Source organism: Balearica regulorum, chromosome 3 (assembly GCF_011004875.1).
Source record: "Balearica regulorum gibbericeps isolate bBalReg1 chromosome 3, bBalReg1.pri, whole genome shotgun sequence".
In the NCBI taxonomy this organism is placed as follows: domain Eukaryota; kingdom Metazoa; phylum Chordata; class Aves; order Gruiformes; family Gruidae; genus Balearica; species Balearica regulorum.
This window is the reverse complement of record NC_046186.1, coordinates 80433227-80489668: the sequence shown is the minus strand read 5'-3', so window position 1 is coordinate 80489668 and position 56442 is coordinate 80433227. Positions and strand designations below refer to the sequence as shown.

Below are 56442 nucleotides of genomic sequence, written 5' to 3'. Positions count from 1 at the left end.
TTTTTTAAAAAAAGAAGCACAAACTAAACTAACCCACCCACTTGAAACAGTGCTTATTTGGAGATCTCTGCAGAGATACACAAATTATATCTTACCTGGGACAAAACTTCAGAAAAATCTTGTTTTCATTCCCAAGTGGATAATTTTGAAACCTTAAGAGGTTTTGCTGGCCAGGAAAACTGTTTGTTGTGCAGTTCCACTATCCACTAACTACTCATACAGATACAGAAACAGATGGATAGACTGATAAGTGTTTGAGAATACCTATGTTAGGTTCACAGCAAGTAAAGTATTACTTTTTCCATATTCCTTCCAGATGAAAGCAGAGCACTATATATTTTAATCCATCAATTAATGGCTTAAATTAGTATTTTACTTCTAGACAATAAGCTGATTCTAGAAAGTAAAATGCTTTCTTTAGCACGTATTGACTAATAAAAATAGCCTTCTTAATAAAAAGTCTTATTTTTATTTATAAAATGGTAAATTCTCATACTCTTCCCAAGGCAGAATGGAAGATGGGAAATCCTGCAACAACAAATAAAAATTAGGACATGGTGGGAGGGCAAAAGGCTCCATAAGTCTGTGTTAGTGGCCATGTGAATTCTATCTTATGCGTATCGTCCGTTACACTCTGTATCAGAAGTTCATTTGATAACTTTAGATGATTTAATTTTCTTTATGTCATAGCTTTGCAGAATCAAGGTCCCATCTCTGAATTTTCCAACTTGTCCTGCAGGCCAAATGCTAGGAACAGATTTCTTCCTTTTGGCCTTCCTGAAATACAAAGGGATAAAAAAAGAATTAAGAAAACCACCGGAAACTCGTGAAAATGCTGAATATGGTGAAAAATGTCACCTATTTATGCAATCAGTATTTGGTATTATGGAATATCAAATCATAGCAGATAATGACCCACAATATTTGTTACCTGTATAGCCATTCAAAATTTGCAGCACATTACAGAATGAATTACTTTTTTTTTAACTATTATTTTAAAACAAAGAGTTTCAGATAGAAAAAGAAGACAGAGTACATTTCAGTGAACCTGCTACAGTATAATTAAGAATGCCACTTCACCTTTCAAGTCTCTGTATACTGTATCTTGTGTTTTGCAGAAATTATTTCTCAAGCCTATGAGTGAGTGGCATATCCTGAGTCCACACACTCTGGCTGCAGTCTTAGACGTGTCGGGGCAGAACTGACCCATTTTCAGTTATGCTGCCTAGATAAGGCTTTGGAAACTGCTAGATACAGAGCAAGGTCAGCATTTTGTAGCTGTAAGTTCTCCTGCAGTTGGACAAGTTCCTTCCACTGTGATCTGCATGACTTCTGGTATAAGACTGTGCATAGTTATGAAGGGGGAGGCTATACAAAGTTACACTGGGGACGCTATAAAAAAAGCAAGTTAATTTTAACCATGTTAAAACCAGCTCACCTCTCCTTCTGATCTTTCTTCTTCTTCTTCTTAAGAGAATCACCTTTATGTTCCTGTTTTTAAAGACACATATTTTAATGGAAAAGGAACAGAGCATCTTGGCTAAACAACCATCTGCACACAAAACACGCGGTAGCCTTTGCTCCACAGAGCAGCAGACATTTTAAAGCAGGTTGGGAGACCTTCTGACAGGCCAAGTGATGCAATGTGTTACAGAGGCACTGCTAGGAGTGCCCAGAGCCCTTCCTGTCACCTTATCGAAAGTACAGCCCTCTCGTGATCAACACGCTGCCCCTGCCACGTGAGGAGGCACAAATCCAGCCACATGAAGAGAGAGGCTTGCCTCTTGGGCGTGTGGCAGATCCTTGGGTCACAAGATGGACTTACTACCGGGCAGGTGTGCCTACTCACCCGAGTGTACCTGTCAAATGAGAGGGTTCACCCGTGGCTGGTCATGCAGTGGATGTACTTTGCGCCACGTAACAGGAGAAGTAGGTCCCCTGGGAAAGTGGGTGGCAGGAAATAGGCCAATAGAGCAATTACCCACCCCGCAGCCTGCTCCCACCTACACGAGAAGGCTCCATGGGGAAGCAGGGAGTAGGCTTGAAGCCAGATGGGCCATGCTAGAGGATGGATGCAACAGAAACCCCACCCTTGCTTTAAATAATGAGCAAGATCCTAGATGGAACTGTGCTGATATAAAACCAGCTGAAGATCCGGCTCTCTGTGGTTAGACAACATGCAACAAACTTTAATTGAAGGCCATTTTTTTTCCCTTAAGAGGCAAAAAAGAAAAAAACCAATGAACTGCTGATTTTGAGTCATTGATCTATTGGCCTCAAAGGTGAGGCAGTGAAACCCACCACAACACAAGCCTAACTCTGTGCCCTTCATACTGCGCACAACCAGCTTTTTCTGATGAGATCAGTCCTGCTGGAGCCAGGAACCCACTCCATGGGGAGCAGCAGGTGTCAAGCTCAGGCACTCCTCCTGTGCCTGAGGCATTATCTGTCAGGCTCTTGGGCTGGCTCTTACATGCTGTCTTTATACAGAGAAAATTTCACACAAACCTTTCCCTTTTCATCATCCTTTGCTGTTTTCTCTTTCATTTTCTCTTGGTAAGTCTTGTAGTTCACGTGTTCCTTTTTGGGGGGCTGCAATAAAAATTGGGAGGGAAACCACTGATGAAATTTTCAAATGGGTTCAAAAAATATTCATGCGCTCGCATGGAAAATATTTTTCAGGTGATGGTGGGGAAACAGTAGAAACAGTTTATTTCCTTTTGGGTGAGACAAAGGGACATAAGAGATGTAAGGTAAACACACAGAAACCATATCTTTCTTGGTGGAGAAAGTAGAGAGCGATATTTATGCTCTGTATCAGTCCTACAAGGTTTCCACATACATACTGAGCTAGCAACAAAACTCATACCCCTCCGCATCCCCCCAAAAAGCCCCAGAGGTTTTTTTTTATTTATTTACAGTACTGAAGATAAATAAAAATGAAAAGTTTTCTCCATCTTTAACTCACTGGGAGAGTGAAGCTGTTAAAAGGAAGCCCCTCCTTCCAACAATTTAGTTTTGAATGGCCCAATTAAAAATTAGTAAATGTTGTTTTCCAACTCAATCAGTCCTATTTCATCTAAACAACATCTCTGACAACACAACCATACTAATTTTCCAAATGTCTACAGAAAATAGACAAGCCAGAATAGAAAATGTACAAGTAAGGATGAAGTGGGAGAAGGGTCAGGGCAGAGCATCTTGTGTTTTAAAGAAGTAGTGCCAAAACCCCCCAAGAGATTTTTACCACCTTCCTGCACTGTAACAGCTGAGTGACAGCCCAGCACAAACCAAGTGACAATCACCTTGGCTCCGAGCATGATAGCACGCTCCTGTTCCCATACGCGCTGTTCCTGCTTCTTGTAGCCAGTGATTCCAAACTTGTGCACTTCCAGACGAGCCTAAAACATTGCAGCAAATTGCAAACATTTTGTAATTTGTCTAACCTGTTGTAAAATAACTCTCGACAGACCACTCCCAAAGAAACCCTGGCTAACACCTGAAATCAACGTGCTATAAAATAAAACTGAGTTTGGAGCTATTCTGCAGAACAGTTAGCCACTGTCCATCTAATTTCTGGACAGCGAGGACTGTCAGGGAGACAATTTTCAGCTGTCCTCATTTCACATGAAACAATGCATGGAATGGATCTTCTCCATATAAAAATGAATCATGTTGTGCTGCACAAAGGAGTACAACGAAATGTGCTACCCACAGCGCCCAACGTTTACAGAGCATCCTCGTTCTTTGGCTGCAGAGCACTTAACCAGTGAGAAACACAGACGGATAGATGGTGAAGTGGTTTCACTACCTACGTAAGTATACTTGACACTATACAAGAATATCCTGGCAAAGCTAGGGGTGAATTTATAATCTTTTTAAAGGCAGTGGTTAAATCCTCACTGTTCTCAGCAGTATGGAGCTCCACACAAAATCGCCAGTGAGACTTCACTGGATCCCAGCACATCCCTGAGCAGAGATCAGGCGTATAAAACAACTTGCACAGATCTATAAACCAATCAGTATCTAAGAAGGCAAATGCTACTTTTGCTCGTATAAGAACACATGAGGACAAAAAGACAAATGGAAAAAGAGTCATCTGCTGTTTCAAAAATAGATGCCATTATGCTTTTTTTTCCCTCCCACATGAGATCAGAAATCCAAGATTACCACCATGGGCCTGAAAGAGCTACGCTATACATTACAGGTACTCACATAGCTTTACACAGCTAACACACAGTGATTCTCCTCGAATTCTCACCAAAAGATCAGAAAGAAAGACCACAGGGTTGTAACACGCCTCTCTTCACATAAAGCAGTGGACAACAGCCATCATGCTCCTCCTTTGGCATGGCATACAGCCAAAATTACCTATTAGGAAACCCTCACCTACAAGAGATAACCTTTTCTGGAAATGTTTCCTAACTGGTCCCACCGTAGCTTTCCCAAGGATATAAATACACACACCTGCACACTAAAATAGTGAGATTAGATAGGTCCCGCTGACTTACTTTTTCAAAGTTAAATTCTTGTTCGTTCGCATTTTTCTCTTCATCCACTATTTTGGTCTATAAACAAAATAAAACATTTCAAATTAATATAACAAGTAACACCAGTTTAAATGCTGATTGCAATAGTTTTTTGGAAGGCAGTGAAATGTAAAATGAGAGTATACAGTTTTCCACCAGTGTCTTTTTCTACCTTTATTACCTGGATTTATTAAAAGAGACAGTCTCAATGGCATTTTTAATGTGTAGATATTATAGGGTCTTACTGGAATAATCTTGCACAATTTATAGGGTTTCATTACAGCACAGTGCCTATAGCTTTGTCCTGCATTTTCTTGCCTGGATCACCTGCTAATACTTATAAAGAGTTTCATAATTCAGAAAGATATTAATAGCTGCAATTAATTTTTATACTTTCAAGTATAAATTACATTTTATAAGAGACAACCCACCACATGTAAGCTACACGTCACGTATATTTCCATTTCCAAATCCATACCAAACTGCTAATGCAGGATAGGACATGAACTTTAAGTCATTTTATTTGAGACAGAGGGAGTGGTAATAGCACATGTACCGTTAGCTGGCAGCAGCATGCAGAACAAGCATAATTTGCAACTGCATGGACATATATTAGTGCACATATCTGGCGTATCTAATGCAAGAAAAACAGCTTCAAAGGAAGCACTGTCAGCAAACAGCAGACCTCACTTAATATTGTTTAAATAAACTACTTGCTCAAAATGAGGTCAGCGAAAACTACATCTTTTCTACTCCACGATTTACACAGAGACCTTCCATCAGCAGTCCTCAGTTTGGAGGGGAACACTTCAGGAGGGACAGATCGTACCCTAGGAAGAAAAAGAAGCACAAAATTCCCAGGGAGAGCTCCAGATCTGTTTGCTACGGGAGTGTCCCACACAGTACACTTCAAAGCAGTAACAAATCTCCCAGGGTTATTTTAGCTTGTGTTCAACTCCTGATTTTGGGGAGGACGTGCTGAAGCACCTCTCTGAGCGAATGCTCTGCCCCCTCCCAAACATGCTGATGCAGGCAGGTGGCACTGGCAGGGAAACTGTGGTTTGTCCAAGCGTACCATCCACTCATCTTCCCCTGTTTGCTCTCAAGGGCACTATCCCCTCTGAGGAAGCAGGAGTACTACATATGTATTAATGCTTGTAATGCATTTCCTTTTCACTCTCAGGACATTAAGTCACGTTGAGTTACAGGTTCAGGTCCCAGGGTTACATCAGGGCTTCCCTCTGAGTTCTACATAAAATTGTCCATTTCAACCACAAATAAACATGTTCAGAGCATTTTACTAACAAGCCTAACACCAGCCTTTTCAGACAGAAAAATTTAAGTTGTAAAAAGCATAAGAAAATAAATAGCTAGGCATTTTTTAGAGGAAAACATGCCGGAAAAAGCACAGAAGTTTATGGATTCAACCAACTGCTTGGCCAATCTCTTGAACCTCCCAATTCTATGCAGTCAAACCCCAGATGCCAGTAAGTGTCCCTGAACTCAACACAGCCATGTGTTGGCCCATCAGAGCTTATTTTAGAATTGGGCTTCTGATGTTATGGCCATAAACACCCTCTGAGAAAACAACCAGAGAAGCTATAAAATCCGGAGACCAATCAACCAGCAAGGGACCCTCTGCTCAGCATGGAAGGCAGCTCAGCTTCCAGCCAAGCCTATCCAGGCCTCTCTGTTGAAGCAACTCAGCTACAGCTTTTTGGTAGCACGAGGGAATTTAGGACCAATAAACCAAATCAGAGGACCAAGATCTAATGCCATCATGCCTCCCCTCATCAGCCATCCAACACTGATCCTCCAAGACGCACATTGCTTGCGAACAGCCAAGTGTTGCTGTGATGCCAGGGAAGAGAAGAAAGTTCAGGTACCTCACATCCACACTTAGTGACAAGAATAAAGCAGCACACAAACCACTTAGGCAGAGAAGCGGCCAAGAGGCTTTCCTTCCCATTTCATTCACTTCTTACCGTATCAGCAGTCCTATCTGCAAATCAATTTAGTTTGTTGGGCTACATTTACCTCAAATATAGGTTATTTATCCTTGAAATTGGAAAAAGGGTCTTTGAGTCCTGCCCCCACCCCTGCTTCAGCCGGCCACTGCCAGCAGCCCTGTCAGATGGGAATCAGCAGGGCTAGATGACATCAAGCTGAGCACGCAGACTGCAGAAGGACCCCGGATTTTACAGGCACCTCTATTAGCAAGAGGGAAGAAACCAAGCACAGGATCGGGGGGGAATTACAGAAGATGTCTCACAATTTATGGTGGCAGACTGTGGAGATAGCAAAAAAACCCAAACAAACCCCAAATATACAGAGAGGGGTTTGGTTGTTTTTAACTGTCACCGGAAAGGGGCATCCCAGGCCAGTACCTGCTCAATGGAAAGTCGCTGGAACGGCTTTAAAAAAAGCCCCGTACCTGTGCTCTGAAGAACTGAGCTTTGCCCACCGGCACTGGTGCCGTGCCCGTGCCCGGGGAGCGCACCCCGTTACAGGACGGCCCCTGCCAGGGGCCAGCAGCACCCACGCCTGCAGGAGAGGGCGGGCCCGGGGCAGAGGGGACCACCCGGCAGCCCACCCCCCCACTCACCCACCGCCCGGCCCTACCTGGGCACCGCCGGTGGGTGCTGCCGAGGGGCTGGGTCGCCCCTTCCTCTTCCTCCCGCGGAACACCACGACCTCCACGGCCGGCGGCGCGGCGGGGGGCGCTGGGACGGCGGCGCCCAGCTCGGCCCGCAGCTCCCCGAAGAAATCGCGGGCTCCGCGCCGCCCGCCCGCCGCCGGCTGCGGTTCTCGGGTCTCTGCCGCCGCCGCCCCTGCGCTCGCCTCACTGTCCTCCGCGATGCCCCGAGCGCCGGGCTCCTCACCTGCGCGACGGAACACACGCCCCAGGTCAACTATGCGCGGCCACCATCGCTCCGCTTCAGAGTGAACGCGCCCGGCCCCCTGCCTCCCCCGGGAAGGCCGCAGTGCCTTCGGCCCCGGCTCAGCGCCCGGTCCGGCCACGCTCCCCGCTGCCGGCAGCCCCGCTCACCTACCCAGGTCGTAGAGGGCGCCGAGCACCGCCTCCAGCCGGCGGCACGGCTCCCGCGACCCCATGGCTGCCGCGGGGCGGCGGGCGGAAGGACGTTTGATCCCGAGCGGCTCCCGTCGCCCCCAAGATGGCGCCGCCCATCGCGCGGTACCCCCGCCCTCCCCCGCGCCCGCCGCAGCGCGCCGGGCAGCTGAGCCGGGGCGGCGCGGAGCCATGGGCGCCGCGGGAGGCGGCTGCGGGTGGGAGGCCACCGCGACGGGGTAGGGCGGGCGAGCGGGGCGCGGGGCGGCGCGGCGGAGCTCGCAGGGCCATGGCGGCAGCGACGGCGACGGCAGCGGCGCCCGGGCGGGCGCGGCGAGGGGCGCCCATGTACTCGGTAGGCGGCGGCGGGGGAGAGGGGGAACGACAACGGGGCGCAGTGCCGCAGCGGGGAGGGAGCTGCCAGCTTCACCCCCGCGCCGCGTCTGTGCCGTTCACTCTGAAGCAGAGTGACGGCGTTTGGCGCACTCTTCCCCCCCACTTCTCCCTTCCTTTCCGCCCTCATCCCGGTTTGGGGCCCGGGGGAAGCGGGGCCGCCCTCCGGAGGGAGGTTGCCGGGGCCTCGGCTGAGCGCGGCTGTGTCGCGCACAACTTCCCCGGCCCTGACCCCTTCGCGGGCCGGGGACAGGTGGCGGCGGGGCGGCCCTGGGACGGGGGCTGCGCTCTGCGGGGCCCGGGAGAGGCCGAGCTCCAGCGGGGGCAGGTCGCGGCCAAGCGGGAACCGGACGTTTCCCCTCACAAGTTCACCTTCCCCAGCCGCTGCGGGCCCCAGATCCGCTTCTCCTACCCGCCTGCTTCCCCACTACCTGTCATGTCAGTCGCGACAGTCCAAGCTCCTGATCCCGAGAGCCACTTCTCCCCTCAGACAGGCTGCGAAGGACCAGCCGGCTTTAAGGAAGGTTGGAAGGGGCTCGGGCTCCTCGTTAGAGAGGTTTTGTTCGACAGCCCCCAGCCAGGCCCCGTGGAGAGGCTGTCTGGGGTGACAAGTGTCCGAGCGCCGGGCGCTTCACTCGCCAGCAGCGATGAATTCAGCGATAGAAAATTGTCACAGGGATGGAGAGGCTGAAGCAGGTTTTCCTGTGTTACATGGTGGAAATGACTTCATTGACCTTGTTTTTTCCCTGCAGCTCCTATATCAGCATCAGACACGGAGATTTGAGTGTGGGGTGCTAAACCCCCCTTTGTACTTGGATTTAGGGAAGGGGGCTGGGGAGAGGGGGAAACAGCGCCTGGTTTTGGCAGAGATTCCCAAACTTCTGTGTCTCCTTGGCTGTGCGCTGGTATCCCGAGCGCATCATGAGCGCTCCTATTTTATTGCTTTCAGCGGAGACATGGAAGCAGAGGAGTTCCAGGCTCCTGCTGTTCCGCTTTTGTACTTTACCAATGTCACAGTAACTGTGCACATCGCTGAATTGTCTGATGTCAAGGTTTCCAACAGCATATTTTCTAAATGCATTCTCTACCAGTTGGCAACTGAAGCTGGAACGACAGCTTTAGTGGTTGGTAAAGTATGTGTGTTTTGGCTCCCTCATTGCTACTTTAGGACAGGGTGTGAAAATACTTATTGCCATGAGGAGAAATCAGTTGCATATCAAATCTGGAAACGTGAAATGAGGAGCAGTGGCAAAGAGGTGACTTTTCAATCAGCCATGGCCTTTGCAAAACTCCAGTCACCATTCCCCGTGTTGGGGAATGGCTGTAGCAGCACGGTGACTGCTATGTGGCTGATGATACCCGAGCTGAGTGCTGGGTTTCTTTGGGCTTTGTGTAGTAGCAGGATTTAAACTTTAATTGAAATAAAAGTTGCTTAGATTTTCTGGGCAATGATTTGTCATGTAATGATCTAAGTAGGTGTATACTTAGAGCAAACTAGTATTTTCTGGTGCTATTCTAAGTTATCTTTTTTTGCTATTACAGAGTGTAACTTTTTTTTTTCTGTTTTATTTTTAATCAAGGGGGTTGATATAAGGTGTCAATGGCAACAGATGGCTAATACAAACTATTTCCAATCTTAACAGTTCTTAGCTTACTTGGCTCTTGCAAAACACCAACTAGTTGAAGAAAAAAGATTGGAAACTAATGCTAAACCATATATGCAAAAAACCCCTGAAAGTTTTAAATTAATATGGGCCTGGGTTTAATACCTTGTATAGGATTGTTTTAAAAGTCCCTGGACAGTTGGTTCTGCAGTTACTGTGGGACAATTCTCTAAACTACAATAGTGGAGAGAGAAGTTAGATGATCTACCAAATGCTGCTGTAGTAGAAGGATGGTATCCAAATTTGACTATACTTTGTGGGGAAAAGAATGAGAAGGTCAAACATTATAGTAGGCTTTGTGTTCTCTGATAAAATGAAATTGGATTTCGATACAGTTGAGTCTTTGAAGGATTTTTTTTGTGGTTCTTAAGTGGAGGTACTAGTGATCTGGGTTTTGTGTTTTGTTTTGCCAAATTCTTGTGTTGTTGAATGGATGGGAACTAAATGTTTGCTCTCTACTTACTTCAAGTGTCAACTGATTTTGAGTGTTGCTGGTGTGGCTGTGGTCAGCTGGCAGTGAAACCTGACTCTTTCTCCCAAGGTTGAAAACTCAGCCGCCACTGCTGGGCACTCTGCTTATCTGTTCCTGGTGTTCTCCCATGTGTTTGCTGGCCAGGCGTTCCTCTCTACACCAGAAAAGGTCACTGTAACAGCCCATGAAGCAACATGCTTTATCCTTCATTGTCAGACTGGTTCTGCACAGGTTGTATGTAGAGAAAGGAAGCTGAATGAATGAAAGGGGTGCCTGTGCTACCCTTCAAGTGGTGCTGTGAAGGTGTAAGCATTTTTATTTTAGCATCTTCTTCTAATAAATATGCTTGATCATAACCAATACTTTAATATTTGTGTTTCACAGAGGCTTGCTCCAGTTGCCTTGCTTGTCTGGTGGCTATTGCTGCTGTTTCAAAGTTTAGAGAAATACAATTTTGGTTTTGGAAAGACTGAGGGGTCTTTCATATGGACTGTGATGTTAGACGAGATAATAGGAGACATCTCTCTCCGGTGCACGGGATGCTGACTGGCTCAAGGGCAAGACTTTTGTCACTGAGATTTCTGCAGCAGGATGGATCCACTATTAGTTCTTGATGTACCATTTTCCTGTTCAGCAGTGGTCTTGGTTACTCAGAGGCTGTGTTCTCTTTTTACCTACGTGTGCACCATATTGCATTTTGACCTTCATGTGGCTGGTAATGGTTGGGGTTTTTTTGTTTGTTTCTGCCTGGCTGTGTTTTATATACCTTACGTCCAAGCTTGATGAAAATCAGCACAAATCACCAAGGTCCCAGATGTAACTTAAAGTAGCAGGGATTATATTTGTGCGTTGATGATTGTGTTTTTATAATGTTGTTCATTGTGTTGTCTTCATGCAGCTGTGAGAGTTGGAATCAAAGGTGTTTTAGTTAATACCTATTAATCATGGAGAGGCTGGAGGGAAGGCACTTTAGCTTTCAAAGCCCGGGTGTTGTCTCAGCTTCTTCCTGTTGGGCAGAATTAAGTAATGTGGCATAGAGTGATTTGGGGATCTTTGCAGTTGGAAAGGGTTGAGGTTTTTTGTTGGGCTTTGGTGGTTGGTTTTTTCCTTTTTAGTTTCTTTCTATTTGCGGCATTGCTCCAAGCAAATAACATTTGTTTGTGCACTCAGAATGTGGAATGCAGATGCTGTAGAAAGCTAAAAAAAATCCCAAACATTGCAAAAGTATTGGATGCTGTTATTTTGGTACTGTAGCCAAGCAGACCACTGAATGGCTTGAGACAGTGTCTCATTGTTTATTTGTATGTTCCCAGCAGAAAGAGCTCACATCAAAGAAAAGAGATGAGTTTGAAGATATCTTGGAGGAAAGACGATTGTCCAGTGACTTGAGATACGCAATGAAATGTTATACTCCTGTGATCTACAAGGGACTTTCACCTTGCAAGCCAAACGCTATTAAAAGTGCTGTTCTCCAGTCAGAGCAAGTTCAATATGTTATCAAGCAGGTGAGGCTGGACACTGAGCTGTAAGAGGAGGTAGCGTGAACACAGCCAAACGGTGTGTAGCAGCAGGGGAAAAAAGTAAAAAAATTATTGCTGACCTTGTCAAACACGATAGCTGTAGTTTGAAAGACGATCCCATAAATCAGTAACTTGAGAGCCATATTCTTTCAGCAGGAAAAACAAATACGGATTTACCATGGAGTTGCCACTAAAGCTGTTAGATTGCTAGTTCTTAAAATATTGTTTTGATTTTGCATATATGGCATTTTACCATCTGACTTCTCCAATGGGCTTGACTTCTTTTTTTTTTACTTTTCTTCCCCTCCTCCACTGTCCTTACCACAGAGCAGCATTGTGAAAGACATAAGCACTCTCCTTCTTAGTAGACACTTTTGTACTTTGAGGGTGTCTTGTAGCAATTGTATAGGCTAGTGATCTATTTATGAGTCAGTCATAAATGCTACATTCCCTAACATAAGAGTTAAATCACAGAGAATTCTTTGAATTAGAAACACTGTCTAAGATGAAACCGTATTTTTGTTTTAAGATGAAGGGCAGCTACTACTTTGTAATGAATGAAATATTTTATATTCAAACTGGCTCATATTTTATGTTGTGTCGAAATGGCTGAAATAGAGGTGTGTGTGAGTTAGAGTAACTATTTTCAGTATTCATGAAAAATCATTCCAGGGCAACAGAAGTATATGAGATGTTTTGGTTAAGCCTGGGTGAGTGGCTACTGTAAAATTTTTCAATTTTTTTAATGGTCAGTGTTACCTATGATATATCAAAACTTGTTACAATGTGACAAACTAAGCCATATCCTACAAAGTAGTCCTGTTGCCATCATGAATTGCTAAGTAGTATGAAATCCAAAAAACCTGGATCTTTCAACTTTAGAAACACTAAAACATCTGCTGAAAGAAAATACTTTACAGAGGATTTGACAGAAAGACATTTGTGTGATGTTTTCTGAAGTGCTGCTTTTTTGATGGAAAATTATTTTGATGGGTATTTTCCCAGGTAGCATCAAGTGGTTGAAGGGGGTTAGCAGACCTGCCATTGCAACCTAGTTCTCAGCTTTGAACTAGAGATTACTGAAAGTCTCTAACTAAGACTGTCTTGGGCAGCATGCCTGACAGTCTCTTATCAGTGTGACTCCTTGTCTGGGCAGAGTTTACACAACCTCAGACAGGCCTACTAGAATTTATTCTTGTGACAAATTGCTGAGGTTACTAACGTTCAGTATGTGAAATGAAGTGTGTTCGTTTGTTTTAGCTTGCTATATGTGACTGGTCTGGTTTTTTTGATTCCTGATTTTGGGGAGTAAGTGCTTAGCTCTATAGTGGATGTGTACTTAATTCACAGAGGATCAACTGTGTGGTAAGTCTTTTACTGGTGAAAGAGAACAGCATCTCTTCCCCTAGTGAATTGCAAGAATAATTTTTTTGCTTCCTAAGAGAGATTGATTTTCTCAGGCTCAAGTGGAAGCAGATTTTGGGTCCCTTAAGTGGTTAAAATAATCAGTTATAGCTATGTGTGGAAATACGCAGAATGAAAGATAATGCATTTATTAAAACACAACTGAATCAATAGACATGGTAGTAAGATGGTATATGGAGGTAGACTGGAGGAGATGGATTTTCTCACATGTCACAAAATAAAAATAATAGGTAATCAGTGCTGGCCTCTAAACAGAGCTATGCTGTTTTGGAGGCTTTTTCTTCTTCCATTCCTCTTCTTTCCTCCTCTGTGTTCAGTAAAAGGCATGATCCTCATTCCATAACAGTAAAAGACTAACTTTTCGATTAAATGTTTCTAGATTCAAAGTATCAAATAAAAAGCGATGACCATTATTTAGATCTGTTTTAAGAAACTGCAAAAGGGTATGTGCACAGCAACAGAAAAAAGATCATTGATATGCAGAGTTGGTAGAGAGTGCTTTGTATGCATTTCAGCTAGCTATTGCCAAAGTAATACATTACAAAGAAATTCAAGCATGATAGGACTGAGGTTTGTAGCTAAGTCTTAAAATCTAACCCAAATACACTTCAGAAATTTACGTTGTGAATATCTCTGCAAACATAGGTTTCATTTTACTAGTAAAAGAAAATTGCAAACAACCTTCTTTAGACCAACGTACAGGAAACGTTCTTTGGACTTAAATCTCCTCTGACAATGCTATAGACTAAAACATTCAGATGGCGTACTTGGGGGGAAGCAATTGTTGCACCCCACCCCCCACTAACATCTAAACTAATTCTTGATTTTGAATGGCTTTAACTTCACTTTCTCTTGTTGGCTGACATTGAGCAAATTCTGTATGATTAGATGCATGCCTATCACATGAAATAAAATCTTGCTGACTATTGCAATAGTTGTCATAATTGCTGTGGTACATAGAATGGTGTGCATAACCAAGGAGAAGGGAACACCACCTGACTGCTATTTTGTTTGTTTTGTTTCCCTTTAGTTAGCAAAAGAAATGGGAGAATCACCTGATATTATTCAAGAAGAAGCCACAGAAATCCTGGATGAGATGGGCCACAGTATGCAATTAGGAGCTGTCAGATTTTTTGCCTTTACTCTGAGCAAAATATTTAAGCGGCTTTTCCAGAGAGTTTGTGTGAATGAAGAAGGAATGCAGAGAGTAAGTGCTGGGGAGGGGGAGGCGTGGAAGACTGCACTTGTGCTTATTGCTGCATTTCTTAATAAGTGGGGGGAAGACAGATGATATGTAAGTACTTTAGAAGGAAAGAGTCAGCAGGACTTTTTGTACGGTTTCCAAATGCTTCCTACGGTAAGGAATACTTGCAGTCATGTGTCACTGATTCTGTTAGATCAGCTACAGACAGAGTTTTTCAATCTGATATTATAAACTTAATAATGCATTTAGCTGAATTGGGGGTAAAACCCTAATGTTATGTGGCTGAGTGGGTTGGCTGTTCTGCAAGACCTTCGTACAGCTAAGTGCCAGGAAACATCATGCACCTCTGAGGCAGGAGATGCTTCAAGTTTGCCCCAGTTCCCTGAAGAGCTGATGTCCCCCTGTTTTATTGCAGGATGCTGGTGTTCTTTCCCTAGAAGACAGCACTGTCAGTCCTGACGAGCACCTATTGGGTTTCCTATTCCAATCAAAAAGGATTTGAATTATACTATCATGTAATGAGATGGCCCTGGGTTTTGAGTCCTGTGATGCTTTTGAACCACAGGTTGCTAGCCTGGAAACTTGCTCAAAATTTCTTATGGTTCCATGCCAAAAAAAGTATAGAGTATGTGGTCAGAGAAACCACCCTCAAACAAATCAGCTTCTGTTTGTCTTAGGCCCTGTGAAGTTCTGTATTTGTAAATTGCAACAGTCAGTCTGTAAATACTGAAACAATATTGTTTGTGCTCTTTATTTGTTGTATTTTTTTTAGTTGCAACACGCCATTCAAGAGCATCCAGTTGTGCTGCTGCCCAGTCACCGAAGCTATGTAGACTTTTTGATGCTGTCTTATTTGCTATATACATATGATTTGGCTTTGCCTGTCATTGCTGCAGGAATAGGCAAGTATGTTCTTTTAACAATATTGTCAGGATTCAGAGAATTGGTAGTGAGGGGTCTGGTAGCTGCTGCTATAAGTAGTTGTGGTTAACTTCTGTTCCAAATATGTCTTGTTAAAACCTCCTTGGGTGAGATGCTTACAGCATCTGAAAGCCTCTCATCTGCTCTGAGTCAAATTGAAGGCGATTGTTTTCATAGCAAGTTTGCTCAGAAGTACCCTATCTGTAGACCCAAGGCTGGGCAAAGATCGTTTTTGTGAAAGGGACTTCTATATTGCTTTTTTTTGCCTGGGAACAGGCAAAAACTTGCCCAAGAGCTACTGTGTATGCAGAACTTTTAAATGCAGTCATAATAGACAGATATGAAGTGCCAGCCACCTCGTGGTAGATGCTGATGTGACTCATTCCCTTGAGGCATTGTCAGAACTCCATTATTTGAAGTGCTGAGAGCAAAGCTGGCTGGGAAACAAAATCTCACATTAGAGGAGAAATCCAGATTTTGGACATACTTAATTCTAAAGCAGATGAAGCTGGTTTTATTTTCAGGAAAGAATTCTTGAAGACTACCAGTAAATATCTTCTGAGTTAATGTGCTTTTTGGAAATCCTGACTCTGGTGGCATTTAACTGATAAATGTGATCTTGGAAGTCTTGGGTATCAATCAGGTAGACAACAGCCTCAGATCTGGTGCAGCTCTGTATGCGCACAGGCAAGCTAGCAAAGATCTGGGAACCTGCTACTCTACTATCATCTATTTTTCCAGTCAAGAGGTTGGGAAGACTGGTAGACAATCAGCAGAAGCTGGGAGAATGTGCTTGGTAGAGAAGATGAGATTCTGCTGGTCTGTGAGTTAGTAGTATCTTGCCTCTGGGTGATGCAGGTTAGCTTCTGGTGAATTCTGAAGTTGATGTCTCGTAGCTACCTTGATCGAGGTGTTGCTTACCTGTTACGTATTGCTCAGAATCTGCTCACTTGCTGTTGTAGGTATGGGTATAATCCTTTGGTGACTTTTGTATTAGAGCCTTTTTGAGTTTGGGGCATCAAAACAGTATGTCAAGATACTATTAGTTTAGCTTAGAGGGATTTTTTTAGTGATTAACATTTTTTTAAATGCTTTGAGTATTTTGAGGTCAAAGTTCTACAGAATTAGGGGCTTGCAGCTTGATTACACTGCTGCATGTGTGTGTTTATTTCAAATTCCTCTGGAGAAAACACAGTTCTCTATGGTTGTAGTGGTATTTACTACATTCTGTGTTAGAGGTTCACAAGATGTGGTGTACAAATTTACTCTCAAAGTGTTACTTGTGCCGAGTGGAGAGATGCTCTCCTGATATAGGTAATAAGTGCCTCTCCTTTGTAAGTTATCGCTTGGCTTCAAGGAGAATATGGATAAATCTCTGGGGATTAGCTATGGGGAGGCTAACAGTAACACCATAGTACATGCTCTGGGGGAATCTGGCTGGTGCTGGGATCGTGTTTCTGTCTCAGGTCTTGGGAGCAAGTCAGATTAGAGGCGCAGAGCTGGTGAGGTGGTGCGGGCTTGAGGTATGTGAAAGGGTGTGTTTGAGTCCCGGTTTGTGGGGTGTCAGTGTATGGTGGTGAGGAGAGGTGTTGGGCATGCAACCAGTATCCTGGTTAGGGGGTTGAGTATGTGGCAGGAGGATGGAAGTAAGGGAGGGGATAGAGTCCATGTTGTGCTGAGAGAGGAAGGGTAGCAGGAGAGTAAGGGAAAAAGATGGACCTCTGCACATGGGAAGCTCTGGCAGCTGCTATTGCTGCCCTGGGTCCTGTAGCCAGTTTCTTTTTTTCTATTTTTTTATGTGTGTATATATATCTCGTGAATATATGTATGTGACATACATATATGGAAATATGAATTTATTTTACTGGGTGAATATCTGTTCTCAATCTGTTTCATGGATTGAGGTGGCAAGGAAGTTGAGGTGGCACATGGCTAGCTGCTGTGCAGACTCATTTTAAATTCCTCCCTAAGAAATTTGTTAACATTAAGTGTTTCCTGGTTTTGACAAGCTAAGCATTGACTATGATTGCTTAGAACTAGAAGACCATAAAATATTTTAGCTGTTTTGGTCTACCCCTTCTGAAGTGATGAGTCAGGATCAGGATCTCAAATGGTATAATATAGTGTAATTGGTGAGTTAATTTCTGTGTCTTCTAGGATATATTCAGTGGTAACTGATCTTTCTGAAGATGAGACAAGGTACTTCAAAAACATAATCTTTATTATGGCTGAAATCTGGCCATCTAAAGAAAATAAATTGCTCTAAGTGAATGCTATTTACAAAAAAAAAGAAAGCATATTATGCTGTTCGTGACTACGTAAGTCTTATTAGATGATCTGAAAGCAAATAAAGTTTTTTGCAACAAAAGAATCCCTGAAAGAGAGCTTTATTCTGGTAATTGAATCAGTGTATTGGAGAAAGTGGTTGATTCTGCTGGCTGATATTAATAAGTTTTGTGTGTGTGGCTTTGTTTTTTGTTTGATTGTTTTTCAGATTTCCTAGGAATGAAAATAGTTGGTGAGCTGTTACGAAGGGCAGGTGCCTTTTTTATGCGACGTTCCTTCGGTGGGAACAGACTCTACTGGGCAGTGTTTGCTGAATATGTAAAAACGATGTTAAGGGTAAATAAATTACTGAACTTTCAAAATGTATGCTTAAGAAATACATGAATTGTTGCAATAGAATGAAATATGCACCATGTTATACCTGTGTGATTGAAAGTCTTCACTGATCTGAGGAAATGCATTATACCTTAGAACTGATGTAGGTGAAGAGCATGTGTGCACTCAGTTGTTATTATAGTTCAGCAGTAGGTGGTAAATGAATTGCTGCTCATCGTGCAGCATATGGATTTTGGATCATTTGCCTTTATCTCATGGCAGACAAAATATTGTCATTAATGTAACTTTATGGTGTGGCAAATTCAATGGATGAATGTAGGCTTAGAGATAACTGAAGTTAGACATGCATGGCTTCCATTAAAAAAACCTTACTTACATTTTAAGTACTTAAAATTACTTGTGGACAGAAATGTTTTTATTTTTCTGACCAGCTTTTGGTATTGTTTTGTTTTTTGTTTTGTTGTTGTTTTTTTTTTTTTACTTTTGAAGAGTGGCTATGCCCCAATTGAATTTTTTCTTGAAGGGACTAGAAGCCGCACCGCCAAGACTCTGACTCCAAAGTTTGGTAGGTTTGTTGAAAACTTGTAACTTTTTATGATTAGTGGTTATGTGCTTTGTAACTTCTTCAGACAGGAAGGGATGTTAAAGTGGTGGGAAATTGGTGAGGTCTGTCAGAGTAGTGGAAAACACTGTGGTTGGAGTTCCAAGACCATACAAAGAACGGCAATACACGTCTCTTGCACTCTACTGCTTTCTCTCCCTTTGCCCCATTGTGTACTTAATTGCATAACTCTTCATCCTTTTCTTTCTGGAAAACAAGCATCCCCTTACCAGCAGAGAAATATCATAAGCTAACTGTAAAAGTAGTAGGGAATCCTTAGAAGGAAGATGATGTATGAGCACAGAGCAGTGCTGTTGAAAAGAGCACAAACAGTTGTCCAAATGCATTGTTTATGTTTTAAAGTTTGGGCAATGTCTTCTGCTTGCTTGAAGACAAAACAAGCACAGTGCACACCTATTAGCAGTTTCTGAAATTTGCAAATATCTTTTTCAAAGTTAAATTGCAGTTGCTTTACCCTCTTTGAAAAAGATGAGTGGTCAACTTTCCGCTCCCCCCCCAATTTGCAGGTCTTCTCAGCATTGTGATGGAACCATTTTTTAAACGTGAAGTCTTTGACACGTACCTTGTTCCCATCAGCATCAGCTACGAGAGGATATTAGAAGAATCTCTCTATGCATATGAACTCCTAGGAGTCCCAAAGCCCAAAGAATCTACATCGGTATGTAAATTCCTTAAGAACAGAACATAGCTGGATGTATACATGCCGTGTAGCACCAAAATTTGCCTTTTGCTCTTCCCGTTTTCTTAGGGGTTGTTAAAAGCCAGAAGAATCCTCAGTGACAATTTTGGTACCATACACATCTATGTTGGTGAGCCGGTATCACTTAGAACCTTGGCATCTGGGAGAATCAATCGGTGCCCATACAATTTGGTTCCCAGGTACCACATCTTTCCATGGTTCATGTATGGGAAAAGCGTGTATTTAGTGCTCACCTATGTAAAATAATTAAGATGTTCTCTTGTACTTTTGTTTTCAACTTCTCTTACCTCCCCTCCATCTGACTCTTTAGACTGCTGAACCGGTTTTGTCTGAACAGAGGGGTTATCACGCTTGTGATTGGGTGTTTCTGAAACAGGTTGTTACTTGCGTAGCTTTGTATTGTGTTGAGAAGATGCCATTTTAAAAGTTTATGATGATGCATGAGCCAGGCAAAGCTCTGTTTTCTGAGAATTCAGTGGGTTTGTCACTTAAAAATTGCATCTTTCTCTCCTTTCTTGCTTTATTACTGCAAACTTATGCAATTATGTTGTGGTGTGCCAGGAAGCTGTACCTATGATTGGATTTGCTGGCTTTTGCAATTTATTGTATAAAACTATATAATGCTTTTGAATTTTTTTTGAAGATAGCAAGTGTACAGCATCAATACAGAGTTCTGTGTTTCAAATACTATCGTGAAGCTACTGATGTTTTGCTCTGTACTTCTGTTCTGCATAGCACATAGAATCACCTTCCAGATGTTAGGTGCTATAAAGTAGTTACAGATCTGGGAGTAATACAGAAGAAATAAGGAAGGGTGTGATGTATATTCCAGTTTTTGGAGATCTTTTTACCTTGAACTGCATTGTTCTTTTCAGGCACCTTCCCCAAAAGCCATCTGAGGACATCCAAGAATTTGTCAGTGACGTAGCTTATAAAATGGAGCTCCTGCAAATAGAAAACATGGTTTTGAGCCCGTGGGTGCTAGTTGCTGCTGTCCTGCTCCAGAATTTGCCAGCCATGGATTTTGAACTTCTACTAGAAAAGACCCTGTGGCTTAAAGGCTTAACACAGACTTTTGGAGGCTTCATTGAATGGCCTGGTATGCAGAGAAAGTGTTATTTCTATTCCTTTTGTTGCTTATGAAGGATAAATCACATTTCTGTGGAAGCAATGCATGGTGACAACTTTACAGCATGTTTTCCTCAAAAGTTGTAACTGCATTTTAGGATATGCTAAAAATGATGCCAAAACCTGACAGGTTTCGACTTAGCCTGTAGAAGATAATGATTTGAAAAACAGGTGGAAGCGGAACAGATATTTTAATGTTATATCCTGTGGAATGAGGGGGAAATGAAAAGGTACTTAGATTTGAGTACTGAGATTTGCCTAGTGACTATCTTTCTGATCCCTGTGTAAGTCATAGGCAATTACCTGATCTGCAGCAGTTACCTTGGTGTAATGCTATGCTTGTTGCTTGATATTGACTAGAGTCTAGGTTGTTACTGTGGCAAAGAACTAGCGGAAACAAATGGGTGAGAGAAAATCAAAATTACAAATTGTCTATTTATTTTTAAATTCCACTTTATCCCCAGAAACAGTGACAACTTTTGGGGAGAAGGCTTCTTTGGTGGTTTTATGTATATATTTATACACACACATGCACATTCTTTTTTATATATGTAATGTATATATTGGCTGCTGAGAGGTTGATTCTCCTTCCAAACTTTCTGAACAACTGTTTTAAATGTCTCTCTGTGAGCCCAGGTGACACAGGTAATTAATTTTATTGTCCCAGGACATAAGTGGTGAAGCTACAAAGAAAAACAATGTGTAATACACGTACATTTACCTTTTCACTGTGGGTAGACTTAAACGATGGATCTTTGCTTTTGTAGTCATGTGTATTATCAAGGATCCCTCTCAGTACTGCAATAAAGAAATAGGGGGAGGCTACAGTTATAACAAACACCATAAGTTCTAGAAGAAATCCACTTCTCCTTTTGGGGATCTGTCCTGCAGTGAATGCAGACAAGGTCTGCTCCTGCCAGACTGGTAAAAGGAAGAATTTCATGGCAATATTGAAAGACCATTTAGAATCTTACTGCACAGTAAACTGAAAAACATACCACACTGGCGTTTGTGTATTTATTTTGTTTATTTTCTTAGCAACAATGAATAAGCTTTTGCTTTAGTAGCGTTGTGATGTAGTCAGGGAATAGCAAATAGGCATGGTCATGGAATAGAGGAATGACAACAGCTGAGCAGATTTTGTTGGAGTGTGCTGGCCCTGCTCTAAGCATCAGTTTCATAGAAACAGGGTTCGTTGTTTTGGTTTGTCAATAATTTGAAAGAATAAATATATTTTAATGGCTAATTTGGTGACATCACCAAGTCAGCAACTGCATGTACCCTGTCCTTTATTCTGTCTCCAAACAGCTAGTTGTTTCTGCCTTTGTCATGCTGGTTGGTTGTTACAGGCAGAACACTTGCTTGGCTGTTAGAAATGTTACCTTAAAAACAGGAACTGCAAAATCACTTGCTCAGACTTCTGCTTCTTATTGCAATGAGAAACTTGTAAGCTTTAGAAAATTTGGAACAAAGTAGGCTGAAGGAGCAAATAAGATGGAAGGAGATTCTGCATGAAATCAGTGTTAAGGGGGCAGAATATGATGTTTGGTTTTTGGTGTTTTTTTTTTTCTGTCAGAGGCTATATTGACTTGATATGCTTGTGATGCTGTGAGCATGCAAAGTGTATTTTAGTGTTCAATAAAAAGTCTGTATTGCTTCTTTCCTTACTTGCCAAAGAGTTCACATTTGATGCAGGGAATGTTTTGGTAGTGTTTAAAGTGTAAGGTATTCTAAAAAGGTGAGTGTATTTTCAAGACTTGAGATGCTGCTCTTTATCTGGCTAAAGTTTGCAGTGTGTCACACTGACAAAAAAGCTTGATCGAAGCCCACAGGTTTGTGAAACGCATGTCTGCCTTCGAAGAACTTTGCTATTTTAAAAAAAACAAACCCACACACTTACTTGCTTTAGGCATTTTAAAAGGATTGTCTTAGGAAAAAAAAAGATTTGGGGTTAAGTACAGTCTGTTTTCTCTGAGCAGGTATGTTATGTAATGATACTTACGTTAGGATTTCTTTAAGCTTAATTTGGGATGAGGCCTTCCTTGTATATGAGAGTTGAGGAAAAACGTTTCTGATTCAAAACTTGTAATGTCAGAAATGCCTAAGCAAAAGTATGGTCATCCATAAACAGATCTACCCTCTTTTATTTGGAGGCTCAGAATACTTGCTGCAGAGACAAATAAAGTATTTGTCAGTGTTAGCAAGTGGAAGAATTTAAAGTGCTTAACTACAGAAATGCCTAAAATTTGTTCTCTCCGTCTCATACTATGCCTAGGCTGCCAATTCCTGCTGTGGATTATTTTAGAACATCTCTCTAACTGAATGTTTGGTGTAATAATTGGTCTTCAGTGGTAAAACTTAATGAAAAACCGGTACTGTATTTTTTAGGCTGTTTCATTGTGTTCCCTTTTGCATCTTTCTTTTTCCTGCTAGATAACCTGTGTGCCAAAAAAGCAGTCGTGTCTAGCCTCACCCTGCATTCCAACATTGCTCGCCTTGTCGATGGCCGTGTGGTCCTTAATGACAAAGGAGTGGAAGATGGAGCCGTAGGGGAAATGGTCTTTAAGCGTGCTCTGGCCATCCTCATGTGTGCCACCTACAGAAACCAGCTGCTGAATGTGTTTGTGCGTCCGTCTCTGGTGGCAGTCGCCTTGCAGATGACGCGCAGCTTCAGGAAAGGTATGTTTGGGTAGCTCTGAGAGCCTGCTGGCTTTTCTCCTTGCGCTGTCAGGTGCAAGAGGAGCACGAGGTTCCTGTGACTGCTGGCGGGACCTACCTGAGAACTATGTACTCTGGATAAGGTCCCTGGCATAAGGCGGATGTGTTGGGAGGGGATGGAGGTATTTTCTGGCTTTTTTTGTTTGTTTACCCTTTGATACTTTTGAAAATAGGTGTATTCTGCTGAGAGGGCAGGGTTAGGATGAGCTGATCTCTGTTCCTAAGTGGCTTATTTTGTTGGCGTTTAGCAGACCAGCTTTTTAGGTTACAAATTACACACAGCTCACGCTTGCGTACAGTGCAACCAGTCATCTTTTCTCACTACTGTTTCTGAAGTATTTCAGTATTTTCCCATACTTGGCTCTTAAAGAAACTTTTCAGAATACATACCTCAGTTTTGTGCAGCATCTGATTATGTGGTCCTTAATGCATGTTCTGAGAAGGTACAACCCCCTGCTCTTCCCTTCTGGTAACAATTGAATCAAATGCTTTTGAGTACTTGCTGTTCTGTTGTGGTGGTTTCTGCTGTATATGGATATATGCTTTTAATGTCAAGTCCTAATTTTATTGAAGTAGGTACTCTCTCTAAAGAGTAAATAGCTTTTCACTTGCATGTTTTAAATTACTTTTTTTAAGCAACAGCACTTTACAATATTTTTTTTCAGAGGAAGTCTATAGCTGCTTCAGCTTCTTGAGAGATGTTTTTTCTGATGAGTTCATCTTCTTTCCTGGCATTTCATTGAAGGTAAAAACATCCTTTATACAAAAATACCAGTAGTCAGTAATACAGCCAACTAAAATAGCATCTGATCTCAGGGCTCTGCCGAACAAGTGCTTTGTGATAAACACCTACAGTGATATCAACTTGATCTGTAAGTGGGAGGGAGAACTTAAAAGGGGGTCAGACTGGAGGTAGTCATTTGGTTAGTTGCAAAACATTGTCTGAATCCACAAAGTAGCATACGCAATCTTTTACTGGAAGGGAAAAAAAACCAAACACAAAACTAAAAATCCTGAAATTGCCCAATTCTGAACTATTAAAATGAACTGTAGCAGAAGTTTGGCTTTTTTTTTTTTTTTAATAAAACTACCAGTCTTCCAGCACAGATATAAAAATATATGTAAAGCAGTCTTTTAAATTAAGTGTAAATACTGCCCTCTTCCTTTGTGGTTATGAAAGAGACCTTAGACTGTGAAGAAAAAAGTGTTAATGTAGATTTAATTTAATTCTGTCAGAGTGGGTATGTTCTGTCAACATATAAACAAAACTGGAATTCTCATTGAGGGCATACCAGAATCATTTTTCCTAAAAGCTCTTGTAGACTGTGTGGCAGAGGGGCACTGCTGCTCTTTCAGAAAGTTCAACTGTAGGTGTTATACCAATTAATGATCAACCATTGTATGCCCTTGTTATCTTTGACAAATAGAGTACGCAATTCTAAATTTAGGTACCAATTGTCCTCTGGTTGAGGACTAGTGCAGCTGTGATCAGTTGTTTTGTGTAGCTCCATGTGTGTGGTCCATGATGGCAGGGCTACCAGAGGACTGTGCCAACACCCAGTGCCTCCTCTGTACCCATCTCTCCTTGACTGCACAGCATGGCGGTATCTACTCTGTAGCATGTATACAATGGCTAATGTTCCTCTTATACCTTGAACTCTGAAAGTTTTGGTGTTCCTGTGCATTAGTAATTTTTTTTTTAATATTTTGATGGTTCACGGTTGAGCCATGTTAGCTTTTTATTACTGGCATTTGTCTCGCGTGGATTCAGCTAGTACATTGCAAGCACTATGAGGGAAGTACTTAGAGTAAAGCGTGATTTAAACTTCTGTGGCCAAAGTCTTCCAGACCTGAGGCAATGCAGCCTGTGAAGGTTTTTGAAGTGAGAGCTTTCCTAGTAGCATAACAGTGTCCCTTGTAGAGTCTTATGGAAGCTTTAGTCGCATCCTGTTTGCTTGAAAAGAGCTTTCCCTCATTTCACCCCTGCCCCATACAATCATTGCTCAGACAAAGCCAGTATTGTTCATGCATACTGCCTTATTATAGGGCTCGGTATGTCTGCATGCTCTCCTAGCACAGCTGGACACGGGCAAGCTGTGAAAGCTGCCGGCAACACTTTGCTCTCTGCAGGACTGACTGTGTCAGTGTGTACACATCCTGCTGGGCTGGAGCTGGCTCTGGTCCAGCCAGCTTGAAATGCAAGTGAGCACAAGTTTTATTACAAAAAAAAAATAAATGCTTCCACATCATACCAAATATAACCTGGTAAGTCCAGGTGTAGTTTTTATTTTAAAACTTTCTGAAAAGCTGATTATTTTTTTTTTTTAAGGCTGATTGGTACCCTTATGTGTAGTTTTCATTGTTAGTAATTGTAACCTCTTGCAGCTTTTTTGAAGTACCAAAAGCAAGCAAGGAACAGGAAGGTGACTGGCTGTGACTGATTTTACTGGTGTCAAATGAAAGAGTTGCTGTGATGTTAAGGGATGTCTGTGTCCCATCCCCTCCTGTCCTGTGTGTCTGTCCTCTGTCCTCTCCCTGCGCCAATATGGGTAGTAAAATGGTTTTGATATTTCCATAATTTTGTAACTTTTGGCCATTGTGTAGTCTCTTTTGTAGAGGGCAGGTCAGTGAACTATGTTATCATTTATTGCAAACAGTGAAAATGAGATAAAAGCAAACCCTGGCTTTAAAAAAAATAAATAAAATCTCCACAGAAAAAAACCCCTAAACCAGACAACCTGACCCAATTCTGACAAAACCCTGAGGGTGCTCAGGCTGGCTATTACAATAGCAGCCACAGCTGCTTTTTGTGCTCCTGATCTCTTGTGCATCAATCCTGCTATGTTTGAGAACATGTTCCCACTGCCTTTTTATAAGGGTGTTTCTGGTATATAGGAAAATTTTGGTTCAAGTCTCCTGAGAACCGAGTTCAGAAATGGAAATGGTGACCTGTTGTGTGGTTTTTGTTGTTGATTTTGTGGGGAAAGGTAGCTGCACTTACTGTAGATGTTAAAATTTCAGTTATGCTTCTCTCTCCCAGGATTTTGAGGAAGGATGTTTTCTACTCACAAAATGTGATGCCATTCAAACAACTCAACAGGAAATCTACCCTACTGATAAAGGAAGTGCTATAGTATCTTTCTTGTCAGCTATGTTCAGACCTTTTGTGGAAGGTTATCAGGTATGTTATTCAGAAAGTTATCTTTTTCTTCTCTCCTGTGTTTTATAGGGAAACTAGGAGAGCTGTGATACTTTTGTAGTATAAATAGTTGACTGTTTTCATGGCTGGGGAGTGCAAGAGTGGAGAAATAGCAGGAAGAAATATCTTAAACATCACCCTCCCCCCAAGATCCTGATTTCAGCTTTTGGCTCAGACTTCTCCAGTTGACTAAAGCAGTAACTACCTTGCAATGTGATGTCCCGTTGTGGGTTTATAAGCTTCACAGGGACTGTGCTGCTACCAGGTTCATTGCTCTTTCTTATGAGGAGCTCTTGCTTAATCCCTTTTATGTGGGCTGTCCTGCAAGGCGTGGAAATGCGTTTGCATCTCATATCAGATATCTTCTTTGGGGAGTCATTAATTCCATCCCTATCTCTTTAAATTCCTTGGGTATCCAAGGTTTTAAGACGGCTAAACGCTTACGCTTCTGTAATAAGCAAAATGCAGGAGGCTAAAATCTCAGGTACGTCAGGATAACATTGGTGGGAATGTAGAATGCAGACGTTTCAACCTAGTGGAATCTGTTAACGATCTGGTGTGCGATTTGGGCTGCTCAGTTTTCCCCATCTGTAAAACAGGTATTGCTTAAAAAAAAAAAAAAGATACTGTTTTTGACTGAGAACAGGAAGATTAAATTAATGTCGAAAGTAAATATTATAGTAATACTGAATCTTATTGTAGTAGTAGGATTCTCATGCCTGTGAAACAGTAATAAAAATTTCAGATGCTCTGTGTAATGATACCTTTTGAGTTTCTCTCCCACGTTTTTCAAAGTGTAACAGTATTACTTACTTATGAGGACACGTCTCTTTGGAATTCATAACAAACTGACAATCAAAAGGAAAGAAGAGCTAATTTTTTTTTAATTGTTAGTTAATTTTCAGATACCTCTCAAAGGAAACAAAAGAAGCCTTTACCGAGAAACAGTTTATACCTGGAGTCCGCAACTTTGTTTTTCAACTTCTTGAGAAGGGTATGTACAGCCCTTAGGCAATCTGATTCTTACAATTGTAGCTTGAATGGACAGTGATAAAACTTTTAATTGTGTTTCTGCTTTCTCTGTAGGGAAGACACAGTGTTACGAAGTGCTGTCTTCTGACATGCAGAAAAATGCCTTAGCAGCTCTTGTGCAACAAGGTGCAGTGAAGAAGAAGAAAATGTAAGTAACGTTGGCTTTGTGGTGCATAGGGGTCAGTGCACGGTCTTACTGGCAAGTCTTAATGACTGAGCTATTAGTATTAAGCAGAACAGCAGGACCTTGACTGCCTGAGCACCAGTCAACTGGTTGATTGGATTTACCGAGTCACGGGGAAGACTCAGGTAGTTCCTTTCTTGTAGATGTCGTAGAAGCAGAATGGCACCCCCTCGTAGTGAAAACACTCCTGTGGCACCCAGCAGCAAAATCCATTAACCCACTAGTAGCCTGCTTCTGAGTCCCTTACCACTTGGTTTTCAAAGTTTCTTTGAAAGACTTTGATAATCAAATAGAACAGTCCTGCTTATTTTTAACAAGTCCCCACATTGTCTTGGCTCTTTCACAGAACATAGTGCGCAGCTGATGGCCCTGAGTTTTTCCTTATGTCTCTTCAGGAAATGAATTGGTTAAGGTTTGTAAGTGCTCTTGGAAAGTGCGCAAAATACTGTTGTTGTTACGTCCCCTGTGTCACTGTACTAAATAGATGTCTATAGCTAAATTCCCCTTTCAAGTAAAAGGCATAAATCAATTGAGTGCAACAGAATTTGACATCAGCTGAAGATTGGTTCAGTTTCAGAGAGATAATCTTGAAAATTATACGATTGAAAACAAACATTCTCTTCCTGCAGTTGTCCCTAATTAAAAAAAAAAAAAAAAAGAGAAGAGAGAGACTGTGAACAAGAAGAAGGATAAAGAAACTTTAACTGTCCTTGAGTACAATCCTGCTTAGAAGTCTGCCATGTCCTTAAAATTAATATGTGTGCTGTTAGGATGAAAAATAGGATGTAATTATGAAAATGTTTAATTCAGATTATTTGTATAAAAATGACTGGAATAGGAAGTAGTCATTGAAGAAACAGGGTTTTTTTTTCTTTTCACTATAGGTCCAATGGATTCACTTACAATGTAAATCAAGATGCTGTTAATAAAATCCTGGACATGTTTGGTAAGTGTTCTCTAATTTGAAGAGAGCTTCTCAAGTTATAAATTAGTTTGGACAATGCACATACATTAGAGGTAGTGGGTTTTTTTTTCCCCTAGTAGTTCCTTAGATTTATCTGTATAAAAATCCTAATGATACTTTTTTTTACAACTCTTTTTTTTTTTTTTGTGGTGTCATTGACTGCAGCTTTGACTCTCCCTTCTTTATTTGAAATACCGTGCAACCCAATGACAAAGGAAAATAAAGCAAAAAGTAGTTTACTGGAGTGGTATTTACAGCATTATTTTTTTTTTCCATGTTAGATGCTCGGATACCTGTACAGAAACCTGTGGCTGCCCGACTCTGAGTGGTTCCTGATGCTGAGACCGGCTGTAAGCACCTGCTGAGAACACTGACCGGCAGAGCGGGACGGGAGCAGGCGATGTTCCCCTCTCGCCCGGCGCGTTCGGGAGGAAAGGTGTTCTTCAGCGGGGCAGCTCTCCGCTACCACTTAGAAACTGTTGCTGCCAAAGGTTGCAGCTGTATTTGTATCCTTGCTGTGTTTTGTTTTTTAAAACAGATTAAACACTGTCTTTTTTTTTTTTCCCCGATAAATATTTAAAGAGATGTGCACAGTAATGGCTACTTAAATACCTTTTTTTCTAGACTTGTAACAAGGAATGTGATTGGTTTCAAATATTTCATGGATGTGAAAATGTAACAGGGAATTAAAGACTTGCTATTAAAAATTAATATTTAGAAAAATGCGTTGCTCGCTGGCTAAATGCAAGATAAGGCCCTTATGAAGGAAGAGCAGAAATCACAGCTTGGGCAATTACCAGAAATGTTAATTGTGCTGGGGTTTATTTTATTTTATTTTTAGGCAACTGGCATTATTTTAATTACTTCATGAATGTTATATTTTAAAATGGAATTAAAGCGGTGTCGTTAAGGTGCCTGTTACTCCCCCCCCCCGCCGACTGCGCCCAGCCCTTTCCGTTAGAAAACCGAAGGAGCGCGAACCGGCAGGAACGGCGAACGGCGCGCGACGCGGCCCTTGGCGGCGAACGCTTCCGGCGCGAGACGAGTTCCGACCCGCCGCCCTTCCGGCGGCAGCATGGCGGCAGGCGTGGAGCTGGGCTTCGCGGCGGCGCCGGACGGGGCCTGGCGGCTGCGCAGCGCCTACTTCCCCAGCAAGATCGGGGGGCGGCCGGCGTGGCTGGGCGAGGCCGGGCTGCCGGGCCCCGCCGCCCTGCGCTGCGGCCGCTGCCAGCAGCCCTGCGCCTTCCTGCTCCAGCTGTACGCGCCGCTGCCCGACCGCCCCGACGCCTTCCACCGCACCCTCTTCGTATTCGCCTGCCGCGGCGCCGCCTGCTACCGCTTGCCGGGCCCGCGGGGGCCCCTCTGCGGTGAGGCGGGGGGCGGTGGGTAAGGAGGGGGCGAGGGCCGCCGGCCGCCGCCCCCGCTGACCGCCGCCTCTCGCCCGCAGTGTTCCGAAACCAGCTGCCGCGGCGGAACGACACCTACCCCGAGGAGCCGCCCCCCGAGGAGCCGCCGCCGCCGGCGGCCCCTTCCGCCGCGCCTCCCCGCCGGCTCCGCGGCGGCGCCGCTCTTTGCCGCGTCTGCGGCTGCCTGGGGCCCCGCGCCTGCGGACGCTGCCGCCGCGCCGCCTACTGCGGCCCCGAGCACCAGGCGCTGGACTGGCGGTGGGGGCACCGGCGGTCCTGTGGGCAGCGCGCCGCGGGAGGTGGGTCTCGGGCGGGGCAGCGGGGCGCGCGCTGCGAGCGGGCCGTTGGCTCCGTCGGGTCTTGAGCCGCGGGGGCACGCGCTGTCAGCGCACCGTGCTGGCTGAGAGGCGTCGCGGTTGCGGAGGCAGCGGGTCCTTCGAGTGCGCCGAGCTTGCTTGTCGGTGGGGTAAGGGCCTGCAGAGGAGACAAAAAAGAAGCTCGTGTCCGTTGTGGTGTTCTGTCTTTTGTAAGGAAACCATTAGTAGTTCTGTCAGGTGATTTTTTTTTTTTTTTATTTTTCACTTCAGTGGCATAAGAATGTAGGATCTTTGTTGTTCCTGGAAGGCTGATAAGTTTAAGTCATGCCTTTGGTCTATTTCAAAGATCTCTTTCTGTCTGCCTTATGTCATAAAAAGCTGAGAGGATGTGGACCGATTTTTTTCCCTTTGCAAGCTACTTTTAAGATGGTTTATTCATAAATTGTAAAGGAACATAGAAAGGTGATGCATTCACAGGATCCTGCGACTGTCAGTAGATGAAGAGAGTGCTTTCCAGGAGCGTGCTATGTTAGAGACCCTTTTCTTCAGCCGTCCCCTCTCTTGCTCTCTTGCCTCATTCATGTGCTTGTTTGTTTGCTGGTTGTTAAAGGGCCAAGTACAGAGTATTTGAAGTATTTTTTTAGTCTTCAGAAGTATCACGTTAATAATGGTGCGGTGAAACTTGGTGTGTGTGATGCATTTTCCATCATGCATTGTGGGATGCTAGTGCCAAAAGCTTTGATTGTAGAAGTGGAAATAAGCAGAACATTAAATGTTGATTTGTGCAAATCAAGTTATGGGTCAAACATTTGAAACATTTAATTGAAACAGCAGAAACCTGAAACGTACTAGCACGTAGTTAATACTGCCAATATGGAGGCTATACTTGGTGCATTTGTGGAAACTGCCTACTCATAATATGCAAAGGAAAAATAAGAAAAAATGGTGTGGCTTCAGGGCACCTGATACACGCTTGACTTGTGTGCATATGCTAATCAGAATGAGATATGCACAGACCTGTCAAACTGCAGGTTTGAGTTTTTCAAATGCAGCTGCTAACACTGTTTAGTCTATCTTCCATGTCTTGTAGATTTATGGTGATTCAAAGCAAGGCATCACCTATTGTAGTTTTCTCCTGTCCTTAATACAAATCTTCCTTATCTCTAAATGAGCTCTAGCAGTGATGTAAGTCGCCCTTGCTCATGTTTGTGCTGTGTTTTTGCTATGTAGTTTGCTGTGTAGCTTTTGGGGAGAAGGACATGTAATATGAGATGACGTTGTGGTGTCTGTTTTCTGTTTTGTAGATGACTCAGCGGATGCAATTCCAGAGCATAATGAATTCCTTTTTCCAGAATATGAAATTTTGATAGAACCTGAGGAACCAGAATTTCCTGCTGACAGCAGTGTAGGTCCCGATGATGAACAAGGAGCTGCAGATACATCAAAGGACCCAAAAGAACAAGAGGACCTCAGAGCTACAGGCAGTGCAGGTAAGAAATAAGATGCTGTGTAATTCTTCCTAATGAAGCCGCTATTACATATTTAAAATAGATAATACTATGATTTTCAGGTGTTCATTGTTAACCACTGGTGACAAAGGGCTACATCTACAGTCATTTGTGATGCAAGCTTTTTGTATGTGTCCCGTAATATAAGTTGCTTTTAGGGGAGAGACTTTCTAAGCCCCAACCCCAGGAGCTGTTGAAACGACTGTTGCTGCCGTGAAGCTGGAGGCAGCTGGGAGTTACACTGTGTCCCTGTGTGCTTCCCACAGGTAAGGAACAATGCCAGTGTGAAAAACAGGGCTCTGAGCATCTGCTGCTGGACACTGTTGGGAGACTGAGTTAGATGGTCTTGGCTTGACTTGGTTCAGTTTGTCTTAGTTTACAGAAAATACTTCACAAATCTCCTCGTCTGTGCTAGAAGAAAGCTGTTCTGAGGCTACTTTAATTGACCTTAAATGAAGCAGCTGAAGCGTAGGCGCACACACACCCCAATCCCCCCGCTCCAAATTCAGGATGTGTTTGCAGCTCACCACACTGGCTTTGCACGCCCAGGGTGGAGAGTCTGTGGTGCTACAGGGTTCCAGCTGTCCCATACTGTGGTCTAAAGTGGTTTCGAGGCTGCTCAGTGCCCCACGTTGACGTGAACATGGGAGCGTAACAGATGCACTCTTCAGTGCTAGAAACTGAAGCCTGGCACGTGCACGGCACAGGTGGCCTTTTCCAGATGTCACATTCTGAAGGTTCAGCAGCCTCAGTGATCCCTGCTGGGAGCCATAAACTTTGGTAGATTAACTCCTTCCCTTTCCAGCATTCTACTATGATACCTGTGTTCAAAATGCAACTAAAACTAGTAAATGGATCTGTGTATGACTGAATCTTAGTGTGGCCCAGAAGGAAAAAAAAAAAGTCTTAGTGCTTTATACTGGGAATGATTCTTGAGAGCAAAATGCACTTACTGGTGCAATATTGTTTTTAATTTGTGGCTGTCTTGCATTAGCCTGTAATCTTTCGGGTTTTTATTTTTTCTTGCTTAGGTGAAGCATTTCAAGCCTTAGATGAAGAGACACTGGAAGCAATGGCAAAACACGAGACTGAAGAAGACAAGATCTTCCAAATGTTCAAAGAGCAAGTAGCTGCCGAACCAGAGCAGGTCAGAAGATGGGGCAGCCTTAGAACTTAGGGGTTCTGGCACAGCATCCTGCTGCACCTGCAAAATGTTTCACTGCCTTTCATACCTGCGGTTAGAAATGGTGATGGGGATGCCTCCTCATCCTCCACACACCTTAACCACCATACCTTCATCTTCCTTGCATGCAGAACTTGATTCATGCTGACGTAAGAATTTAGCACCTGCTTATCTAACTCAAACAGAAATTGGTCAGGATGAGAAGGCACAGGGGTGCTGAAGCCAAGGAGGACCTGCTGTCCTGTGAAGTGGTCCTCACCAAAGGAGGTGGTGAACCATTGCACTCTTCCCCAGCCTTTGGCCCTGTTGGCTTTCCTTCTCAGCAGAACCAAAACTGCAGTGAGGAGCTGTGTCGCTGTCACCAGCTGGGGCAGGGGGGTAGTATGGCTTTTTCTAAGGTTTAACAAAGTAGTGATGACTTTAAAATTTCAACTATTTAAAACAGAAATCTTCCCATCCACTATTTCTTGCTAACAAATGAGGCTGAAAAAAGCCACATTGTCAAACAGAAACAAGGTTTGTGGTTCCATTCAAAGGGAACACAGGCCTAAATCTGTGAAAGTGGTGGAGGAAGAAGAAATTCTCTCTACAATTTACCTGGTAGCTGAGAGGAGAGGGTGCACATCCAGAAGGTGAGAGACTTTGAGTCTGTTCCCTCCTCTGCTTGGGGTGGGTGCATCACCTCCCTCTCTGGCCATCCCCATACTGGCTCATCTGCGAAAGTGTCCTCTTGTTGATAATCCTCATTTGCTGTATATTTAAATAGTAACAGAACAACAAAGGATACAAATGCCTGAAAATGCCTCCTTCACGGACGTTAGGACAGTCCCCTTGCATTTAGGTGCAGCACTGCAAACAGAAAGAGCTGGGTTGCATTCCTGACTTTTCTGTACGCTTCTATGTGATAGTTATCGATTTGCGCTTACTCCATCTCAAGACTATAAATTACATGACCTAGCATTCCTGAGTCCCTTCATTACAGAAATACAAATCATTGCAGTTTATCCCTGGACCATTGCAAAAATGCTGTATGAATACTTGCATGATTCAAATAGTTAAGAAAACTTATATAAAGAACCTGTCTTATTTAGAATACTGCATTTGCAACTGATAGGCTTTGCCATGGGTGTTACTTAAAGGAACTGACCTTTTTCTGCACCGTCTCACTGCTTTGTCTATGTTAGTAGATAGCAATTTCATACCAAGATGAAAAGACAATCTTGAGAACTTAAACTTGTGCTCTATTTCAGATTATTAGATACTGCAGAGGAGGAGAAGGCCCAGTCTGGGTATCAGGTGAAAATATTCCTGAAGAAAAAGATATCCCGAATTGTTTATGTGGTGCCAAAAGGATTTTTGAATTCCAGGTACGTAAATTTATTTAAAGATAATATAGGTAATGTAGTTCAGACTTAACAGGTTCTAAGTGTCTAGGTGCTGGCTTGTAATTAGAGCAGGGTAGCTGAAGTTGCCACAAACTAACCATGCTAAATTGTAGAGAGCCCTTATTTACTATTGTCACTGCTTTTTCCTATAAGACTTTCACATATAGAAGGCAGGTTCCTGTCTTGATTAATTTGCCATAAAATGGCAACTTCTGAATATGGAACCATCTCTTAAGTAACAGGAGTCTGGTATTGTTTGGTTTTGTGTTTGGTTTTTTTTTTTTTTTAAATCCTTCATGATGTGAATTGGAAATCTGGCTGGCTGGAAGTATTCAGCTGTAGAACTTTGAGTGCTAGAAGCGTATATATGGTGAATACATTTAATGTCATGCAACACCAAAACATATTTATGAAGATAATTTCAAATGGAAGGAGGCTGACAAATCAGGCAATGCTTAGTCAAATAGAAGTCCTATAGATAAAATAGGGCCATGCTTTTCATTCCATGTGCATCTACTATGCTGTTTTGGGAATTCCAGATGGGTTTTATTTGAGCTGCTGTGTTACTTAGTAGTTTTAATTGGGATTTTGGTGTAAGAGAACACAATGAAGGCAGGACCCTTCTTGGGGAAGAGATGCAGGGAGGGGGTAGAGAGCTGTGGCCTGCCTCTAAACCTCTTGTTTCTCCTTGAAGATTATGCCACAGCTCCTGAACCATCTTCAGGTTGACAGCCTTGGAGAGAGCATTGACTGGGGAACGCTGGTGGTTTACACATGTGCCAACAACTGCGGTGAGGGAAATGAATACCTGGAAGAGTTCATATGGAAACAAGACTTCTCTGCAGGCTCTGTTGAACTTCCATCAAGTTCCTAAGTTGAACCAGCTAAATGGAATACTTGCCTTGTTTCAGTGCACCTCTGCACTTGGCAAACAGGTAATTGAAGTCACCAAGATCTCTGCGTCTTGTAACAATGATAGAACTACTAAAAGTAGACCTTGGCAGCCTCTCTCTTGTGCTCCACAGGAGCTTTTACTTCAGCCTGGTAGTGGAGCCAGATGCATTTCTTCAGTGTTCTGAATGTTTAAATAAAGATTAAACATTTTTTGGATTGGTGAAAGTATCATTTGTGGGCGACTGAACTACTCAAAAATGACCGTTAACTCACAGAGAAGAGCAGACTACAGTAAGATCATTCAAGCGCTCAGGCTCAGAAGGTGTGCAGAAGTCACAGCTGTGACAAAGCTGTGTAGCTTTTCACTGTGGAACTTCACTTCTCTTGCTCAAAAGGTACACTGAATCTAACTTGGTTCTGACTGAGTGGTTATTCACGATAAAATGCACAAAAATGAAGTGTTTTATCTCACTTGAAACTATTAACTGAGTTAAACTATTTCTGCATGGGACTCTCCAGTGCAGAAGCAGTTTAAACAAAGCCAGCCACACCAGAACATGTTTATGTTGTTACCTACTGCCTGTAGCAGCACGTTTTCAGCCTGAATTGTACCTTAAGTCTGCCTTCTTTGGTGAAGCACAAAAATAAGTAAGTAAATGCCGTCTGCAGGGATTTTTCTGATATTTGACTGTCATATAGCCAAGGCAAGAGAAAAATGAAACCATAATGCTGAATTTACTGTGGTAGTTGATTAACTGCTCGTGTGGATATGGCTACACTTGCAGGAAAGATAAGGCTTTTCTTGTGTGTGTGTCTCAGTATACCTTTTACTTCAATTAGGTATTCCTTTATCCTGCTCAAACCACTTATGTCTGCTTGGCAGTGATTCTGAAGGTGATTTGATGAAAGCCCTAGACCCACTGTTGGGTTGTTTTATATTAATTTAGATGTTGGAAATACTCAAATGAGCAGGCAGGGGATGCTTTAAGGATAAGCTGCTTGGTCATCATAGAACTTAATTTCTAAAAAGGTAGTTTTAAGCCTTGGTACATGTCATGGAACAGCAAACAGTATCTTAAGTCACTATTGTACAGCTTTACTGATTTTGTGGAAAACCATTTCTAAAGGCTCCACGTTTTCCTGCAGAGGTAAAGAGTTTTGCAGGTGAGCTAGTAGTAGTTCAGAGTCCTGCAAAAGCACAAGCATACAGTTCTGTTCAAGAGCACTCGGGAATGTTCGCTAGCTGACAGCACACAGTGGATTCAGTGGCACTGCAGGTGATGCACTGTTCGGGCATCTGGAACTTAACCTGGCAAAGCTACATTATTAAACAGAAGCTTTCTGATAAGATCAATGGAAACAATTATTAAAGTGGATGGAGAAACACCAGCGTACACCACTACAGGGGTTGTAGAGAAGACTTAAGGATTAAGGTAACTCAGGATTTGCAAACAGAGCAGTAGCAAAGCCAGTCAAAACTTCATTTTGTCCAGCATGAACCACCAACTTCATAAATAAAGACGACCACAGTCACATTTGGGTTAGTTTTAGATAAAAGCTGAAAGAATGTGCAAGTCATAGAAAGGAGGTTACTATTACTGGAAACTTACTGGAGGAAAAAAAAGTTTATTTTTAGTTCTCAGCCTGTTAAGCTTCAAGCACAGTTCAGAGGGAAGAGTATGTACATACTGACTCAAGTTGGAAGGGCTTTGACATTTTACAGGAACACTAATATAGTGAGACTGTCATAGTTGGTAAAATACAAAAGTAGTAATTGAAAGAAATTCTAGAAGCTAAGCGGGGATCTTTTGTTCCAATTCAGTTAAGTGTAGCTATTTAAGACTTGCATAAATCCCATCTGCTGAACATGAGGCAACACATGCTACTTTAACCAGTCATCTCTGTTGCTTTAACATACTAGAAGTACTCAAGGTAGACGTTGCCAAGGATATCAGTACTCAACCAGACATTGCTGGTAAGCAAGCCACAGCATTGTTGAGATTCTCTCAAAAAGACAAGTCACTGACAGTAGTGCATGTGCTACTGAAAAAATCCAGACTAAATTAAAAAACAGTTTTCAACGTATTTCACTCTACCAGCAGGGTAAACATTAAGACAATTCCCATAATTGTATAAACAGGGTTTATTGTACATGTGGAGCTGAAGGAGGAAAGAGAAAGAAGGTATATATTATATATATATGTACAGTGAGCCATTTTCATTAATAAATTTATTCTGTCTTGCTTAACACTGGAAAGAGGGAATGTGTCTGGCACCAAAGAAATTTCAAATTGAAAAAATTTAAAAGCTTAAGTTCTGAAAATTATAAAAACCATGGTCTTATGGAAGGAAGTTAAAACTTATATACATGGCAATTTAAGTGGTTTATACACTTGAGTGACACAGTTGCATTTGTCTTTTAAACCAACTTACAGATTTTCTATTAATAGAACTGGCATTAAAACTATTTAAAAGCTAGAATATAAATAAAACTTGGAGGGACTGCTCCAGGAACAGCCCAGTAAAGCAACTCACAGTAACTCAGTAGACATAATCAGTAATATAGTTCCCCTTGAGTATCAGGGAAGTAGGCACTAACTGGGAAATAGTCCAAGTCCTGGTGTTGCAGTTTCACTGGAAGTCCATCTCTTGTTACTGCTGTGCCATATGCAATACCATTTCAAATATACCCCCGATTTCTCTGAAAGGTGTAGAAACCGTTACGTTGTCTTTCTGAATCCCTTTAAAATAGGATAGATGTTTTCAAATGCTTCATAGATTTCTGCTCGTACTTTAGCACCTGGAAAAAAAAGAGGGAATTAAGTTAGTTTGTACTTTTCATCAAATACTTCATTTTAGCTTTTAGAATGTTTATTTGAATGTGACTCTACATAAAACCTATGCATAGCCATATATACCTATTTTTATGATCTCTTTTTTTTTTTTTAACATACATTTCACATAGAGCATCCATTATCAGCCTTCTCACTGTTTAGTCTGATAACTGGTAAAACTTTCATTAGCATCTTCATGCTTATGCTACACTTGCAAATGGGATTTTTCTATACTTAGTTTCCGCTGGAGACCCAACTACAAAGCACAACCCTATGGGATGTTTCTGCAGAAAGGCCTCACTGGTGGAGCTTTCTTGGAGAGTGTGAACACCTGGGGAGCACAGCCTGAGAACACAGAGCCACACTGCAGGGGCACACTCCTTTTGCCTGCGAGTCTTGTGGGGTTTCTTTTCTCCACAGTGAGACTCGCCACAAGGGGAAAAGGAAGGGGATAGGTGGAGTGTCTGAGGTTGAGCAGGTCCGAGAGCTCGGGTATCTCCCCTTCTTTGGCTGCTGCATCAAAGGAAGACGGCAGCAGCCCCCAGCCAAGCTGCCAAAGAACAGTTAGCTCAGGCACACAGGCCCAGCACACAGAAACACTTTCAGATTTTGCCAGAAACATTACCTGTGCTCTTACAGCTTTTTGGGCACCTGCATGCTTGATTAGGATTCATGACCACTGCTTACATGGATTTAGTAAATGTATGGTTTGCTTTGTGCGTTCGCATCCACAGAAGACTATCCTATCCGTCCTTTCTCAGTAGTGTCATCTCTAAAGGAAAGTAACTAGCAGCTTACACAATTTTGGTATCATTGTGTGTTCTCTCTAGCACAGTCTAAATCTAACCTGTGGGAATTAGAGACTGTCTTCACTTACCAGTTAAAACCACTTTTCCCGAAACAAAAATAAGCAGAACAATTCTTGGCTTGATCATTCTGTAGATTAAGCCAGGAAACAATTCTGGCTCGTAGCTGTAAGAGAAGAGAGTGACAGTGTTTAAACATGCTTCCAGTCTTTCATCTGGCAGGACTGCAGCAATGGGCAGAGCAGATGTAGATGGTACTGAAATTTGGAGACAGTAGCAGGGAAGATCATTGCAATAGCTCATATTGGGCGACTTCAGTTACACCCGAGGCAGAGCAGCAATGGCAACAAAGATGCAGGTTTCCCTCTGGTGCAAGGGACTAATCTAAACAGATGTCTCAAAGCTAGTCAAGAATGAAACATAAGCAAACCTTTTTTTACCTGCTGAACTGCTGGTGTGTGAGTACCAGTCCTTCTAATCTGATGGGAAATTTCACATCACAGCTGCCCACCATGTTCTGAATTTTAAAATCCAAAAATTTTGCAGGAAAACCCAGTTTCTGAACAACTCTTGCATACTTCCTTGCTGCCAGTCTGGATTGCTCCTCACTGGAGTGAGAAAGAGATACCCGTATTATTTCCTCAGTTAAGTATTACTTGAAGCAAAGAGCATTAAACCACAAATATTTAACTGGGAAAAAATATATATCTGTGTTGGGGGGGGGGGGGAGGTCACATGCAAAATTTTTACATCCAAAATGAACAACTAGCACTGGTTTTCATGCTAATTTTGGTACTAGGATCCTGAACACCATTACTGTTGTACTCGCTGTTCATGAGGCAGAAAACAGTAGATGATAACTCCACGTTTCATACTCTTGAAATATCGACCCGAGTCCCTCTAATGTGACAGGAAAACTGTTTAAGTTTTCAGTGTAGAACAACTTTGAACTACTACTGCTAGAAAATGCTTATTTCTATAAGAATCTGTAAACTGCCAAAATCCTCTGCTTGATTCAGCCCAAGCATTCAAACCTGGGTTTAACACAACTGCACGGCCTTACATGCTGTTGCAGATTCAGTTTGCTTCAGTTTTGTAAGTGGCTGAGGATCTGGTTGCTCCTATGGCAGAGTAAGACAACTTGAATTTCAAGCATCAGCAGGCAGAGAAAGTGTCTCCAGTACAGCTCTAGTCATTCATCTCGGCTCATTAGCTTATTCCTTCTGGATTCCTAAGACTTCCTCAGAGGAGAATTTGTCTCCTGCCCACTGGAGTTAAGCTTATGTTTAGTTTTCAATTCTTATGCTTCAATGTTAAGAACAGATCAGACTACAGGGACCAGAGACTTGGAGCTCTTGTCCTGTGATGAATGAAACTATCCAAATATAAAATCACTATTCCTCTGTCACCCGCCCTACCGTTTAAGCAGTTCCAGTGCACAGTCATTGAATTTTTTAAATTATTAGGGGGAAAAAAAAGGTAACTGCAAAGCCAAAAAGTGAATACAATAACCTCTGCAAACCAGTTCATCAGCCTGTATGAAAGAGCTGCAGAAACAGAACTATCATTTCCCCTGTCATAGGGAAGTCCTTTCTACACAATATGTCAAAAGACATATTGTGTAGAAACATCTATTAGGCTATTCGAAATAACTGGGAAGTACCTGTACATCTTTGTTGTATATATACAAATACTGTATACAAATAATAGTACTTCTAAAGCATCACAGTACAAGAGAAAAAGACAGCCTGAATTAGTTTGCTTGTAATGCCTAAACATACCTTTTCGCTCCTGTGCACACCATTTTGCCAGAGCTGAATATAAGTGCAGTAGTCCGTGGTTCTCTTATTCTCATAATAACAGCAGCAAAACGCTGAAATGTGAGCGTTGAGACTATTACTGATGTATTGCTGTAATCAGTACATTAAAACCAAATTTGCATAATCTAAGTAGCAAGTTACACTGTATTGCTAAGAAATACTAAGTTCAAACATACTTATGGATCACTAAAAATTTACTTGAAATGCTTAAATCATAAGTAGTATCAAACACACACTAAGAGGTAAAGTCAGACAGGAAGGATATTTATCATTGCATTCCTGTTTTACTAAGCTGATCTCTCACTACTGTATATGCAACATGTAAGTAATGCTAACATTTGCAACAGAGACAATCTTAAAAAGAAATTTAAAAAAAATCCTCCACATCTTGAAATTTGATCTGTTATAAGCATGATGGAAGACTATCTGCAAATATTCTATGACCTGTTTTCTTTCTGTGTCTTAAAAAATTGGACGGTGTTAGAATACCAGCAAACAGAACAGCTGGAGATCAAAGTTCAGTGTGAAGAGAAGTCACCTCCACTACCGCAGCAGAACACAGCAGCCCGGTTAGCTCTAACTTTTTATTCTAAGTACTGTAACATCTCTGCCTGCATTTACAAATATTCTTAAACTCTTTGAAGCAAGAGATACTGGAAACTGATGTGGATAGACACAAACCTCTGTTTGCCTGTTTTATTTAACTTGGACCAGCTCACCATGCAGTCCCGTAAACTGTTCTGCTGACATAACCAAGGCAGTAGCGTGGGTTACCTAACAACACATTTGTCAAACTATGGTTTAAATAACACAGCCAAGCACCATCTTCCTCTGATAGATGAATGTACTGACTAAAAGTCAGGAGTGTGTTACATAACCCTTCTTTCTCTCCACTGTGGAAAACAGCATTTCGTATTGATTTTTCTAGCCTACAAGTTTTACACAGCCACCTACCCCTACCTTAACAGTTACCACAGCATGCTCGAATTTTTGCTGCACTGGTATCTTGCTCACATGCAATTATATAACAGCATCACTGATAAATAACTGTTACTGTAAGTTTCTGTCACATATGCCTGCAAGCATGCTTTAATCTGTGAGAGCAGAGTTCAGGTAAACTGTAGCAAAATCCCAAATATTAAAATGACAAAAAAAACCCCACACCCCAGGAAAACTGAAGCCTTCCCAAGGCAAGCCAATTCAACTACACACCTAAACTTTTATTAGTGTCCAACTACTGTGGTTGCAAAGATAACATTTCCAAGAGGAGCCACCCAAACGAGAAATGAAGCAACATAATTTTCTTGATTCAATGCTCCAGGTCCTCTCCTGTTGTTCAGCTTCCCAAGCTAAAAAAAAACCCCCATGATTTAACAAACTGCTATTTAGAAGCAGCAGGAAACTTACAAGTCGACACAAAAAGAAAAATCAATTTAATTTTGCTGCTCCACCAAATCTAGCCATTGGGAGCAAGGAGATGGCAGGAGTGCTGGGGCACAACAGGTAGGAATGGAGCTCAGAGGGGAAGCAAGACTGCAAAAACCCAGTGACAGCGCTGCAACTGCAGGAATTCCAGGGGAACAGCCAGGTGGTGGAGGAAGCCACAGCATATAGAGACCAACCGTGGCTCTGGCAGGAGACCATGAGTTCCTTTCTCCTTGTTGGCAGACAGGGAATGAGACTTCATCATCAGACAGTTCAGTCATACGAAAAAGGAACTTTCTGAGCACCATGAACAAACGTGCCCATATGAAGAGTAGCAGAGGCCAGCTCTACAACAAACAACTCCGCCAGTGTATTGCACTGTTGGTTAGGTTCTTCCTAAATATGCCGTGTTCTTTCTAAAACTACTAAATTACAACCAGGTGTAAAACATAGCTACATCTGTGTAAAAAATGCTTTTTACTAGTTTGACAGAATGTTCTAAGTTTATTAAAGATTTCTTCTTTAACTACAGTATTAAACTGCATCTATAGTAGGAAGGTTTTTCAATTGATTTCAGCAAACTATACACCTGTGCCTTTGACTTATCTGTTATAGGATGAACTCCAATACATTTCTCTTACCTTGGGATTATATTCAGCATTTCGGGCACGAAGCGCAATAGTTTTTAGGTCAAGTTTGCAACCAAGATTCACCGTGGACACAATATTCCTGAAGATAGTTCAGAGAAATACATTAAAAAGACAATAAAGAATTCATGCATCTTCCTCATTTTTAACCAAATTTGATTAATTTTATTTGATTTTTTGTGGGTTTTCCTTTAAATTTGTTTCTCCGAATAACTTTGAATGACATCTTTCCATCTTGCCTGACAGGAGCACTGAACTGTATTTTGGCTCAGGAACCTCCTTCTGTAAAGCAGCAGCTCCTAAGGCATGACTGCTGATTCCTTCTCATCTGCCAGCTATTATGAAAAGTGTCTCCTGAGAAGAATCTCTATCTCAGTTTGGCAGGAGAAATTCTTGATGCTGAGAGCCCCCACCACAATCAGGGAAGCTGCTGGAAACAGGAGAAAATGAGGTAGCAATAGTACCATCTGACATTTTCCTTGGTAAAGAAGGGGTGCAGGAGAAAGTGGGAATGACCCAGGAGGTAAACCCAGTGCCAGGTGATATGATAGCAGGTCTCTAGAAAGTTTAAGAGAAGTTCCCAGATGCAAAGTTTCCTTGGAAACTTGTTTTCTGGGAAAACCCTGAAATCTAAAGGTCCTCAATGGGGGAAAAAAGAAATACAAGTAACTACTCTTTCAGTGTAAAATTCACATTTCTCTTTGGGCCTTCCATAAATTTCTGTAAAAGTCTCTTTAAAACTAAAGTTCAGTGAAAATACTTTCATAACTAAACCTAGAACTAGTTCTAGGGTTTTTCCCCTTATTACAAACTCAGCTGTAGCCATGAACTATAAAAGGGAACACGAGATATTAAGTACAACTCAGCTCTAGCTCCTAGACTAGCAACTGGTTTCTTCCCCTTGACCCTTCTAATTCCCTTTCAGCTGTGATAGTTCCTGTATTCTGCTTTAATACCTCACTAACACAGTTCTATGCACAGTGAAGTGGAGCTATTTGCTTTTCTGTGAACAGGTCACAAGTATCCAGTAAATTACAAATAAGAATATGTTTCAAGTTACACATATTTTGAAATACCAGATTATCAACCCAGACGACTTTATAGCTGAAGCACGACGCACTCCTAGAGTGCATAGAGTTAAAAGTTACATTGATGTTAAATGAAGACACATATAACATCCTCCACTGGTAAGCTTAAAAGATGGTTGACAAATCACTAAGAAAATGTTTATATTACTAAGTGGTTTAGTAACAAAGCTAAGCTAAAAATAAAAGCAAAAATTACTCATATTCCTAGAGGAGACCCGTAAATTCTCAGGACCTCCCTTTCCACGAACATGCAGTACCCAATTCCTGATGCAGCTTTGGTCCCAAGTATTTAAAGGGCTATCTGAGAGAGGACACGCTGCACCAACACATGGGACACTCACTGTAGCTGTGGCACTATCCCAGAGCTCTCGGATGCCGGTGTGGCAGGAGTTATTGGAGTCATCGGAGTCATTGGAGAGGGGTACAGAGGCGTGGTTCCCGGTAAAGGGGCTGTGGTAAGAGTCTGTGAGTGGAAGAGCTGGGGAGTTTGACCAGATGTTCCCTGTGTCGCTTGCTGTGATGTCGATTGCTGCGCTGCTTGTTGCTGCTGCTGCTGCCGCTGCTGTTCCTCTAGGATGGACAGACTGTTGGTGCTCTGGACAGGCTGTGGTGTCAGTCCTGTGCCATACGGCATCATTGGGCTGAAAATTGGAATTCCTGGAGTCATTGCGCCCTACAGAAGAAAGCATGAAACAAACCACAGATCCTGTTGACTCCACCTTGGTTTTAAGAGAAAAAGTTTTCAGGAGGAATCTAAAAATAAATCAACGTAAGTCCATCATATCAAACCTGAGGTATATAGTAGTAAATCACTAAAACCAGAAAGCCCTTTAAAATGCAGTTCTTCTATAGAATAAAATATTACCTCTAGGAATCTGCCAGTTCTGGCATTGTTCATCTCCAGCCAGTGATGCTGATACGCTTCTCACACTACCTTGCAAGCATGTCTCAACTTTGATCCACAATTTAACTTGCAATTGTTTGAACAAAGACTGTGCCCATCATACCAAATGCATTCAGAGCACAGCTACAGTCCACTATCTATAAGTTAGTTTAAAGGGCAACCACCAAAATTAAATTCGTATTTCCAACTTGTCAGTCATGTTTCAACTTAAAGGAATCTCATATATCTGCATGTTTCTTATACCTCTGGATATACAAATTGATGGTTTTCAAATTGCGCTTTATAGTTTTATTCTATACCTAGCAGATTTTTTTCAGATCTGCAAACAAAAAACTTGAAGTTACGTGCAACAAATGGAAAACACTTTCACAAAGAAATTCAGATCACAGTTGCATCATTTGTTTTTACCTGAGGGGAAGCTAAACCTTGCGCGTAGGGTGGCAAGCTGTTGTTCTGATCCATGATTCCAGTTATTTCTTTGGTGAGGCCAGAAGTATTTTCTTCAATTAATTTAAATTAACTTCAAATCCTAGAGGGTTTTTAACCCTTTAGAACATTCCAGCAAAGTAGCTTTTTAAGCCAAGCTGAAAGTGTTAGGAAAACATCAGCTCCAGAGAAATGGGCGTTCTAAGTCTAAAATACTAATCAAAGCCTGAAAAGAGAAAGAGTAGTATGTTGAGAGTAATACCTACACACAAACCCGAAAGTAAATCTATCAGCTGCTGAGTTAGATAAGAGACACCCACATACAAATATATATAAGAACATTCACACGCATGCACACACACACGCAATGCATAAAAATAACCTTTTTTAGGCACGCTCTACAGAACCTTTGCAGCATGCTTCTGTTGAAGTTCCTGGCAGGTAACCTGACTCACATGAGCAGGCCTCTGTCTAAGCAAACCCTCCTGCACAAACAACTCAAGCTGTTAATGCTCATTCTACTCCAAGCTCTGCTTTAGCTGGAAAAGCACTGATTTTTTTTTTTTAATTGAATTCCACTGACTACTAACTGACAAGCTTACTGACACGCTGCTATTAAGTCTCTTCCTGGCCATTTTAAGGCCTTCACAAATATTTTTTATTCTATGGGAGAAGCATCGCTGGTCAAATCAGAATTAGGAAATCCTCTTCCATCCACTTCTACAAAATGAAGCACTAACACATTTCAAACAACAATGACATGTACTTTATGATAAAAAAAGAAATACATGAAGACCAATTTCAGGTACACAAGTGAAATGTATGCATGTTTTTTTATCTTTTAACTACACCTCTGTTGCTGTGTTCTGGAAATAAACACCACAAGCGGAGAATTTAAATGTTTAACATTGATATAAAATATTTTTCCATAAAATTATAGCTGTCTTAACTAGATACGTATTGCCCAAAAATACTGAAGGCCATTTTTAGGCAAGAGGTAGACCACCTCAAAATCTGAAGAAAGCCTATTTGGCTTTTTTTTTTTTTTTTAAGGTATGAGAAGTCAGAATTACATTAATATTTATAGCGCAGCTGAAAAGGTATGGCGTTTTTTTCCCCTGTGACCATAAGATATTATCTTTATCCTCACCGAAGGTATCAAACAGAGCATCCAAGTTTTACAACATGGAGAAGGGAGTAAATTAGATACCTAAACATTACTGCAGAAGCAGCAAAGTGAACTCCTCAGCAGCGCAGCTGTTTAGTAACAAGTCTAGAGATAGCAGGCACGCCAGAACCCGCAGTTAGGACACCACTTACGCAGAGGTCCATCTTGTAACCGTCTAACCGTGGCTTGCTCCCATCCCCACTACAAACGTCGGGGAACGTTTTTGTCGAGCCAAGAGAGGCAAGAGTCACCCCGGAGCAGGCCCCCAGGCACCCCCGAGCCCCCTCTCGGGATCTCTCCCCCAACACACCGCAGCGCTCGGGAACAGACCCTTCGCACACGAGACGACCCTTCCAGCTTCTTCGCGCCGTCCGGGCCCCCCCACCCGCCCGACGACCGGCCGCAGGAGCGCGCAGCCGCCCCCGCCGGCAGGGCCGCGCCCCGCTTCCCGCCCGCCCTCGCCCGGGGATGGCGGTGACCGCCGCAGTCACGCCGCTGCCCGCGGCCATCCCGCCCCCGGCACCAACGGCCGCCGCTCGCCCCCGAGACGCGCCGGAGCCCCGCGAAGGGGGGGGGGGGGGGGGCAGGGGGCAGCCGGCACCTCCCCGCCGCGAGATCGTCTCCCTGCTTCCCCCGCCGTCCCCCCCACCGGCTCCGGCCGGCCCGGAGGTGCGGAACGATCCCGGCCCCGCGCACCGCCCCCACCCTCCAGGCTCGGCCCGGCCCACGCCATGGCGGCCCCGCTAGCGCTGGCACCCGTTGTTCCCCTCCTCCCCAGGCAGCGGGGCGTGCGGCGGCCCCGGGAAGGAGCGGGGGGGGGAAGGCGGGCGCGGCGCAGACGATACCTGCCGCTCCCGGCGCCACCCCTCCGTCGCCGCCGCCGCACAACGCCCGCGGGAGCCAAGCTGCGCCCCGCGCCCGCGCCGCCGGCGCATCCCGAGAGCGTCACTTCCGCCGAACGTCTGCACCGCCTTCCCCGCCGCCATCTTCATTGAGGGCGTGGGGAGGCGGGCGCTGGGCCGGGCTGCTGGCAGGCTGCGGGCCCGCTAGCCCAAGCAGCGGGGCCGGCCGGCGGTTCGCCTAGACGGGCAGGGGCCGTTGTTCTCTGCAGCGCTCAGCGATGGCACGCCTGGCTCCTGCGCCAGGCCTGGCCGCGGGCTCGTGTGCTGGAAGGTTGTTCCCCATTTTCTAGCTGTGCACATCGCCGCCCCTTGCTCGTTGCGGCAGAGCCACGCACCCTCTCGCTGCCGGCAGCGCACAGCTCCCACGGGGACTTCGGCAACAGCAGCTCTTCTTCCCAAGCAGAGGGACGGGCTTCTCTTCTCGGGCATCGCACACGTCCCCCGCGACTCCCTGCTCCCCCATCCTTCACCCCTGACGCCTCTCTGCTCTTCTACCCCAGCCCTTCCCGCCTGTTTCTGCTTGTGCCGCGGTGCCTGGCACCGCGCCCCACGGCCCACCTCGAGGACCCCGAGTGCCTCCTGGCCCTTACTCTTTGCAGCGTCTCTGGAGGTGCTCCCCCCTTTTCCAGAGCAGGAGCCACCTCGCTCCCCGTCTGCCCGAACACAAGGTGGTCTCTGATCACTTCACCCGGCTGTTACCAACGTGGAAAGCAATTCCATGACCAGGCACTCTGAACACGGGCTGACAGCGCTTGGAACGGGCAAGAACCGGTGCCGGTGCCGCGCGTCGTGCCCGGGAGGCCCCGCCAAGCCGAGGCCGGGAAAGGCCCTGCGGGGAGCGGCACACAGGGAGCCCACAGCCCGCCGGGGAGCGGCACACGGGGAGCCCACAGCCCGCCGGCTGCCGGGGAGCGGCACACGGGGAGCCCACAGCCCACAGCCCGCCGGCTGACGGGGAGCGGCACACGGGGAGCCCACAGCCCGCCGGCTGACGGGGAGCGGCACACGGGGAGCCCACAGCCCGCCGGCTGACGGGGAGCGGCACACGGGGAGCCCACAGCCTGCCGGCTGACGGGGAGCGGCACACGGGGAGCCCACAGCCCGCCGGCTGACGGGGAGCGGCACACGGGGAGCCCACAGCCCACAGCCCGCCGGGGAGCGGCCCGCTGAAAGCAGAGCACCGGCCGGCGCGGCTCCCAACGGCCGCGGGCGCGCGGGCATGCCAGCGCCCCCCACCGCCCGCCCGCGCGGGGCTTCACGTCCTCCAGAGCAGACGAGATGAGGCCGCCGCTGGCTTCCTAGAGCGGTAGATCGCCACTTCCGGCTCCCGTGCGCCATTTTGCCGTGAGACAGCACCGGTTTGGGTTGTGAGGATGTTGTCCGCTGCTGGTTACGCGGACTCCAGGCGTGAGATGGGCTATGAGCTCGGCGGGCCTGTGCAGTACCGCTTCTCTCCCTACACCTTTAACGGCGGGTGAGGAGTCGTTGGCGGGGGGGTGGGGCGGGCTGAGACACCCCCTTCCTCGGGGGAGAGGGCCTTGAGGAGAGTGGCGGTAGGGCTGGGTCTTCCTCGTCTTATTTTTGCCTCCCCCCGGCACTCTGAGGATTTGTCTCCCCTTGCGAGCGTCTCTTTGTAGAGAAAGGGGGGCAGCAAGGGGGAGAGCTGGGGTCGGCCTTGCCGTGGGCTCGACCTTCCCCTGGGCTGAGCGTCCCGCGGGTCCTTGCAGTTCTTCTGGGTGTTCTTGCATGTCCGTGTGGCTTTTGGCACACTCGGGCTCCCTGAACTTTTACCGATCAAAATAAGCACCTTCCGTTCCCCGCAGGGTTGTTTCCTTATAGTGACTCAGGAAAACCATGTAATGGTCATATTACCAGCTTTTAAACGTGTAAGTGGGTTGAAAGCTACTTTGTCATAGTTGTTAAAGGTGGGTGATGTTTTACAGACACTTGCTTTGAGTTGGTGACAGGATCTGGCCAAGACAGTGTTGTTTTTTATTTTTTTTTAATAATACCTAACTGCTTTTTAAAGGACATTTGTTTGTTACTTAATGGTAGCACATATGTGGCAATCACAAAACTAGTTATTTAGAAGTAAATAACACAGGATAATATCAGATTAACAAAGCAATGATAATTTAAGTATAATGATACTAATGCGTAGTACTTGGCTGCAGTGTTTTTGTTTGGAGAGCCAAACTGGTTTAGAAGGGTGAATCTTTCATTAGCAGGCAACTGAAATTGCTAGTCCATTGAGTCTGGTTCTTGCATTGTATAGAAATTCTGCTTTATCAACTCTCCATACAGTTCTTTGGTTAGAGACTCATGGATGTATATTTTCTTCAGTGTGTCTGGTATCTTTTTCCTCCAATCTTGAGTCACATGTAGGGATGTGCCTTGTGGGAAACATAGCAAGAAATATAAGATGTTTGAGAAAATGTGAGTCTGGATATAGAACTACTATCTAGTCAGTTCCTCTGTTGCCTAAGAAAACGTTTGTGCTAAAAGTCACAGTTATATGAATACCCTTCTTTAAGGACTGTGTTGGCGATTGCTGGAGAAGACTTTTGTGTTGTTGCCTCTGACACACGACTGAGTGAAGATTATGCGATTCACTGCCGGGACAGTCCAAAATGCTACAAACTGTAAGTCCAGATCTTATAAAAATTGATACAAATCAAAGATCTCTGGTATTGATGAGCATGTCACCTGCCTGGAATGATCCATCATTTTCTTTAAGCAGAATTGTCGGAAGAAAAAGGATAGTAACAAAATTGACTTTGGAGTCATGGTGACTCTTGCTATAATGCAAGATATGATGTAAATACAGCCTGATTTCGTGTTGCTTGCTCTTGAAGTTAGCTGATAACAGAATGTTTTTAGCATGATACAAGGCTTAATGTAAACTAGGTAGTTTTTTGGCTTGATAATAAGAAGAACTTTTATCTTAATTGTAGCAAAACTTAGTGCTGCAGTAACTTGTTCTGCTTTGCAAGGACTCCTGGTGTTGGTACACCAGTGTGCTCACTGCTGCCAGTCGTACTGTGTCTCTCTAGTTAACCATCTGGCACTTCAAATAGGTGTTTGTTTTAGGAGAGGTAAACCTGTCAGAGTTCCATTATTGAACTTTTTATACTCATTTTATGCTTATCTTGACTCACCTAGATAGCATCCCCTTGGTTTAAAAATACATATTGTTTACATTCTTTTGAGTGTAGCAGGTGCGTACCAGGTAGACTGCCATCAGCTATGTAAATAATATTTTTGTTTATGGTGGGTTCATTTGTTGATGGCACAAGATCATATGAACTTAGGTTTTTCCTGGTTAACTCCTTACTACATCTTTGATACTGTCCAAATGGAAATTACTGTGGTTCAGTCTGCATACTGCACATGATCACTTTCTGTAATTTTTGTGACAGACTGAGAGAAGATTTCAATTTAAATTGTTTTCTGAATGACTGCTTTGTGTTAGTCTGTAAGTATGTGTGAATATTTGTAGATTCTCACCAATTTACTAGAATTTAAATTCCAAATGCGTGTCCCTTAGTGTTCATGAAACGTTTTGAAACTAAGCAAAGAGCTAACCTTCTCCAGTGCATCCACAGCCGGATAACTTCTGTTGTGCTGACACAGAAAACCACCTGCAGCATAAATGTTACTTTAAGCATTGTACAATCTTTAGGCAGTCCTCTGCCCAGGTGGAGTAGAACTGGGCTGAGTGCTACGATGTAACAGGCTCCTTATCTCAAAACAGATCCTCTAACAAGACTGAATGGTAATAGCTAGAGTTAGGGGTGCATGAAGAAATTAAGAATTTCTTTTTGTCAGTCTTGATGTGGAAGTCAGAGGATTGAAGACAGACATCTGTGTGGTCCTGCATGTAAGGAGCCCTCTCCAAGATGTAGGTTGCGGTTACCTTTTATACACAGAATATCTGTTACTGCTCTTTAGACAACTGTTTCTGATAGCCTTAGAGAAACTGAAAATACATTTGGTGTTTCCATAATAATTACTGTGTAAAAGTGGTATAGTTCATACTAAATCTAAAATCACAACAAAATTTTACATTTTACAGAACAGAACAAACGGTCATTGGATGCAGCGGTTTCCATGGTGACTGCCTTACCCTTACTAAAATTATTGAAGCAAGATTAAAGGTAGCTAACTATCTTTATTGTATTTAGAAACCTGTATTATTAGTATCATGTTTGAGACCAATAATATGATAAGTTTTAAATACATTTTTTGCTGTTTTTCTTCAAGTATTTATATCATAACCGTATTGCTAGTGCAAGATCAGGCAGGGGAAATTGATGCTGTGCTCTTACTAAGTGTAACATCACAAATTCAAAGAATGGAAGAGTTGGAGAGGATAATGTTAATGAGGCAACATCTATTCTTTTCAAAACTTTGGAGAAATGTTAATTTTTGGCTTGTAAGAAGGCTTTGCTTTTAGACCAGTGTGTTTTCAGTAATCATGATAGTTAATAATCGTTCTTCTTGGATGTGCTGTACCATTTGCAGATGTACAAGCATTCCAATAACAAGACCATGACTACTGGGGCTATTGCAGCAATGCTGTCTACGATTCTGTATTCCCGACGTTTCTTTCCTTACTATGTTTATAACATAATTGGTGGACTTGATGAAGAAGGTAAGACTTTAGCCTCTCTTTTTTTTTCCCTTTTTTTTTTTTTTTTTGTTTAAAAGTTCTGCAGGTGAATAGCTATCCTTTTACGTCTCAGGTGTAGTGATGGAGTAATTAAGTTTGTGTTCCTGTTCCTAACACCTGCCTTTAGGCATTATGGTACTTACACAGGTCAAATGCATATTATGCATCTGACTTGTTTCCTAGTTCTGCTACTAACTTGATCTTTCATGTCTGAAGGTCTGAAAGTCTAAAAACTGTAATTATTTGATTACAAGTGAAATCTGCTAACATTGCTTACCTCTCATACTTTACTCTAGACTGGAACACTTTATAACAGCTTTTCTGGATTTCTTAATTCTGTCTTTAAAGGAGGTGTTAGCAGTGAAATTGTATATATTTTACTCAGGCCTGTAAGTGTGGTAGAGGTTATTAATATGAAGATTTACTCCAGAAACAGGTTTCTACAAAGTGATTTTTAAATGTTAACTAACGTCTAATGAAAATCATGACTTCTAGATGGAAGCTGTAGTTTAACGTACAGCCCTTCTAGGACTTGCTGGGCTCTTGTCCAATGATTTGGTTGAGTTGCTAAAGTACAGTGTTCTCTGGCTTTCAGCAGGAGCTCAGAGGTGGTCTCGTTTGGATAATTTCAACCATTCCCCGTGGTTTGTTGTTACCATTTATACTGCTTTCCCAGTCTTGCTAAGACAAGTCTACAGTATGTGGAGTCTGGAAAGGGATTCATCTCCCCCACATAATGATAAATCTTGGATTATGAGGGTGCTGTAGCAATTGATAAGAATCAGAGTGCATGTTTGCGTGTGTGGGCTTAATTTGGGTCTAGCAAGATTGATTTGGTTTGATTTAGTGTTACTTCTTGGATCTGTGCTAGCTTTATCAGGGCTGCTCAGCTACCTGTGCTGTGCTGCCAAGTGCACCGGCCAGTTTATTAAATCAGGTGCAGCCTGTCTGAATGGAAAGGCCAAACTTGGCTGGGTGCTGTGCTTTGACTAGCATGTCCTCATCAAACCCTGATCACAGAATCATAGAATGGTTTGGGTTGGAAGGGACCTTAAAGATCATCTAGTTCCGACACCCTCCACTAGACCGTGTTGCCCAAAGCCTCATCCAATCTGGTCTTAAACACTTCCAGGGATGGGGCATCCACAACCTCTCTGGGCAACCTGTTCCAGTACCTCACCACTCTAACAGGGAAGAATTTCTTTCTAACATCTAATCTAAATCGACCCTCCTTCAACTTAAACCCATTACCCCTTGTCCTGTCACTACACTCCCTGATAAACAGTCCCTCACCATCTTTCCTGTAGGCCCCTTCAGGTACTGGAAGGCTGCAATTAGATCTCCCCAGAGCTGCCTTCTCTCCAGGCTGAACAACCCCAACTCTCTCAGCCTGTCCTCATAGGAGAGGTGCTCCAGCCCTCTGATCAGCTTCGTGGCCCTCCTCTGGCCTCGTTCCAACAGCTCCATGTCCCTCCTGTACTGGGGCCCCCAGAGCTGGACGCAGTACTCCAGGTGGGGTCTCACGAGAGCGGAGTAGAGGGGCAGGATCACCTCCCTCGACCTGCTGGTCACACCTCTTTTGATGCAGCCCAGGACACGGTTGGCTTTCTGGGCTGCAAGCGCACACTGCTGGCTCATGTTGAGCTTCTCATCAATCAATACCCTCAAGTCCTTCTCCTCAGGGCTGTTTTCAGTCCATTCCCCGCCCAGCCTGTAGTTGTGCCTGGGATTGTGCCAACCCATGTGCAGGACCTCACACTTGGCCTTGTTGAACTTCATGCGATTCACACGGGCCCACCTCTCCATCCTGTCAAGGTCCCTCAGGATGGCATCCCTTCCCTCCAGCGTGTCGACCCCACCACACAGCTTGGTGTCATCAGCAAACTTGCTGAGGGTGTACTCGATCCCACTGTCCATGTCGCTTCAGAGCTACAGTGTGTCTGCATTGCTGATGTCGGTGCGAGCTAATAAGCTTTGCACAACCTGGCCTAACTTCAGAGGGAAGTGTGTAAGGGACCAGAGCATCGTCCCTGGTTCCAGGAAGGCGATGCAGAGGCATCTGAGCCTGTGCTCTGGAGGTAATTCAAGAACGATGGCTAAACTGCCTCTTCGTGCTAGCTTTAGAACCAGCAGAGCTCTTTGTGCAGCACTGTGCTCTGGCATGTTCTCCTGCTTTGATTATTCTGCATCAGCAATTTTTCTGTGGTAAGTACTGTAGAAGACATCTGTTAGAGCATGGTTATAGCTTAAATATTGAAGATAACCTTGTGTATAGCACCAGGCCGCAACCACAGTGAGCCTACTGTACAAAGCATGGTCTGAACATACTGTAGTGTTTTTTGGTAAAGGTTTTCTGGGATTTGTGGTACTCCAGAGACTGCTTATGGGGAGAGCTAGTTTTTGATTGAAATGCTTATCAGTATTGAGAATCTTTTTGGATTGTGGGTTTTTGTTTTTTTTTTTTTTTTTTTTCTTCTCCAGGGAAGGGAGCGGTATATAGCTTTGATCCAGTAGGCTCATACCAGAGAGATTCTTTCAAAGCAGGTGGATCAGCAAGTGCCATGCTGCAACCCTTGCTTGATAACCAGGTAAAATAGTTTTGGTTTGTTTTTTTTTTTGAAATGTTGCTTTAATTTTGGGGAATATTACTTTTGAGAGAAGTTTTAAATGTGTTACAGGTAGGACTGTTAATCCATACATTTGTGAATTGTGTGGTTTACCTTCTCAGGACAAATCAAAAGTTTTGCTTTAGAATCTGTTCAGGTTTTTAATATACTACAAACAGCAGGCTTCCTGTTTAAAATACAGATAAATGTTTTGATTGGGGAATTATGTTTCCCATACAAGCTGTTTGGGGTTTTTTCTGGCTTTTTTTTTTTTTTTCTCCTTAACTGATAACATAAATATGTCTGTGTCCTGGTTTCATGTTACTTAGCATGAAATAGTAATAAATTAAGAAGATAAAATGTATCATATACACCTACTAATTCTATCACTTAACATAGACTTGTTAAAAGTCTTAAGGTTTGTACAATTCAGACACCATTTTCTAAGAACATTCTTACATAAAACTGCTGGAAACTTATTCAATTAAATCTGTCTAAAAATACTTGAATATTATTTTCATATTTAATTGAAGCTGTTAACTGTTGAATGAGAGAAATACCAAAGCATGTTTTACTCATTTTATTCTCTGACACTAGTATTGGTATTGCTTGATCAGTTGAGCATGATGTCAACACAACTTTTGTGCTTAAAAAAGCAATAAGCCGTGGTTCTTATCAGCTGAAAAAGGAATAGAATCTTTCCTTCCTTTTTTTTTTTTTAAACAATTCCAGGTTCTCAGCTTTGACTCAGTTTTGAACTTTAGTTAATAAAGAAAATAAAAATATCTTCTGCAGAAACAAAGTTGTCATAAGTTGCCTTTTATCACTTAGGAGTTTGAGGCATAGTAAGTGACTCTTCCCCCTCCTTTTCCAGTTCTGATGCTTAAGTGGACACTGAAGTTTATCAGCTAAAATACACTGTTTAATAGGACTAGTTATGCTCCAATATAGATTGTTATTTTTTAATTCTAGGTATGTTTGGGAATATTTTAAGAAATGTTCCTAACTACAGAACGTCTAGAGATAAGGCTTGTGTGCTATTCTGATACTGCTAACCCAGTGAGAAGTTTCTGAAAAATTAGATCAGTTCAGATCTGAATGTTCATTGCGATCTTATGTACGCTGAATGGGTGGGAGGAGCTGTACTTGCTTTAACTGGATGTACTACTAGTTACTATTGTAAGAAGATCAGCATTGGCAAAGTTCTGATTGTGCATCTGTAAAGTGTGTGGAGGAATAATACTTTTGCCAGCTTTGAGTTTCTAAGCCAGACCAACTGTTTCTTCTTTTTAGGTTGTCAAAATTTGCTCATTCTAGTGCAGAGACTGAAACAGCTTTCATGCTAGATGGAACACGCTTCCTTTAAATTGCATTTTCTTCTTCCTTAGATTGGTTTCAAGAACATGCAAAATGTGGAACATGTACCGCTGACGCTGGAAAAGGCTTTGCAGCTGGTTAAAGACGTCTTTATTTCTGCTGCCGAGAGAGACGTGTACACTGGAGATGCACTTAAGATTTGCGTTGTCACAAAAGATGGAATTAAAGAGGAAACTGTCCAGTTACGAAGAGACTAATTCAGTTCACTTATAAACATGTAATCTATGATGTACAATTTACCTGTATTAAGATGACATTTGTCTTAATAAATTTTTTCAAGAAGTAATGCTGAATATTTTCTATCTGTGGAAGTGCTAGTGTTTCTTAGAAAACTCTCTTTACCAGAGCAGTTCATGGTGAGGATGAAGCTGAGTGTTAAGAGTCAGTTTGGTTTGTCTCATCTTAATCTATTGATCAATCCAATTCCAATGTCAATTTAGTCCCCTTCTTGCAATCTCTTCTGCTACAACATGGAGGAGTATAAACTTACTAAATTAGGTTCACAGGCTCTTCTGATAATAATTTCAGTTTGGCCTCGGTTTAGTGATAAAAGCGTTTGTTGTGTTTGTGCTGCCTTCTCTGCACTTCATAGCTTACTTTTCCTTTCTTTTCCTTTATCTTTCTGACATGCTGTCTTGGCATTTGACCTCTGCACTTACATACAGAGACTATATGAATGAGTCACCTGAAACCAACTTGTCTGCGTA

At 43.1% G+C, this 56442-nt stretch overlaps 5 protein-coding genes across 7 annotated transcripts; 3 read left to right on the top strand and 2 right to left on the bottom strand.

The window, feature by feature from the left end:
• Positions 1–446: 446 nt before the first annotated feature.
• Positions 447–7713, bottom strand: FSAF1 (40S small subunit processome assembly factor 1). Its single transcript, XM_075748643.1, has 7 exons — positions 7583–7713; positions 7152–7411; positions 4512–4568; positions 3306–3401; positions 2509–2592; positions 1439–1491; positions 447–777 (listed from the first exon to the last, which is right to left on the bottom strand). The coding sequence occupies exons 1-7, from the start codon at positions 7641–7643 to the stop codon at positions 648–650; spliced, it is 741 nt and encodes a 246-aa protein (XP_075604758.1). The 5' UTR covers positions 7644–7713; the 3' UTR covers positions 447–647.
• Positions 7691–29277, top strand: GNPAT (glyceronephosphate O-acyltransferase). 2 transcript variants are annotated; one of them, XM_075748637.1, is made up of 16 exons: positions 7691–7954; positions 11445–11633; positions 14104–14280; positions 15050–15179; positions 17693–17820; positions 18310–18385; positions 18949–19100; positions 19191–19321; positions 20018–20241; positions 22704–22949; positions 23654–23733; positions 26029–26169; positions 27082–27181; positions 27274–27367; positions 28288–28349; positions 28649–29277. In XM_075748637.1, exons 1-16 carry the CDS (start codon positions 7706–7708, stop codon positions 28690–28692), a joined length of 2223 nt encoding a protein of 740 aa, XP_075604752.1. In that variant the 5' UTR covers positions 7691–7705; the 3' UTR covers positions 28693–29277. The 2 variants fall into 2 exon arrangements, with proteins under 2 accessions (XP_075604752.1, XP_075604751.1); XM_075748636.1 differs by having other exon boundaries at positions 11442–11633.
• A 126-nt stretch (positions 29278–29403) lies between these two features.
• PDCD2 (programmed cell death 2) lies at positions 29404–35276 on the top strand. Its single transcript, XM_075748638.1, has 6 exons — positions 29404–29734; positions 29815–30072; positions 31395–31580; positions 32630–32745; positions 34032–34148; positions 34861–35276. The coding sequence occupies exons 1-6, from the start codon at positions 29443–29445 to the stop codon at positions 35038–35040; spliced, it is 1149 nt and encodes a 382-aa protein (XP_075604753.1). The 5' UTR covers positions 29404–29442; the 3' UTR covers positions 35041–35276.
• Positions 35277–37187: 1911 nt separating this feature from the next.
• TBP (TATA-box binding protein) lies at positions 37188–47956 on the bottom strand. 2 transcript variants are annotated; one of them, XM_075748642.1, is made up of 8 exons: positions 47671–47956; positions 44993–45236; positions 44022–44353; positions 42587–42674; positions 40482–40573; positions 39141–39308; positions 38772–38866; positions 37188–37860 (listed from the first exon to the last, which is right to left on the bottom strand). In XM_075748642.1, the coding sequence occupies exons 2-8, from the start codon at positions 45044–45046 to the stop codon at positions 37781–37783; spliced, it is 909 nt and encodes a 302-aa protein (XP_075604757.1). In that variant the 5' UTR covers positions 45047–45236; positions 47671–47956; the 3' UTR covers positions 37188–37780. The 2 variants fall into 2 exon arrangements, with proteins under 2 accessions (XP_075604757.1, XP_075604754.1); XM_075748639.1 differs by lacking the exon at positions 47671–47956 and adding an exon at positions 47024–47150.
• A 437-nt stretch (positions 47957–48393) lies between these two features.
• PSMB1 (proteasome 20S subunit beta 1) lies at positions 48394–56021 on the top strand. The gene is made up of 6 exons (XM_075748635.1): positions 48394–48554; positions 49615–49722; positions 51156–51237; positions 51605–51734; positions 54234–54340; positions 55747–56021. The coding sequence occupies exons 1-6, from the start codon at positions 48454–48456 to the stop codon at positions 55930–55932; spliced, it is 714 nt and encodes a 237-aa protein (XP_075604750.1). The 5' UTR covers positions 48394–48453; the 3' UTR covers positions 55933–56021.
• Positions 56022–56442: the final 421 nt, after the last annotated feature.

Bases quoted from the DNA above. Each gene is read 5' to 3' on its own strand.
- PDCD2 (XM_075748638.1), top strand. From the start codon at position 29,443: ATGGCGGCAGGCGTGGAGCTGGGCTTCGCGGCGGCGCCGGACGGGGCC. The intron at 31,581-32,629 runs GTAAGAAATAAG...TTTCTTGCTTAG, and splicing joins CAGAGCTACAGGCAGTGCAG to GTGAAGCATTTCAAGCCTTA. The intron at 34,149-34,860 runs GTACGTAAATTT...TTCTCCTTGAAG, and splicing joins AAAGGATTTTTGAATTCCAG to ATTATGCCACAGCTCCTGAA.
- GNPAT (XM_075748636.1), top strand. From the start codon at position 7,706: ATGGCGCCGCCCATCGCGCGGTACCCCCGCCCTCCCCCGCGCCCGCCG. The intron at 14,281-15,049 runs GTAAGTGCTGGG...TATTTTTTTTAG, and splicing joins ATGAAGAAGGAATGCAGAGA to TTGCAACACGCCATTCAAGA. The intron at 18,386-18,948 runs GTAGGTTTGTTG...CCCAATTTGCAG, and splicing joins GACTCTGACTCCAAAGTTTG to GTCTTCTCAGCATTGTGATG.
- FSAF1 (XM_075748643.1), bottom strand. From the start codon at position 7,643: ATGGGGTCGCGGGAGCCGTGCCGCCGGCTGGAGGCGGTGCTCGGCGCC. The intron at 1,492-2,508 runs GTTTGTGTGAAA...CTTTAAAAACAG, and splicing joins AGGATGATGAAAAGGGAAAG to GAACATAAAGGTGATTCTCT. The intron at 778-1,438 runs GTGAGCTGGTTT...TTTGTATTTCAG, and splicing joins AAGAAAGATCAGAAGGAGAG to GAAGGCCAAAAGGAAGAAAT.
- PSMB1 (XM_075748635.1), top strand. From the start codon at position 48,454: ATGTTGTCCGCTGCTGGTTACGCGGACTCCAGGCGTGAGATGGGCTAT. The intron at 49,723-51,155 runs GTAAGTCCAGAT...TACATTTTACAG, and splicing joins AGTCCAAAATGCTACAAACT to AACAGAACAAACGGTCATTG. The intron at 51,238-51,604 runs GTAGCTAACTAT...TACCATTTGCAG, and splicing joins TTATTGAAGCAAGATTAAAG to ATGTACAAGCATTCCAATAA.
- TBP (XM_075748642.1), bottom strand. From the start codon at position 45,046: ATGGATCAGAACAACAGCTTGCCACCCTACGCGCAAGGTTTAGCTTCC. The intron at 42,675-44,021 runs GTGAGTGTCCCA...AACTATCTTCAG, and splicing joins GGGATAGTGCCACAGCTACA to GAATATTGTGTCCACGGTGA. The intron at 37,861-38,771 runs GTAAGTGAAGAC...TTTTTTTTCCAG, and splicing joins GGGAAAAGTGGTTTTAACTG to GTGCTAAAGTACGAGCAGAA.